The sequence below is a fragment of the Thamnophis elegans genome, chromosome 2 (assembly GCF_009769535.1).
Source record: "Thamnophis elegans isolate rThaEle1 chromosome 2, rThaEle1.pri, whole genome shotgun sequence".
In the NCBI taxonomy this organism is placed as follows: Eukaryota; Metazoa; Chordata; class Lepidosauria; order Squamata; family Colubridae; genus Thamnophis; species Thamnophis elegans.
In genome coordinates, this window is record NC_045542.1 from 107571103 (window position 1) to 107632050 (window position 60948).

General features: G+C 38.0%; 2 protein-coding genes across 2 annotated transcripts; both read left to right on the forward strand.

Annotated features, from left to right (window-relative positions):
* Positions 1–36564: 36564 nt before the first annotated feature.
* On the forward strand, positions 36565–38378 carry OMD (osteomodulin). Its single transcript, XM_032209097.1, has 2 exons — positions 36565–37504; positions 38053–38378. Exons 1-2 carry the CDS (start codon positions 36565–36567, stop codon positions 38376–38378), a joined length of 1266 nt encoding a protein of 421 aa, XP_032064988.1.
* Positions 38379–45787: 7409 nt separating this feature from the next.
* On the forward strand, positions 45788–60724 carry OGN (osteoglycin). Its single transcript, XM_032209099.1, has 7 exons — positions 45788–46083; positions 46630–46856; positions 50585–50672; positions 55043–55201; positions 57155–57357; positions 59321–59416; positions 59928–60724. Exons 2-7 carry the CDS (start codon positions 46686–46688, stop codon positions 60099–60101), a joined length of 891 nt encoding a protein of 296 aa, XP_032064990.1. The 5' UTR covers positions 45788–46083; positions 46630–46685; the 3' UTR covers positions 60102–60724.
* The last annotated feature ends 224 nt before the right edge of the window (positions 60725–60948 follow it).

The following is a 60948-nucleotide window of genomic DNA, read 5'->3' on the forward strand; positions in this document are numbered from 1 at the left end:
ATAGATATTCTGGCTAAACTTTTCTTTACATGTGAGATAAACAGAGAAATAGCTTTAAAGACAGAAAACAGTAACACAAATTAATACAAAATAAAGAAAACAAAGGAAGAAAAAGAAAGAAAAAAAGCTCTTCACATGTGTTTTCACTTGATGTAGACTTGGTGACTAATTTAAGACCACTTTTCAACTTCTTGTCTTTTATGTATTATTAAAGCAGGATCCAATTCTTGTATATTACTGCTTTAGTACTGTAACTTTGCTTTAATCCAACCTGCATGTACTGTATACAAAATATTTTGTTATGGATGGTTAACTGATGATGGTACTGTATGAAAATAGCTGTCTACTTCTATATTTAGTGTATATGCATTGGTCTTTAAGTTAAGAAAACAGAAAAATGTTCAGTTGTTTTATTAAACATATTGAATTGAAATCTCATACTACTGTGATACTACTGCTTCTGTTTTAGATTATTTTCACAGTATAAATATACACTTAAACTTTAATCTTAGTATTTTGATAACAGAAACCTATTGTCAATGGATTTTCTATTTTACTTGTGACTCTGGTAACATTAAAGCTTATGTTCTGGAGGTCTGGGATCAATGAACATAAAAAAGAAGATAATATTGGAAATTTCAAAAGAAAAAAAAGTGAAAAGTAGACCTCTATTCTTTAAAGAAAACTATTAACTTTCTGTTTCTTTAAAATAATCTTTATTGAATTCAAACAAGTTGGCTAGATCTACATTCCGTGTGTGTGTGTGTGTGTGTGTGTGTGTGTGTGTATGCGCCTGCATGCAATGAATCAGTGAACACATAAAAGCAAACAAAGTAATAACCAAAGCCAACTTGGGTTTGTCAAAAATAGATCATGTTAGACAAATCCTATTGCATTTTTGACATAGTGACAAAATTAGTGGACCAGAGGAATGCTGTCGATATAATTTACTTGGACTTCATTAAGGCATTTGATAAAGTAGACCATAACCTACTACCTGATAAGACAGAAAAATGTGGGTTAGACAGCATCACCACCAAATGGATTCATAACTAGCAGACCAACTGCACTCAACATGTAGTCCTCAATGGAACTGCATATACATGGAGGGAAGTATGCAGCAGGGTACCTCAAGGCTCTGTTTTAGTCCCAGTACTCTTCAACATCAATGATTTGGATGAGGGGATAAATGGGGGATTTCATCAAATTTGCAGATGACACCAAGCTGGCAGGAATAGCCAACACTAGATAAGCTTAAGATATAGAAGGATCTTGACAGACTTGAACATTGGGCGTTATCTAACAAAATGAAATCCAATGGTGAAAAAAGCTTTTACACTTAGGCAAGAAAAACAAAATTCATAGGTACAGTATATGTGGTACCTCGCTCAATAGTAGTAACTGTGAGAAAGATCTTGTAGTCCTAGTGAACAATCATTTAATTATGAACCAGCAGTGTGCTACAGCTGCCAAAAAAGCCAACACAGTTCTAGGCTGTATAAACAGAGGGATAGAATCAAGATCACATGAAGTGTTAATACTACTTTATAACGCCTTGGTAAAGCCACACTTGGAATACTGCATCCAGTTTTGGTTGCCACAATATAAAAAAGACTCTAGGAAGAGTGCAGAGAAGAGCAACAAAGATGATTAGGGGAGTGGAGGTTAAACATAAATAATGGTTAATGGAATTGAGTATGTCTAGTTTGATGAAAAGAAGGATTAGGGGAGACATGATAGCAGTGTTCCAATATCTTAGGGGTTGCCACAAAGCGGGAGACAAGCTATTCTCCAAAGAATCCGAGGGCAGGACAAGAAGCAATGGTGGAAACTAATCAAGGAGAGAAGTAACCTAGAACTAAGGAGAAAATTCCTGACAGTTAGAACAATTAATCAGTAGATCCACTTACTTCCAGAAGTTGTGGGTGCTCTAAGACTGGAAATTTTAAAGAAAAGATTGGATAACCATTTGTCTGAAATGGGATAGAGTTTCCTGCCTAAGCAGGGGGTTGGACTAGAAGACTAGAAAATTCAAGAGTTTGCACTTGATACCAAAGAAGTGATGGTAATGTATACTTTTATTTTCTTGAAGTCAATAATAAATAAATATGAGCAATGTTTGGAAGAACAAAGAAGAGGGTGATGTGAAGGAGGAAGACTATGATAAACTTCCATTCAATCATAAAGAATGTGGACATTTCAGTGAAAACAAAGATCAATTTTTTTTTAAAAAAAACCTGTTGATATATAGAAAAAAGTAAATAAGTAGGAGTTACAGACTTAGATATGGTTACCATGGACTGTTGTTGTTCAGTGACTCCATGGACCATAGAATGTCAAGCCCCTCCATCCTCCATTGTCACCTGCAGTTTGCCCAAATTTATGAACTGTAAAAAATAACAATCAGCTTATTCTGTATCATAAAATTTGACTAAACTCTTGATGCTCACACAATTTGGACATGTAACGTTAGGGGATAATGGTTAGGAAAAATATTTTGCTATATAATTTCTTTTGTCTATTGACCTGATCCTTTCCACTCCTTCTACTTCCAGTTTCAGAGTTCCCATTCTTTTGACAACAGGCATTGTGTTTGTCATTAAAACATCTGTCACATTACTTTTCAGAATGCTACAAACATCTCTAGCTCTATGTGTTTGCCTATTCATCGTTTTGGTATAAATACAGAATTCATACCTTATGTCCGGGATGGCAAACCTATGGCATGTGTGCCACAAGTGGCATGCGTAGCCATTTATTACGGCACGCGAGGCATTGCCCTGTCAGCTCCAGCGCGCATGTGCATGCTGGCCAGCTGTCTTTGGCTTTCTTTTGAGGCTGTTTTTCACTCTCCGGAGGCTTCCCTGAAGTGATTCTGGTTTGGCTAGACGGCTGTTTTTTGCCTTCTGGGAAGCCTCCGGAATGCTAAAAACAAGCCCTACGGGCAAACTGGAAATTCAGGAACGGACTTCCGGTTTGTTTGAAGGCCATGTTTTGACCTCCGGAGACTTCCCTAAAGGCTCTGGAGGGCAAAAAATGGCCCTACAAACAAACAGGAAGCGACTTCCAGTTTGTCCGTAATGCCGTTTTTCGCCCATCAGAGCCTCCAGGGAAGCCTCCTGAAGACAAAAAACGGCCCTACAAGCAAACCGGAAGCGGCTTCCAGTTTGGCCATGAGGGTGTTTTTCACCCATCAGAGAAGCCTCCTGAAAGCTCCGGAGAAAAGAAACGGCCCTACGAGCCAATTGGAAGTCCGTTCCTGAGCTTCCGGTTTGCCTGTCAGGCCAGTTTTTCAACTCCGGAGGCTTCAGGGAAGCTCCAGCGGGGATAGAAAGCTTCTGGAGCCTTGGGAGGGTGGAAAAAGTGCACCAAAAGCGGGGGGAGAGTGCTGGTCGCGCGCACATGCGCGCAGAGGGGGGAAGCATATGCATGTGTGGCACACCTGCACACCCTGCGCTCCTCTCACTTTTGGCATGCGAGCCAATAAAGGTTCATCATCACTGCCTATGTCACCCATCCTGTTGGCATATGCAGTAAAAGAAACTCTTGGGACATAATATTACCAAGAGTATAACTTTATTGAGAGATCCATATAGGCACAGTAGAAGCAAAGCCAGTTCTGAGGTTTTCACACAAAAAAAACCTGTATAGTAAAATCCTCCCTTTTCCCTCCTGGGCCACTCACTGTCCACTGTTCCCCAATTTCTTGTTTTGGGAAAAAGTCTACTTGGATGAGAAGGCTCTCAAATCACAGATGGTGCGCAAAGCTCTTTCAATTTTGAATTGTCGAGATTCTCCCAGGCCACAAACGGTACACATGAATTTCTCAATTACCTCCCATGCATTCCAATCATACCCCTCCCCCTCCCTGCTATATGGCTGCAAGTATAATTGCACAATACACCCTAATCATTTCCTACGTAGACTGTAGCTAGACTATTCACATTTTCTTATTCTATTCCTAATTAATCTAATCTAAGCTGGAAAGGGGCATTTTTGGACATTGTGTCTAAACTCCTGCTGAGTGCAGGAATCCAAATTAAAGCATTCCAGACAGAAGGCTAACTCTGTGTAAACATATCAGATGAAAGTGAGCCGAACACCTGTGTAACTGGTTCCATGGTTCAATAATTCTCCTTAAATTCTTAAACTAATTTGTTTATTTGTTAACCGGTTTTTCTTGTTATATAATTTATTATTTTATTATTGCATTATAACCCTTTAAGCTTATGTTCCTACTTTATTCTTGTGTGTGTGTGTGTGTGTGTGTGTGTGTGTGTGTGTATTCGTAGTTTTTCATGGGTGTAGGTATGCTGGTCTTGTTGTATTCGGGTCTTTTCCCATGTAAGATTGGCAAAGTTTTGGCGAGGTTTCACTCGCCATCTTCAGGTTGGGTTTTGGGCTTAAAGCATGGTCGGAGCTGCCGTCTTTCTATAAATCTTGGTGGGGGGGTGTGGAGTGCTAGCTTTGTTTCAGTAACTGGAATGATTGGTTGTGTGGTTATATCATGATTGGTAGATTGGTGCTATGTGTCTGTTGTTGTTTCGTGTTGTAATGGCCTGGTCGATGGCATTGTCCTGTTCTGTGTCTCAGTTTTTGGGGGGAGTCTCCCTTTGGATTAGGGAAGTTGGTTGTTTGCTTCTATTTCCATAGTGATCCAAAATACAATACACTATGGAAATAGAAGCAAACAACCAATTTCCCTTTCTGGATGTCCTAATTACAAAAAACCCAATGGCTCCCTAAGACACACCATCTACTGGGAAAAAAAAACACCAATCACTACTTAAACGCACAATCTCATCACCACCCAGTTCAACTCTGCACAGTTCAACTCTGTAACCAAGACCCTCATCTCCAGAAACAAACGCCTAGCCGACAAAGACCACCTGAAAACTGAATTACACACTCTCACAAATGTATTAATCTCCAACGGATTCCAAAGAAAAACAATTACCAACCTAATCCAAAGGGAGACTCCCCTCCCAACAAAACTGAGACACAGAACAAAATCCAGAAACAAAAATCCAAAGATTTATGATTGGTGCAAAATATATCAGCTGCACAGGTTGCAATTGCTCCTGGGCAACTGAAGGCATATTTCATTAAGTTTTTCCCTGCATAGTTATTAGGTTATAAGGCCAATGTGGCCCCCTTGAGGACATAATTAGTTAAACAGGCTAGGCTGTGGAGGGAACCAGACTATTTTTGTTCTTCTCTGTGTTCCCAAACTCAGGAATGGATTTCCTCCAAAACTATCCCGACCTTCATTTTCTCTATTTTAAAAAAAGATATTAACTCATAATTTTTTCATTTGATCTTCCCAATTATTGTCAGTATTGTGTCTTTCATTGTTTCCCAATTGGCACTTCTAGCTTATTGTATTTTGAAATATGAATAAAAAAACACTAGCTATCAGAGATTTGGAATCAAATGTTAATAATTTTTCTGCATTTTGGCATCTTTCAAGTTAGCATGTCCAACACATAAACAAGAGATCTAGTAACACACAACTGTGTATTAATTTTAAAATGAATATATTGCAATGAAGACTTCCTTTTTTCATCCTTCTTACAACACACCATGGCCTATTTGACACATATCAAATGTATCTCTCATTATCAGATGCTTCTTTATTCACAATTACATCAACCATCAGGAGGACTACATGACTGATTTCATCCTTATTTGGTGATATACATAGCCAGATTATACTCAGATTCAAGGAAAGGTAGAGTCTATGTACCATTCTAATAGATTTTACAGCCATTCCTGGCTAGCTCCTAAAAGCTAATGCATTTTATATTGTCATCTAAATTGCAAAGGTCCATAAAATTAATTCCCAGTAAGATCTGACTTTGTACATCTAATGATTCCTAAAAAGGGAACCTGGTCATGTATTGCCTCATGATAAATAATGTTGTGCAAACGCCTAAAGAATATGTACTGTGTAACAACGGAAAAAAGCACATGGCATAACATAACATCTGTATCTCCTCTGCCTGTGAGATTAAGACAAGGTAAACGCCATATACTATCCTGATAGATTCTTTGTCCCTGTATCTTGTGAATTCCCTTCTGTAAGGTAAATATACTCTTTCTGCCAAAGAATAGTTATATAAACATATTTGCTACATTGCAACAATTTTAAAAGAAATAAATATATATTTAACTAATTTTTCAATACAATTGGATGCATATGCACACATACACATGCGCACACACATGTAAACATACACTCACATACAAACTGAATGATATATTATTGCTCCAGGACTGACTGACAATAAACAGAAATATTACCTTTTAGTACTCAAAAGTGATTTAAAGTGGTTGGGCTCATTTTAATAAATCTATTACTGCTGTCATGATGATTTTTTTTTTTAAATGGAAAACTGATTATTAAAATGTTCAGAAAAAAAAATGTCAAAACACTTTGAGAAGAGGTATGTGTTATTAGGGCCCAGAGATTAGGTATTAATCCAAGCTGTATAGGGTCAGGGTTAACTAGAAATTGTGATTCATTATATTTGCACAATTTCCAGTTGAAGAGACTTTAACTAGAAGCTTTATTACATTTGCAGAAATTTCTGTGAGATCAGCAAAGCAGGATTATGAGATAACAATATAGCAGTAGACTTATATACCGCTTCATAGGCCTTTCAGGCCTCTCTAAGCGGTTTACAGAGAGTCAGCATATTGCCCCCAACAATCTGGGTCCTCATTTTACCCACCTCGGAAGGATGGAAGGCTGAGTCAACCCTGAGCCGGTGAGATTTGAACCGCTGACCTGCTGATCTAGCAGTAGCCTGCAGTGCTGCATTTAACCACTGCGCCACCTTGGCTCTAGCAACATGTGGTGCAGAAAGTTATTGGTTTCCTATCCCTCTTCTATAGAAAAAAATGTCTGTTTACATCAAGCACAGTTTGGAAGTCAAGACATTTTATACTGTTCTTATGCAATATATAATCTCTCTAAAGTTAAAGCAAAGGCAGGGTAAACTCATAGGATGAACAAAGTATCACAGTTATCAGTAACATCAGAATCTGTCTTAGAATAACAAACATTCCAACACAGAAACATAAAATGTTAGCAGTGGAAGGAATCTTGGAAATCATACAGGCCAATCTGCTGCCCGATGAAGGAATCTTCACTGCAATGCAGATGGGCATCCAGCTTCTAGTTAAACACTTCCACCATCTCCTTCAACAACCGGTTTCATTGTTGAACAGCTCTTATCATTAGGAAATTTATCCTGATATCCAATTTATTCTTCTTGCTTGAATTTTAAACCATTTTCATCTCTATTTTTTTCTTTTCTTTTTGTTACTGAGCGGTACCAAAGGATGGCAGTATAAATCTGTTACATCAAAAGCCTTTTAAAAAGTGAAAGGAATGGACTGTAGATGATAAATTTCAGTAAGATGGGAGCTACAAACAGAAACATAGATTGGGTTATTTCAAAACATAATCTTATGTATTTAGAATATATCTAGGTATTGAAGTGGATTCTGGCAAAGATACAAGATATTTCTGATACTCTTGTTACCCTTAGATTATATATGGCAGAGGCTGAAGGGTTTGGTAACTAGATGCCAACAATTTGTACGACTTTTAAATATATTTCGTATGGAACAAGGCTTGCTGAATATAATGTTGATTTTCTTGTTTTGGCACAAAAAAAGAGCATTATTGTATTAAAATTACCTTAGAAAAGATCATGACCTCAATCGTTCAGACCACTTTTTTAGGACAGAAAAATATGTTCAATAGAGCTTCAGAATTTGTAATTCTTTTAACAATGAAAATATTTTTGCAAAGGTGTTTTCTTTCAAAAGCAATTATGTAATTCAATAATTCTCCAGTGATAATCACTTTGTCATTGCCTTAACAATTGGAGATTCTACTGTGCTAAAAACCGTGCATGTTTAAAAAAGCAAGAGAACGATTCATTATATTTTAAAATTGAATGTATTTATGACCTCAGACCAATAAAAAACCAATACAGAATTTAAAATATAAAAATATCAATAAAAGACAAATATAAAAATTAAAATACCACCCTTGAAAGAATGAGAAGAGGATCACCTATAGCTACTGCAAGAAACTTGACAACTTTTGCAGTGTTTCTCCATGTTAGATGTTATGAAAGAAAGATCATAATTTCTTAATCAGAAACAGACAGAAACATTCATATAATCAGTTTATAAATGCTAGAAGCCACGTGGGGTAAAATAGGTAGCATAGCAATACTTGGGTTACTGAATACGTATCTGAACAGAAATATATACAACTGTCTTATGGGACAGTAGTACATTTATTGAATAAGGGAATTTGAAGCTGATATGGGACAAGGAGTGTGATTTTCAGGAACTTGAATTGCACAGCTTCTAAAATAGGGACATGTATCAGCTAAGAATGATATTGAACAGTTCACCAGTGTTCTGTTTTTTATTTGCTTACATACAATAGACAGAATCTTGCCAGACTAAACCCTAATTACTTTAATAAATATACCTTGAGATATTCTAGGGAATGGCTATTCTAACTTTCTTCTCTTCCATACAACTCCAGGCAATGCTGCCTCTTTCTCCCTCCACTCTTTCTGGAATGTATTGCCTCCTTCCTGGGAAATTTCACTGTAATCCATCAGATCAGCTCCCATAGACATCATCTCTCACTAAATCTTTATAAATATAGAATAGTCCACCTTATAACAAGTCCAGGGCCTTTGCATTAAACTTTTTAAAATTTGTTTTTGGCTGCAGGAATATAATTATTGCCATATTTTAAGATTTCATTAAAACCTTTTTTGAACTTTATAGAGAAGCTTCCAGTAAGCAATGGGCTGACTGATGTCTTGCAGATAATGGGAGACATTATGGCTGAAAGGCAGGTAGATGTTGGATCCAGACTGCCAAAAACTCTCCCTGGAACATGTAAAGATATTGAGATCACTATACATACTCCAGGTAGCTGTCTCTCTCTGTGTGGATGACAAAAACTGACTTTTCAGAGTCTCTTACAAACAGCTGGGAGTCACGGAATTCCATCAAGCTCAGAACTACTAATGCAGCCTTTTATGGACTTAGGGTTCAACCAAACTTCAACTTTTTAATTTTGGATTGGTCTTAACAAATCTTAATGAAGATTTAATTAATCACTCTGGAGTTCATTTTTCTTTTGTTCTTTTATCTTGTTAAAGACTGAAAACCTCCAGAACCTCAAAAGTGGTTGTATTTGCAGGATGAGTTTCCCTTCAAACCATTTAGAAACAAAATTGTATTTAAAATTTTGTAAGAACATTCTCTGGGATATATAGTAAGGGATGATTACAGCATTGATTTTAGAATTTTTTTAATGAATTTAGGGCTCAGATAGATTTCAATTAAATAAAGGCTTTTAAGTTAATTAAAAGATTCCTTTCTTGTGGGAAATGTCTATATATACAGTGATATCTTGGTACAACTACTTTGAAATTTATTGCATTTTGACTTGAAAATTGCATTTTGACTTGAAAATTTTTCCCGGTACTCCTAGTCAGTTTGGTATGCAATGCATAACCTAGAACCTGTTGGTGTTGGCTGCCTTGTGAATCACTATAATTTTCCTTATGGGAAAAACTGCTTGATACTCATTGTTTTTTGGTACTCATCGCACCTCCCGAAATCAATTAATGGTGAGTATGGAGGTACCATGGTATACAATAATGAAATAACTTTGAAGTCTGGACATTAGATGGCACTAGAAGAAATTAAAAGATGGTTACTTTAAATGAAAATTTTGGGTTAAAAATGTAAGCATGAAGTTATCTGATATTATAGAATTGGAAGATGATACTAATGAGAAGCAGGTTCCTTTGAATAAAACTGAATCTGATTTGAAGGTGAATTTTAAAAACAAAAGCTTATAAAGAGATGGAAATCATGGATTTACAAATGAAACTGGATGTTTTAATAATTACAAATGTGTTACAAGTAATAAATCAGAAGAGATATGGGTATCTTTTCTACAATGGATTTACAAAAAGGATGTGTTGGAATTATCAAAAAATGTGAGAGATATGACAGTGAGAATATGAACAGCAATGTGAATAACTTTTTTATACTGGAATTACAAAAGAGACTGGATAAAAATGCCAGTGATTCCGAGAAAAGAGATAAATTAAGTCTAAGAAAGCAGATGTTTGGATTTCATTTGGAGAAACTAAACATTGGGGGGGGGGAGGATAAGAATTTGGTTTATTTTATTAAGGTTAATACAATGGGGTTACTGTTTTTGATAATGTTTGATGGATTTATGCTGGTTAGGACTTTAAGATGATGTTTTCAAGAATTTGCTATATCTGAGATTTAATGGGTTTTTAAAACCAGAATTGGCTGACGATGCTAAACTTTATTTGAAAATGATAAGAGGAATTGTTTAAATAGAAAATGAGACATAGAGATATAAAGTAAGAATTTAAAAAGAGTTTATTATTGGAATTTGCATAGTATGTTATTTCTAATAGCACTGAATGAAATTTTGCCAATTAAGATGGAATGATGAACTTTAAATATTTGATTGTAAAGAATGGGATGAAGAGGCAATTAGTTTTAGTGATAAGAGATTATACCTTCTAGGGAGGAAAGGGGAAATTTTGTTCTCTTTTTTTCCTTTTTACACACACACACACACACACACACACACATTGTAGAATGTATCAGTTTTATTTGTATAACATAATCTTTAATCAAATTATTCTTTAAAAAAAATATTGAGCTCTAAAAGAAAGCTCACTCAGTTGTTCCTGCGGTGATGGATGTGGCTACCTAATACCTGAAATATTTGACCTGTGCAGTTTTTCTAGGAATTAAACTTGTAGGGATTCCATAGCTGCTGTTTAAGTTTTTCAAAGATAATAAATACACCTTAAATTCCTCACTATGACATTGGGAGTTAGCTCTATCATAACTCAAATGATTTAAATGTACATATTCACATAAGTCATTGAATCCAATTACTTGCTGAAATTTATATTAAAGCATTCCCACAAAGGGCTATCTAGCCTCTACTATAGTTGAATATATGCACTGAAAGAAAGTTCACCATATCTTTGAATAATTGGTTCTATTGTGGAACTGATCTTACCATTAAGGAAGTTAACTATCAAAATATAGATAGTTACTCTGGAAAGATTTGTACTTGATAAATCCATTCTAACTTCTTGTAATTATAGCATCCTTTTCAAGGTGCTTAAAAATTAACCATTTTAAATAATTGGGTATTTTCTATCAATTTCAGTGATGCTGCTAAACAGATTTCCCATGTCAAACATACTGTTTTCAAAATAGAAACTGAGAAACTTCACTTTTCATTTTTACCCTTTAAGCATTCTGCTGGCTTTATTCAGCAGCTAGGGCTGTTTTTTGTGATTACTTTCTTTTAAGCATACCTTTTAAAATTAAAATTGGTATTAAATTGAGAGACACAAAATTAGTGTGGCAGAAAATTTAAAATAAGAAAACATTGTGACACTCCTTAAAGTTACTTAAAAATCCCCTCCCCCATCTATCTATCTATCTATCTATCTATCTATCTATCTATCTATCTATCTATCTATCTATCTATACACACATATACATACACATACACCAGTGATGTGCGGTGAGGTTGATACCTGGTGAGGATCAGCAGGGCAGCGGTCGGCCTCGGTGGGGGGGGGGGATTTGCATCGCGGGAGCCACCAAGCGCCTGGGTCTGCAGCAAAGGCGCTTGGTGGCTCCCGCGATGCAAAGTGCCCCGCTGCCCCCCCCGCTGTCCCGGCCTGCGTCCGCTGCTTCTCCAAGCTCCGCCGCTGGAAGTCCCGGATCGTCTCTGGGGGAAGGCTGAGTGAAAAACGGAGCGAAGCTTCTCCGCGGGCTCCCGGCACTACGCAGAGGATCTCACAGGAGCACGTGTCAGCGGCCGGCGGCCTGGAGCGGCCCCGGCTGTGAGACAAGGGAGCACTTAAAGCAGCCGCCGCCGCCGCCACCACCGCCCCGCCGGGCGAATAACAAAGATCCTCACTACAAAAAGATCGTCAGAAGAATGCTGAAATCATTTCAAGCTTTAGGTTGCCTGATGAGTTTGAAAGTGCATTTCCTCCAGTCTCACCTTGACTACTTCCCTGAAAATTTGGGAGCTGTGAGTGAGGAACAAGGTGAACGATTCCACCAAGACATTAAAGAGATGGAAAGGAGATACCAGGGAAAATGGAGCATTACAATGATGGCAGAATAGTTTTAAATGTAATTCCAGTGCTTTTGGAATAGCACCCAGTGTGCCAATTACCACTGGAATTACCACTGCTGGTTTGTGCCATAGTCATTGAATTTCGATTTTTAAGTCCTGGTATTTTGTGATTTTTTCATGTTCCTTCTCGGCGACCCTGCTATCACCTGGTATTGCGATGTCTATGATTGTAACCTTGTTTTTCTCAACCAGTGTGACGTCTGATGTATCATGTGCCAGTATTTTGTCCATTTGTATACGGAAATCCCACAAGATCTTGACCATCTGATTTTCGGTGACTTTTTCAGGCTGATGTTCCCACCAGTTTGTTGCTGTTTTAATATTATAATTTTTGCACAAATTCCAATGGATCATTTGTGCTACTGAATTGTGCCGAATTTATAATCAGTCTGTGCGATATTTTTACAGCAGCTGAGTATGTGATCAACAGTTTCATCAGCTTCTTTGCAAAGTCTGCATTTGGCATCATCAGAGGATTTTTCGATTTTGGCCTTAATGGCATATGATGATGATGATGATGATGATTATTAACCTTTATGTATAAGCCAAAAGGATTATTAATCTTCCTTATATGGGTACCATTCAATATTCATACCCAATTATACTCATCATAACACTACACATTATATACATTAGTAACATTATCAGTTATTTATTTAAGCTATATCTATTATCAATCAATTTCACTAGGTTTAACTAGTTTTAAATTATATTCTTCCATCTATCAACCTGCATCTTTTCAATAACAAAACAATTTCATATCTTCTGCCATTTGTGGTACCAATCCTCTAATCATCTTCTTGATCAGCTTTGTATGGACTTCTCTTAGCAACTCCTTGCTTGTAAAATCTCTCATATAATCTTGATGCCCTCTTTCTGTTTCTTTATTCAGTTTGTCTTTGATTGTCAGCAGTGTTATCAATACTTTTGCTAGTAGAATTTCTTTCTTTGACACCATCAATTCTTTAATTTTTTCCTCTTCTATATCCTGCCCTCTGGAATAAAATTCCTCTCCATTTACTTCCTCTTTCAGTATTCCATTCTTTCCATTTTCAGGAACAAGCCAATTACCATCAATATCAACAGGTTTAATCTCTTTATATTCATTTTCCACTTCGGTTTTTTGAGTTTCAATCACTCCGTCTTGCATTTGATAGACATCCTCAATTTTTCCATATTTTATTGTTATGTGCTCTAAGTATTCCAGCTTTCAATCTATTTTTTCAAACATATTTGATAACTTCTGTATTTCTGAAAGTATCTTTTGCAAGTTTGCAAACACAGTTGCTCTGGCTTGGAAGGTTAATAAGATTAAGGCATAAATTCACAAAGGATGTTATTTGCACTTCAAAGGGCCATCTATGTGTTTTCATTCTTATCACCCTTTGTTGCTTGGCAGCAATGCATTATGTTGCCTCGCCAAGTCAAAAAGAACCCATGGAAGAACAAAGGCCTCCCAGCCTTCGAGCAGCGGTAACGCTGTTAAAAAAATTCTTTGTGTATCTTTGTAGCTTGTATTTCAAATTAGAAAAAAGAGTCCAATCTTTAAATGAATTAGAAAAATACGCACAGCAATGAAAGAGGAAGACGTTAGCCTATAAATTACAGATAATCATAAATAGAAAGTAGAAGAAAACTTAATCCATCCATTTCAAAAGGCTTGTATAAATTCCATCCATGAAGATAGCATTTAAAAAGTAAGATAACCACTGTCCAAAACCATTCTGAATTTAATTCCGCCACTTGACTCTTCTATTCTTCAATTTAAATTAATTTTAAAGCTTTTATAGGCAGTCTCTTTTTAAAACAGTAAAAGTTCCTCACCAGCTGGAAACACTTTCACTTTCCGTATCCTTCCGTTTTGGAGTCATCCCGACTTCATCAGCCTTGGCTGGATTTTTTACCGCCAGTTTGAAAAACTTCTCTTGCTTATTTCAGGGATTTTGCGATATCCCTGAGATCAGCAAGATGTATTCTTCCTGTTCACCGTCTCTTTGGGAGGGTTTAGGTCCATTTGGACCACCCAGTGGCAAAAGCTGCGGTCTCTGAACATATATTGTCGCGGCCTTGGCTCCTCCCCTCCTTGTACTATACTTTTTGATGTAACATAGGTCTGTGCATTTTTTACAGCAGCATCACGTTGTTGGCTTGTGTTCACCTTCTAATCCACCAAGACCCAGAGATCCTTTTGGCATATACAGCTGCCAAGTATGATTCTCTCCCCACTGATTTTTTCTATCCAGTATAGGATGTTGCATTTGTCCTGCTGAAATCTGTGTTGCTGTTTTTTGACGTTTATTTATTTATTTGATTGATTGATTGGATGTATGGCATATCATACATGGACTAGCAATATGTATTAACATAAACAATAAAATATAAGTTTATTTATATAAATATAAATAGATAAATATTCTGCCCCTTGATCCAACTGGCCAAGATCCTCCTGAATTTTGATTCCATTTCTTAGATCTTTATTATTTGCTTTCAGGGGGAAAAGTATTGGATAGGGCAGGGCTGCCACGCATAAATAACACTTCCTAACTCTTGTCAGATGGCAATTATTTAAGGGAATAGTCTAGGAGCATGATTTGGTCAGGTTGGTAGATGTCCTTACGGAAAGGCAACTTAGCAGATAACCTGGTCCTGTGCCATCTATGCTTTAAAGGTAATGACCATCACCTTGAATTGCAGTCAGAAAGAAATTGAAAATCAGTGCAGCTTGCCGACAAAGGTATTACATGGGCAAACCTAGAGCCCCCCTTTACTGGGTGTTCTGGGCCAGTTGAAGTTTCTGGATGGGTTTCAAGGGTAGCTCAATGTAGAATGTGTTGCACTAATCCAAATGGGAAGTGACCAAGGCATGAGTGACCATGAGCAAGGCCTCCCGATCAAGGAAATTATTATTTTATTTATTTGTACGATTTATAGGCCAGCCAATCCCGGAGGACTCCGGGCGGTTTACAACAAAGGGGAAAAAAAGAAATAATAAAATGAAAATAAAAACAAGTTAAAATCAACACACATACATTCATTATGATCGGGGCTGGATCTCAACAATGAGGTCAACAGCCCCAGGCCTGCCGGAATAGCCAGGTTTTAACAGCTTTTCTGGAGGCCATGAGAGTGGGTAAGTTCCGGATTTCTGGGGGTAGCTCATTACAAAGGGTCGGAGCAGCCACAGAGAAGGCCCTCGTCCGGGGAGCCGCCAGCCGACATTATCTGGCTGACGGCATCTGAAGGAGGCCCACCCTGTGTGATCTCACCAGCCGTTGGGAGGAATGTGGCAGTAAGCGGTCTCGCAGGTATACTGGCCCTAAGCCATGTAGGGCTTTAAAGGTAGTGATCAACACCTTGAATTGCATCCGGAGACCAATAGCTAGCCAGAGCAGCTCGCGGAGGATAGGCGTAACGTGGGTGTACCTAGGTACAATATCACTTGCGCAGCTGCATTCTGGACTAGTTGCAGTCTCTGAACACTTTTCAAGGGTAGCCCCATGTAGAATGCGTTGCAGTAATCCAGTCTTGAAGTGACTAGGGCATGAGTGATCGTTTGGAGTGCCTCCCGATCCAAGTAGGGCCGCAATTGATGCACCAGGTGAACCTGGGCAAAGGCCCGCCTGGTCACAGCCGACAAATGGTGTTCCAGTGTCAGCTGTGAATCCAGAAGGACTCCCAAATTGCGGGCCCTCTCTGAGGGGTGTAAGTTTTCACCCCCCAGGATCAAGGATGGACTGTCTGGACTGTCCTTCGGGGACAACAGCCACAGCCACTCAGTCTTGTCGGGATTGAGTACGAGTTTGTTCACCCCCATCCAGATCCTGACAGCTTCCAGGCATCGGGCACATCACGTCCGCCGCTACACTGAGTTGGCACGGGACAGAGAGGTACAATTGTGTATCATCAGCATACTGATGATACTTAACCTTGTGCTGTCGAATGATCTTTCCCAGCGGTTTCATGTAGATGTTAAATAGGAGGGGGGGACAAGACCGAGCCCTGCGGCACACCTCCATTTAAGTGGAGGACCTCTGTCCTCCAACCGACACTGACTGCGACCTGTCAGAGAGGTAAGAGGAGAACCACTGTAAAACGGTGCCTCTCACTCCCATCTCCTCCAACCGTTGTAGAAGGATACCATGGTCAATGGTATCAAAGGTCGCTGAGAGGTCAAGAAGCACTAGGATAGAGGAATGTCCTCTATCTCTGGCCCGTCAGTGCGACCAAAACGGTTTCTGTACTGTACCCAGGCCTGAAACCAGATTGAAAGGAGTCTAGATAATCTGCTTCATTCAAGGTCCGTCGGAGTTAAAGCGCCACCACCTTCTCAACAACCTTTCCCAAAAAAGGAAGGTTGGAGACAGGATGATAGTTCTTAAGAATAGCTGGGTCCAGAGAAGGCTTCTTGAGGAGGGGCTTTACCACCACTTCCTTTAATGGTTGCGGGAAAGACCCCTCCTGTAAAGATGCATTCGTAATCATCTGGAGCCAGCCTTGTGTTACCTCCCTGCTGGTTGAGACCAGCCAGGAAGGGCACGGGTCCAGTAAGCAGGTGGAGGCACTTATCGCTCCCATGGCCTTGTCCACTTCCTCAGGGGTGACAAACTCGAACTCATCCAAGCAAATCTGACTAAGACTCTCCCTCGGCATCTCAGCTGGTGCTGCCCAAGTAGAGTCCAGGTCTGCCCGAATGTGAGTGATTTTATCCGACATAAACTGAACAAACTCCTCAGCTCTTCCCTGCAGGGGTTCCCCCGCTTCCTCACCTTTCAGGAGGGAGCGGGTCACCCTAAACAGGGCAGCTGGGCGAGATTCCGCAGATGCAATAAGAGCAGAAAAATGTGCACATTTTGCCACCCGTATCGCCACTAAGTAAGTCCTAATAAAGGCTCTTAATAGTGTTCGGTCCGATTCGGAGTTACTGGCCCTCCAGCGTCGCTCTAGGCGTCTCTTTTGGCGCTTCATCTCCCGGAGCTCCTTGGTAAACCAAGGTGCCCTCCTGGATCCACTGCCGCGGAGAGGCCACAAAGGCGCAATCCGATCTAGTGCCTCAGCCGCCGCAACATTCCAGACCGCGACCAAGGACTCTGTCAGATTGTGCGCAAGGGAGTCAGGTATCCCTCCAAGCTCCTTCTGAAATCCTTCCGGGTCCATCAGGCACCTGGGGCGGAACCACTTAATCGGCTTCACCTCCCTGCAATGGGGGAGTAGCTTCCCAAAGTCGAGCCTCAGGAGGAAGTGATCTGACCATGACAAGGGCGAGATCTCTATTCCCCTTAATTCAAGATCACGTCTCCACTGCCCCGAGAGAAATACAAGGTTGAGTGTGTGTCCCGCTCTATGAGTTGGACCCTGAACTACTTGGGTCAAGTCCATGGTTGTCATGGAAGCCATAAACTCCTGTGCCCCATCAGAGTGTTCACCTAAGGATGCAAGTTAAAGTCCCCCAGTACCATTAGCCTGGGGAACTCCACCGCCAGCCCGGCTACCGCCTCTAGGAGTGCAGGCAGGGCTGTTGTGACGCAGCTGGGAGGTAGGTACGTCAGAAACAAGCCCAATTGAACCCCTAGGTCCAACTTCAAGAGGAGAGACTCACACCCCACAATCTCTGGGGCAGGGATCCTGCGAGGAGCTAACGACCTTCTGATAATAACTGCCACTCCCCCACCCCTTCGCTGGTGTCGCAGTTGGTGCAGCACCTGAAGCCCCTCTGGGCACATTTCTGAGAGGGGAACTCCTCCCTCTTGGCCCAGCCAGGTTTCAGTTATACATGCCAGGTCTGCCTCCACGTCTAAAATTAAGTCCCGCACGAGGAGAGCTTTGTTTATTACAGACCTGGCATTTAGCAGCAACAACCTGAGACCAGGGCCTTGATCTCCCCTGTCACCAGGCCCTTGAGTTGAGCCAGCAGGGCCGGAACAAGGAATCGCTGTGATGTAGCGGGTCATTCTTCCCCGGTAATGGCCAGCCCTACAGCTCCCATCATATCTGCCCCTCCCAGTCGTAACCGGAATGCTCCGACCCTCCCCCATCCCCGTAGACCCCCTCCCCCTCCCATGGCCCCCATTCTTTTCGACAGGCCATACACATCATTCATCTCAGGACAGGGGCGAATCTGGGCCCCCATTTCCTTCTGCGTCTGCACTCAGTGGAGGGGGCTCCAGTCGCACACTCGGTCCTACCATACACAACAAGCAGACACTCTCCTCATACACACTCCACAATAATTATTAAAATACAAAATAGTGGTATAAAAATTAATCAAATTAAAAAGTGGGAACATTCTCTTCACATTCATACACACATACACTCAGCACACAGGGTAAAATGCAGTTCTTAACTTGCAGAGGCAGTTAGCGCAATTTAGAAGTGGGTGGATTTTTGTAACAGTTTGAGAGAGGGGGAGCTCTCACTCTTCTCCCCTGCAGAGTCCAGAAGAATACAAAAGTCTGAAAGTCTGAAGTGGCTGAGGGGGCCGACGTCAGCTGGGGGGGGGGGCAGGCTCCCTGTCCATGTCCTCCTCGTCCCCTGTCCTCTCCTTCTATGAAGGTTGTGCACCACAGGACGAAGCGCAGAGCTACCGGCATGGCCAGAGATCTCCATGACCGCTGCAGTAGCCGGAGCGACGAGCGGAGAAATCTCTCGAGTCAGCGCCATCCAAAAATTGAAACAGAGGAGAGAGAAGAGAGAAGAGGGAGGGGCCGCTTCAGGGACCAGGAATGGTGGCGGCGAAGGGAGACGGTCGCTTAGTCTCAGGGCGCCCTAGCTCCCCCAAGATGGCGGCACTGAGGGCGAGGGCAGCTGGAGAAGCAATGTTGCCCGAAGAGGTGTGCCCTGGACAATGGTGGATGGCAGCGAGAAGTCAGCTGTAGCGTCTCAGAAAAGCCAAAGTCTCAGGAAAGCCAAGATCGCAGCAGCCAGATTGTTGCCAGAAGAGCGAGGCCCGCAGCGGTGGTAGCCAGGAGGCAGAGAGACCGCAATGGAGAAAGAGGGGGGGTGTACTTGGGACAGCAGCGGCAGCAGCGATAAACAGACACGCCGCCCAGTTCCACGACACCCCAGCACCAACTCACCAACCCCTAGAGGCTGTAGGGCGGCTGTAGAGCACAAGCAAAGCTGGAATTCGACGCACCAGTACAAGCCTAGTGGCGCCCTGCAGTAGCAAGCTGAGGCCATGGCAATCGGGGTTGGAGATGCTGTCTGAAAGCCGTTTGGAGAAGTGTTCTTCCAGCAGCGTTCCCCCAGCTAATTGGCTTTTCCAAAACCCTCTTGCCTTGGTCTTACAGAATCTTCACTTTCGGCAGGTTCTGGCTTCGGTTCAGGTTAGTTTTTGGCCATTTCTTTTCCCTCTCAGAGCCTGAGCGGCAAGCTCAGGCAGCCATTTTCCTTGCGCATGCGCAACTCTTCTACCTCCATTATGGGTTTATACAGTTTAATGCAGCAATTTCTACTCTTTAAAGAAGCAAAAATTCAGTTGCGTAAGGAAGTATGGCTCTCAGATGGTCACACGTAAATACAGTGATACCAAATCATCTGCTACCAGTGCGGGTAGTCCTCATTTAACAATGGTAATTGGGACTGGCAACTCAGTTGCTAAGCAATGCTGTTGTAAAGCACAATATCACATGAAAGCACCAACTTGCCAAAGCAGCTCTAGCAGTTCCAGTGGCTGTTATTAGGTGATTCCCTGGGATTGACTCTGCTGGTTGAAAGCTGGCAGTTAAATTTGCAAATGGTGATCTTCTAACCGCAGGATGCTGCAAAGTCAGAACTGCAAGCCAGTTTAGCCTGCCTAGAGCTGTAATCCAGTACTCCCTCAGCATAAAATAAGTTTCATTGATCTCAGTGATGTTCATATTTGAGTGTTTGACTGCATGTGAAACTTGTTATTTTATTATTTGTTCATGCTTTTGTAATTTATGCAAATATTAAATAACTCTCATTCAAAATTTAAATTGAAGTCTGAGTAATATTTTATAGAAAATCAATAGAATAGGTGCTTACTGCCAAATTCAGAAACAATTACTGAATGCATTTCATACAGTATTTCTATGTATAGTATATTACATTCAATGTATAAAACATTAAAGTTCATAGACAGGGAACTCTTTTTGCACTCTCTCCTATTCAGTAAAGTTTGAATCTGTTTTTTATTTGTTTCTGGAGAGACTTGACGTCTGAGAACAAAGCTACTAACAGGAAACATATGGAAAAGTTCTACAATAACTGAACAACTGACTTCAACTCCAAATGCCACGTATCACATTCCAGTGTCTCAACCAATCTAGGAAAAAAGCTTGCAGCACTTACTTTATAAATTCAATAAACTGCTAGATGAAGTTTAAAAAAATTAATAGACTTTTAAACAAGGGGGGAAATAAACAGTTTGTTAACCAACATAGATAATGAGTTTGTTCATATATTAAATTAACTAAGTGGCTAATTATTTCATAACATTACCTCAACAGCATATGCTGCCAGGAAAGAAACTTGCTGTAGCTTGTTTATAAGAGGAGAATATTTTAGTACAGATGTAAGTTAAGAGTTATTAACTATAAAATTGCTAGGAGCCATCAAAAACAAGCTGCTATTTCCTAGACCTTATTTGATACATTAACACAGAATGCAAGTTTTAGAACACTTCAATAGCACGTATAGAGCTTCTGATTTAGTATTGCAAATGTTCAGCATTAAAAATGAGGTCACAAATATTGGTTTGCCTCGCCCCTAACCAATGTTGTGTTCACTGTCCTTATGAAGGACAGTATTATAGTTTTATTTGTGTACTCCATGTCTAAGGAATGTTCAGAATCCTCAGTGGCCAAGAGGAATAGTGGGAACAAATTATTGTTTTCTTTTCTTCCTGTAAGGAACAGGACTTTGCTAGATAACTTCTGGTTTTCTTAATTTCAGCTGGAAAATTATTTTATTAGAATTCTCTGAAAAAAAGGGATAAAAAATTCCAGCATGGACAGAAGAGATGGCTACTTTATTAAAGTTCCAGAAAAAGTGCATAGTTAATGAAGAATTTTAATCATCATAAAAAATACTGCTAGCAATGCAGTTGTGAAATACTGGGAACACATATAAAACCAACCATTTGTTCCTGCTGCAATTGATTTTTCTCAAATACCATAATCCAGAGGTTTTAATTATTTTATCCATGAATATAACATGAAAGATGTATTAGTTTAATTAAAATGAATGAACTTAATTAGCCAAAAAATAATGCATTTATTTAAAATTAGTGAATTTTAAAAAAACATTTCAAATTATTTTTAGAGAAAAGAATAGTAAGCAACTGATTGTAACCTTTCATTTATAAAAATGTGATTAAATGTTTGAAGTTTCAATTTGTTAGAATATTCATGACTGGGAGAGACATGGTAACAAGGTCAGCCAATGAATAGGCATAGCAACTAAGTCAGCCAATAGGAGCTTAAACAGGTCTGTTCTGAGAATCAAAACTGAAACTACTCTGTCTTCTCTGAATGAAACTGTTCTCTCCTGCTTGTAACTTCTACCTTGAAAGAATCTACTATTGGTATTGTACATTTATTCATCTGTTATTATGTATATAAAGAAGTTAATGAATCCAGCTGATTCAGTTATCTGTGTGTGCTTTCTGGATTTGATTTTTCTGTAATAAACTCTGATACAATTCACTTTTACTCAGTCAATTATTGCTTTGCATTTTCTTATGCTCCACATATGCAGGAATGCCAAGAGTCTTAACAGAATTGACTCCTTTATCTAACCAGGAAAAAAGGTCCACATTTGTTTTTGTATTTTGCAGCTTTACAACAAATTATGACACCACTCTGCAGAAGGTCAGATTGCAACAAATGCAATATTAAGTCTGACAAGCATACTTCCCTGCTTTTTTTGCAGTTAGCTTGTGGGCCCAGTTTATATTAACCCCATTTATCTTCCCTCCTAACAGAAAATTTCACACAAATGTTCTTTATGTTTGCCTCGCATGGCTAAATTATCCCAGAAATATTAATCAACAAACAACAAATCATTCAGAGCAGAATTACTGCCAAGTCTCACATTATCTCTCCTTTTGTGGCTGTTTGCTTGCCTTTTATATCCTGGGCTATTCAACTTATATTCAGATGCTAAATGGTTTGTCTTTGAAATATTATGAGTTCAAACCATCCATTTTGAGTGTTTTAGGCATGAAAGAAAACTTGGCTCTTTAGAAGGCATTGTTTTCAGAATTCTAACTTACTGAGATAGTGTAACTGGCCTTGTTTTGCAACATGTGACTGGATTTTTCTTCCAAAAGCTTTTCCAGCCTAGACGTTCAGCAAAACTCATTTCCCTACTGCTTCTGCTTTAGATTCAAGTAGAAGTAGAAGAAAAAATAATTAAGCAAATGGCAGATAAAAGGAGACTGCTTGCAGTGGCATAATTGTCAATCTGCCTCAAAAGCTACTCTTAAAACCTTTCACAGATGGATAAGTTATATGATGTTTGTGCTTTATTTATGTGTGCTTTATTTTATTCTACAGAAAGCTCATTCAACAGTGTTTGCATTCATACATACTAGTTTATTTGATACGCAATCATTGCTAAAGTAACTGATGTTATATAAATGTAAACAAATAATAGAAAAAAGCAATTAACAGAAAGCTGATTTGTGGAACTTTTATATGTATATTTTATGCAGGCTCTGAAATGTTTCCTTATACCTGCAGCCAGTAACTCTGATTATGTGTAAACAAAATAATTAGGAAAGAACAACAATTACTTTTGTATGTCTTACATCTGAAAGTCAGATGTTTGTGGGTGGAATCATCAAAAACTAGCAGGTTAAAATATTGTGTGATTTTCAAATGCAAACTGAAAAAGTCTTGGCTTATAACACACCAAATTTAATGGTGGTTGAAAATATGAAAGATGGATAGTTGATGTGGCAATATCAGGAGATAGCAGAATACAAGACGGAAAATTGGAAAGTATCAAGATCTGAAAACTGAAGTTGAAAGATTATGGCATAAACCAGTCATGGTGATCCCCGAAATTACTAGCACATGGGGTACCATACCAAAAAATATTGGACAACATTTAGAAAATCTGTGCATTTACAAAATTTCCATCTATCAGTTACAAAAAACCACATTGTTTGGATCCACACCTGCTAGAGTACTTATTGAATGCAGCAATTGTGTTAACACCATAAACAATAACATATGTCTACCCCAGGCTCTTGGGAAGGGCTCAACAGGTGGATAAAAAAGCCAAGTCCATTATTATTATTATTATACAATTGTATCACAGCGGCCCGTTGTTTCGCCGGATTTGGCATTGGTTACTAGTCGGGCCCCACCCAGGGACCTAGGACGTCGTAACATATTTTCATAATATGCGTGCAGATCCAAGCAGTGCGGCTTTTTGCATTTGACTGATGGTGATTTTGTCAATTTTTAACTGTTTTAAATGTAATTCCAGTGCTTTTGGAATAGCATCCAGTGTGCCAATTACCACTGGAATTACCACTGCTGGTTTGTGCCATAGTCGTTGAATTTCGATTTTTAAGTCCTGGTATTTTGCGATTTTTTCATGTTCCTTCTCGGCGATCCTGCTATCACCTGGTATTGTGATGTTTATGATTGTAACCTTATTTTTCTCAACCAGTGTGATGTCTGGTGTATTATGCGCCACATTTTGTCCGTTTGTATACGGAAATCCCACAAGATCTTGACCATCTGATTTTCGGTGACTTTTCCAGGCTGATGTTCCCACCAGATTGTTGCTGTTTTAATATTATAATTTTTGCACAAATTCCAATGGATCATTTGTGCTACTGAATTGTGCCGCAATTTATAATCAGTCTGTGCAATTTTTTTACAGCAGCTGAGTATGTGATCAACAGTTTCATCAGCTTCTTTGCAAAGTCTGCATTTGGCATCATCAGAGGATTTTTCGATTTTGGCCTTAATGGCATTTGTGCGGATAGCTTGTTCTTACACAGCCAGGATTAGTGACTCTGTTTCTTTCTTTAATGTACCTGTTGTTAACCATAACCAAGTTTGTTCACTGTCCACTTTATCTTTTTCCAGAAATTGGCCATGCAGTGCTTTGTTCTGCCAACTCTCCATTCTTGATTTTATCACATCTTTTCTGTATTCTTGTTTCGTCTGTTGGGCCTTCAGTAGATTTTTGTTTTTTACTTCGATTAATAGATGTTCTTGACTTTCTTTTAAATAATCAGCCAGTGCATGTTTTTCTTCTTCAACTGTTTGCTTCACTTGTAATAATCCTCTGCCACCTGATTTTCGGGGCAGGTATAATCTATCAGTATCACCACGTGGATGTAAACTGTAGTGCATTGTCATTAGTTTCCTGGTTTTTCGGTCCAAAATGTCCAAATCAGCTTGTGTCCAGTTAACTATACCAGCTGTGCATCTTATAACTGGTATTGCCCAGGTATTTATGGCCTTGATTGTATTTCCACCATTCAATTTAGATTTCAAAATTTTCCTAATTCTGTTGGTGTACTCTCGCTTGACAATAGTTTTTACTTCTCCATGCTTGATGTTATCCAACTGCAGAATGCCTAAGTATTTGTAGGCTTCATTTTCATTGCATTTGATTAGTTGGCCATTGGGCATTTCAATTCCCTCACATGCAGTGATTTTGCCCCTTTTTATGGATACAGTGTCACATTTTTCCATGCCAAACTGCATTGAAATATCGGTGCTGAATACTCGGACTGTGTTTGTCAATGATTGGATTTCTATTGCTGACTTTCCATAAAGTGTCAAATCATCCATATATAGTAAATGCGAAATTTTTTCAGCTTCTATGACTGTTTGGTTCTGCACCTAATAACGGCAGCAAGACTGTTGGTGGCGCAATACTGGAAGAAGGAAGACTTGCCTACAACTCAAGAATGGACATTGAAAGTCACAAACCTAGCCAAAATGGCGAAAATATCGGCATATCTTAAAGACCATTCAAATGAGAGATATAAACGAGACTGGAAAAAATGCATTGACTATATAAAAAATAAATATGGGACTAAGAAATTACAGATAGCCTATGCTTAAGATTAGGAATAATCTAAACTGCTCAAAGTTAGTGCAACAGGAAGAAGCTGAGTTCAATGCAGAGATGTTATTAACTTTTTTTTTATTTCCTTTGTCTTAATATATTTTAGACTGTGTTTGTTAAAAATCTATACCGTTTACGGGCTCTGGGAAGTCGGGGGGGGAAGGGAGGTGGGGTGTTAGGGGGGAGGGGAGATATATAGTATGTGTTAGATTTTAAAGTAACGTGACTGCACTTGTATACTGTTGCTCTTTAATTCCATTGTAAAAATAGGACAAGCTGAATATATTAATAGACTGTAGAAATACACCGAAGGGAGGAGTAGAGGGATAGAAGAAAGAGGGGTAGAGAGGGTGGGAGAGAGGACTGGAGGGAGGGGGAGAAGGAAGGGAGGGAGTGTATCGGGAGAGAGGAGTGGTAGAGGGGGAGGAGAAGTAGGGTAGAGGGGAATGATGGAGGGAAGATGGAAAGTTGGAGGGGGGCGAAAGAAAGGGTGTATGGAGGGTCGAAGAGGTACATTGGGTTTCTATTTTGGGGGGTATTGTTGACAAGAGGAATGGCTGTGTTTATTGTTTAATGTTATATGGCCCCAGTTATGCACAGTATATATGTGACTGTACGAAAATGAAAATGGAAAATAAAAGTAAAGATACATTTAAAAAAAAATAAAAAAATAAAAAAAAGAAATAAAAAAAAGATATTAACCATTCCGTAGATCTCATTCCCTACTGCCAACTCAGTTCTCCATTGTTTCATCACCTTTTCAGTAAATTATTATTATTATTACTATTCAGTAAATTATTATTATTATTATTATTATTGACTGTGGCAAAAGATAATAGAACTACTATGACAAAAAAAGCAAAGATAGTACTAATACTAATAGGTGGCTTCGTACAATTCCTAAATATCTTCATGTGTTACTAAAACAATTGGCAGTGACAAACTCACCATCAGTCTAATTGCAAAAGGTATCTTTACTTGGAATAGCTTATACACCGTAACAATTATATTAATATTATTAAGCAACATCTGCCTATCCCAGGCCCTTAAGAAGGACTTAATTGGCAGATAAAAATGCCAAGGCCAATTTAAATATCTGGCTGGCTGTGTGATCAACCATAATTTTTAATTTGGTGAAATGGTTTTGCATTGTTTCCTAACAGGAAACAATATTTCTATATTATGTTTTAATATTTTAGTAAATATACTAAAAATCATGCTGGCTAATTTTTGGGAAATCAGCTGAAGGTATTAATCAAGGTAGAGTATTATCCTATCTACTTTCACAGTTCTGGGGTTAAAAATAAGTGAGCAGTAGCAATTTCCTATGACCTGAACATTTCAAATATTTGTAGTTTTATTTCAAATGCAGGTAAGTTGAAATATTTTATCTGTGTATTTAAAGGGGGCTTGTTTTGTTCCGTCTTTGAAACAAATACTTGTCTTTTATGCATGCCCCTACATTATAATCAGCCTGTTCCTTCTCTACCTAAAAGAAGATTTGCTAGTATGCTTAGAAGCAAACCATATCTTTGCATAGATACTGAATGAATGTTTTGACATGAAAATCAATACAATACAATGTAATACAATACAATACAATAGCAGAGTTGGAAGGGACCTTGGAGGTCTTCTAGTTCAACCCCCTGCCTAGGCAGGAAACCTATATCGTTCCAGACAAATGGCTATCCAACATCTTCTTAAAGACTTCCAGTATTGGGGCATTCACACCTTCTGGAGGCAAGCTGTTCCCCTGATTAATTGTTCTGTCAGGACATTTCTCCTCAGTTCTAAGTTGCTTCTGTCCTTGATTAGTTTCCACCCATTGCTTCTTGTTCTACCCTCAGGTGCCTTGGAGAATAGTTTGACTCCCGCTTCTTTGTGGCTACCCTGAGATATTGGAACACTGCTATCATGTCTTCCCTAGTCCTTCTTTTCATTAAACTAGACATACCCAGTTCCTGCAACCGTTCTTCATATGTTTTAATGCAATATGTTTTAAAGCAATAGTGACCTGATTGATTTATGAAAAAAAAGTTAACTGGAGGCATAAACAGAGTAGCTCCTCTCCTTTGGTTGCTGTCTTTTATGTATTCCAATTGTTTCCAACACTTACTGGTCATTATACACAGGGTGTGTATACTCAATTATTCCACACAGAATTAACAATTAAAAGCAATAATTAGTTACATGTAGCTGAAGCTAAGTAAGACAATGCAACATTTTAAAACGTGGTGTATATTAAGCTTATAATATACCAAATTAAATTGCACTAAAAGCTGTTAAATTACTTTAAAATGTACAGAAAAGATACAGAGTTTATTAAAGGATCTGAATACATAAATAGGGATGGTCAAGAATGGAAAAGGTATGAAAGGAGAATCTGGATAAGTCATGTTATAAATGGAAGGACTATCTTAGCCTGACCTTGGAAAATTTCTTTACTACTGATTTGGGCGCACGATGCTTCTGTGCATGCACAGAAGCGTCTGGGCAGGTGGGCGGAGCTTCCCACCGCTACTACCGGTTCGGCCAATCCAGGCCGAACTGGCAGCAACCTATCTCTGGATCTGCACCATAAGCCACAAAGGCCTTTATATGTCAAAACATTCATTCATTATATGTCAAAACATATATTGTTTGGTCATGGTTGGCTTACTGTGCAGAAAGCCAGCCATGACCAAATAATGTTTGTTTACTGCTATACTACGTTCCTATGCAATATCCATTCAATAGTATTAAAATTAAAACAAAATGCATCATAGTATCACAAAAGATTACAATGAATTAAGTAATTGGCAGAAAATATAAACATGTCAAAAGTGAGTTGAAAAGAGGAAAAATTATCCATGAAATTCATAGGAAGAAGGACTGGATGGACATATTAGTCTTCAGTGTGGACCTAAAAGATCTAATTGGAAATGACTCCAATATTAAGGGAGGTAGAGACAAATTCAGAAAGGATTCTTCAAGTACAAGCAGAAAATTTCTATTAATGACTGTGTTTCTCCATTCTATGACTTAAAATAGGTACAGCACGATGATTAGCTCCTAGTAATTTCCTTGAAACACTTAAGAATCTACTTGATGCCATAAGGCACTGAGAATTGATAATTTTAGTGGATCTTCTTCACTTGCAGGAAGGGATATATGACTTGAGAGAAGTTTAAAATGTAGGATAATATAACCATAGGGCCCATTTCTAATTAAACGCCTTAGTGGTTAATAGTCTTTAATTTCCTGGTTTCTTTTCAGAGGCATCAATCATGCAATACATTGTAGCAATTAAAGGGCACAAAGTCAATTGGACGCAGACCAAAATCGGGTAGGTGTTCAAAACTCTACCTACATGGACTTTTGTAATCTAATATCCAGAGCAATATGAAGCCCTTCAAAGCTTTATGTGTGGACCCCAAAGCTGTTATGGAAATTGCTGGTAAATTATAATACAATGAGACATAAATGGAATTTTTAAAAATATATGGGAGAGTATATAACTAAATTTGAATTTAAAGTTAATAACTTTTGCTTTCAATTTTCCCCATGAACCTCTTCTCCCAATTATTGGAATATAGCCTTCAGAGGCCCCATGTGAAGATAGTGCAGTAATGTAGATTTTGTTCCTCTTCAACAACACCCTTCCATCTGCTCAGTGTCATCCAGAGGCTCTTTCCCAGGTGGCTAGCCGATTAATGAATTCTAGCTGTATCAGACTGTCAACTCAAAGTTAAAACCGCCAAGATTATGCTGTGGTATACAAAAAATTTCCAACATAAACTGTAATTAATATAGAGTACAAGCCAGAAGGGTAGTTACTGGGAAGGTTTTGTATATGTTTCAATATATTTCAGTTTGTTTATCTCCAATATCGACAAGTATTGTGTTGATGCATGTGCCTTAGCTTTGTTTGCATCACAGTAGATGTAAAGAAAATTCTGGGTACAAATACAAAAACATTGCTTTCAGAGAGAAATTATGCTAGTTCTATGATATAAGTTCCCTCCTAATGAAGCAATTATCATCCTACTTAACAGTAGTTGCAAAAAAACTCATAATCCTTCTTCCTTCCTTAATACAACAATAATCCCTTCAGCCCCTTATTCCACTTTCTTTTTCAATAATCAAATTCAAAAATCTCAATTTGAGTTTTTTTTCCATTTTCAGTTCATAGAAGATTTTGAGGCCCACGGAAACTGTGACTGTTGTGTATTTTAAAGTGTTGTTTTGTGTATTTATCCCCTTCCCTTGTTTATTGTAAGCCGCCCGGAGTCCTTCGGGAGTGGGCGGCATACAAGACCAATAAACATAAACTCTTATAAAAGTACATATTGCTTTGTTCCCTGACCAGCTAGTTCTACCATCTTCACAATCCATTCTTCCATTGTAGAAATTTCAGTATGTCTCCCCCTTTGTGCAAATAATAATCTTGCTGCAGTTATCATATAAAATCAGTCTTCTTTAGACTTTTTAATTGACTATCCATTAGTCCCAATAAAAAAGAGTTCTGGTTTCATCTTGATATTACTATTCAAAAGTCTTCGTATCATATGTGTACTGGTATGTCAGCTAAGCCACACCTCGAGAGAAAAGGAATTTGAAAAAAAGAGTCTAGAATTTTGTTACTCTATATGTTTATTGAAGCAAAAAAATATTTTTGCCCCAAAATGGTAAAATATAATAATCCCATAATGGAGGAATCTATAGAAAAACTGAGATGGTCAAAATAACTGTTTTAATTAAAGAAAAGGTGCTTTTTGACCTGACTCCATACTTCTCTTTCCCCCCTTTTCTTCTTCCATTTTCTTATTATCTTTATTTTCCTTTGTATTTTCTATTATGATAATTTCAATAAAATTATATTGGTTATACACCTTGAACAGAAAGCTGTATTCACAATTACTGTGGCTTTAGTTATTCAGTTGCATTACTGCAATGCATTCTTCATAGAGCTATCCTTGAAATAAGTTTTACTTAGTGTCTGAAAAATATACACAGAATTACACTGTCAATACATTCAATTATGCCAGCTGTTACTTGTATTTTCACAAAATAAGTTCATACATTCAGGTCTCAGTTAGGTTACAACTGATATGAAATAGAAAAAAAGCATGCTTGTTTATAAAAGCTATAAAACTCAGCCATCAGAATGTTAAACATTTATCCATTTTAAAATGCTAACATTAAATACCCTTACAAAAGATTGACTACCAATGTATTTTCCTTGGTTTTTCATTGACTAACGAATGAAAATAAGAACCAGCAGTGACAAGGAAATAAACATAGTTCGATGGTCAATGTTAAAAATAATCTTCAGCCATCCCCTCAAGTGAAGGAAATTCCTACCACACCTCAAACCAAAAATTAGAGAAACAGAGTTAAGCCACATAATTTCACCAGAGTAAAATTACACCCTTACTTGTATAATCTATTCTGTTCAACAAGGAATGCTGCATTCTGCAGAACCTTTTGCAGCAAATTATACTTCGTGAAATGCTTATATCTACAAGATAACACTTTTACCTTGAGGGCATCACCATCTAGAATTCCTGGTATATTCTTTGGCAGTAAAATACCAAATTATCTTCAGGTAGGAAATTATTCGTTTTTAAAACTTCTAATAATTCTGTGGTAATGTGCCTTTGATTACTACATTTCAAAAATGATGTTACTTTTAATAACATAACTTTTAAAAAGACATACCTTATAATAAACATATAATGTGCCTAATTTATGCATGAATTAAGAACAATGTATGGAAACTTCTTAAGATAAAGGATTTAAAGATTATTTTGCACAGGTTTGGTAGAAAACATATTATTGGGCAACAATAATATGAAGAAAGAAAACAATACTGAAAATTTCCTAAGAGTTAGCTTTAATGGAATCCTATCTTCTCCTGTGCCAGCACTAATGTAGATCTGAATCTGCTGCCTATCTGCTCCATTGTAGCACTATGATGCTGCTATTTTTCCAGTTCTCTTAAGCCATTATTCCGGGAAGGCTGCCTATTCCTCAGCTGCTTCCAGAACAGACTTTGGAGAGAACAGGAATATTATTTCAGAAGGTGAAGTATACAGGAACAGAGCTGCATGTGTTGATTCACTCATCCAATACAAGATTCTGCTTGAGCTATAAAGATAACTATCTATTGAAAGCTATTAGTCTATTATTTAAGAGTCAACGACTTCATTTGGTGGTTTATACTTAGATCTAATGGTTCATATTCTTAAACCAATGTTGTACTTTTCTAGGTCTTTCGCTAAAGCATTTCATTTTTTGAAAATCAGTTCGGTTCAAAAGCAGCAGATAGCAAACCGGAATGAAAAATTATTTTAGACATAGTCAAAGCTGATAGCAAGGGCATATCTAGATAATGAAAACATAAAGCATGAGGAAACTGATTGGGACGCCAGAAAATGTGTGGTTGAATAGCATTTTTTAGCAGCAAATGCTGATGAAAAAAAGTATGCTTGTTCTCTTGCTTTAGATAAGCTATGATACAAATTAAACATTTAACTTTCTTAACTATGTGATTAAAATGAATTCAATAAACAAAAAAGATAGGAAGAAAAAGGAAAACAGTGCCAGGAAAAATATTTTCTATATTTCAGGAGACATGAAATACATATTATAAACCTTTATAACAGAAGGTTTAGAGACTGTTCTGATTTACACATTTACCAACAATTTCATGGAACAGAATTTATTCAATAGAAGGGAATGCTTATGTGAATATATCATTATCTCAATCAATTCCTAATTTATATTCTGCTTAGAAATGTTTGATCTTGTTTTTTTTAATTTGAGCATTTGCTTGAATACAAAATAAATCTATTTACTAATCTGGATTAGGCATAAATTATTACCTGTTTAGATTATTTTTCCATGTTTCTTGTGTTGATTTATCATCTAATACTAACATTGTTAGGCAACAAACTTATACTTTATATATAAGCAAGAATTTGTGCTATTTGATATTGAAGTTAATTGCTCAATATCCTATATGCAAAATTTCAACTTATAAATCTTGATTTTGACTTGACATTTACTGAACGCAACTGTGGTATAATATTTAGTCCTTTAACTATAGTTGCTGTTTTTGCCATCATTATGCATTCTCTCTTCTCAAATTTCCTGGAATCAATTAACTAAATGTTTACTCAGTTTATGAGACCAACAAGTAATAATATTTTTACTGTGGCAGTTGTGCTGGAGTACAGTACTTCCTTTCAATTTATTTTATAGGATAATAATAATTTATTTTAAAGGGAAGGACAAAGAAAATATAATTTCTCTTACTTCCAAAACTAAGAAACGATAGATTTAATTAATTGTATAAGTCTTGTATAAGATTTATTGTATAAGTCCTCTCATTCTTATGCTTAAATAAATTATTACTATTTTTTTTTACTAAAACATACGTTACTAAACAACAGCCAACAACTAAATAGCCAGCTATAAACACCCCAATCAATAATTAAAAAGCCACACAACCAGGCACAATATAAATACCACAAACAGAATAGCCCAAAGCACACATTCTGCTACAAAGAAGTTTCCTAAGGAGGGGCTCCAGCTCGAGTCCAAAAGTTTGAAAGAATACACCTCTGGTCCCTATGACTGACCCAGATTGGATGCTGCAACTTCTTATGTATCCACATTCTTAGAGTTTCATTAATTTTAGTGTTAAAGGCAAATGAGAATAAGTCCAAATTCTCTCCAATGTGACAGCCCTTCACATATCTGAAGACACTTTCCATGTCCTCTCCCAACCTTCTTTCCTGCAAGTTAATCATACCTAGATCTTTTAACTTCCCTTGGTTTCTCTTTTCACTATATTTATAACACTGTTCTGGACTTGTTTCAGTTTATTCATATCTTTTTAAAACTGGGATGTGCAGAATCAAATGCAAGTGAGGCCTGATCAAAACCAAGTAGAGCAGGATAAATTACTTTCTACTACCTGGATTCTGAAGTCCACTTGATAATCTTAAAATGCTGTTGGCCTTCTTTATAACTGCTGGAACATGTTGGGCTTGTGTTCTACTAGTACACTCAAGGTCTTCTCATATGTGCTTCTCTTGAGCCAAATTTCTCTGCTCTTATAAATGTTTCTTCTTTTTTACTTAAATTCATAATTTTACATTTCTCCTTGTTAAATTTCATTCTTTGTTTCAACTGACTGTCAGGTCTTTTTGAATCTTTTCATCTCCTCTCAGGTATTACCCATATATCCTAGTTTTGTATTGTTTGCAAATTTGCTAAGCATTTCCTTGACTTCCTCCTCCATATATATAAATAAAAAAATATATAAAAATATAAAAGTGCTAAACAGCAACATGCCTAGGACAGAGCCCTATGGCATCCTACTTGAAATGTCTCTCAAGGCAGATTTGACACATTTATAAATGTTTAAGATCCTTGAACAGATTATGGATCCACCTATGTGTTTTTAAATCTGTGTTTTGATAATAAGGATGCTATGAGAGACTTGCCTAAAAGGCTTTCTGAAGTCAAGACTGCGCTTCCCCAATTATTTATTTTTTCACATTTCCAAACTGCTCATCTCCTTTAAAGAGCAATTAGCCAAGTTTGTAAGTATCATAAAATGTTATCGTTAGTTTGGACTGACTTTTTCGGCATATATCCATGTTGGCCCCTGTTAACTAATTAATTCTTATTTAAGTGCACAGAGATACTTTTCTGTTACCTATTTACTTTCAGTTTCGTTGCTGGACTCTGGGTTTGAGCCCTTGAATTTCATTTAGGCTTTATTTTCATTGACCAGATAAAGCTTTTTCCTAAATAAAAAGATTATCTTATATCCTACAAACAGAACAATGGAGATTCTGAATGACAAGTTGTTATTGTTCGTTGCGAAGTTTTGTCCGACCCATCACAACCCTATAGACAACACTCCTCCAGGCCTTTTTGTCCTCTACCATCCTATGGAGTCCATTTAAGCTCATGTCTACTGCTTCGGTGACTCCATCCAACCACCTCATTCTCTGTTATCCTCTTTTTCTTTTGCCTTCAATCTTTCCCATCATTAGGTTCTTCTTTTCACCTTCCTTTCATTAGGTGGCCAAAGTATTTGAGTGTCATCTTCAGGATCTGGCTTTCTAAAGAGCAATCAGGGTTGATCTTCTCTAGGAGTGCCTGGTTTGATCATCTTGCAGTCCAAGGGACTCACAGGAGTCTTTTCCAGCACCATAGTTCAAAGACCTCAATTCTTTGGCACTCAAGCCTTTCTTATGATCCACCTTTCATAGCCATATATTGCAACTGGGAAAACCATAGCCTTGACTATACATACTTTTGTTGGCAGGGTGATGTCTCTGCTTTTTAGTATGCTGTCTAGATTTGCCAAAGCTTTCCTCCCCTGGAGCAAGCAAATAGAATGACAAATAGAAACATATAAAAGATTGTTTACAAGTCTATAGTTATAGTTATAGCTTACGTCTATAGTTAGTTATATATCATATCTATTATGTAAGAGGACAAATAATTTATATTATCTTTACATCTTTTATAAATTTGACTAGAGAAGGGACGGATTAATTTAATTTAGAATGCTAACAAGGTACAGAATTTCTTTTCTGACAACCAAGTCTCTATTGTCTTTTCTTACCATTTGCTACCACCAAGTAAAGTCTGGACTATGTATTTTTCTACAATGTTCAGTATTTTTTTCATTTTATAATTTAAATGGATGTAAAAATTAGTGCGCAGAATAATATCTTACATCTTTTATACCATATATTGGATTAAAAATACATCCAAACAACTGCCTGATTTACTTAGGATTTTCCTTACGTCAGGTAAACACAGAAAATTAGATCTATAAAAATCCAGATATCTACTAGATCACAGGTGTCAGACCTGCGTCACGTTGCCATCATGTGATGTTTCACAATGTTTCATTCCTTCGCGGAGCTGGGGTGGGTATGGCCTGCACATGATGCATCCGGCCTGCGGGTCGCCACTTTAACTCCCCGGTATTAAATGGTAGCACTGAGATACAAAATACTGTAAATCTTTACTCCTGTCATCCATATTTTCCCCCAGATTATATATTATAGTCTGACAAGAAGTCCTTGTATAAATCTTTACTGTTGTTAGACAAAAACACTTTTCTAAGTTACTCAATTCAGTTTCCACAGTTGATGTTGATGTCTTACAGAAAATTCCTTAGCTACCAGATTTGGATGCTCTAGACATGCCTCTCTTTACCAATAAATTCAAGAATGTGGTCTTGCAGATGAACTTAAGTCTAGCAACAGTGCAGGATATTATTTCATTCCTGCTGAGACCTACAAAGCTCTAGACCCAAATGCTTTATAGACATTCTAAGACATCTTGGAAATAATTTGATCCAGAGGACAATGTCTGTGATGCCCTAACTGTGGCTCTGTACAAGATAAGGGAAGCAAATTAGCCTGCAGTTAAGGAGGACCTACCCCAATTGATCAAATGGTTATAAGTGACAGCAGGAAGTTTCTAGTGTTAGATCTGCAAGGTTCTGTTAATGTAGCCTTATTTTTTTTAAAAAAAAGTAGTTCTTGTAGTCTATATTTCCTGTCTGACTTATCTGGAAGGGCTGACATGAAGTGCTAGAGACTCTGTACTTTCAGACTGGGCTACAGAGTCACCACCAGGTCCAGAATTGAACTGCACAGCAGTATTTGTCTTTGAAGCCAAAGGATTGCCATATTATACTTTAAAATTTCAGCCATTTTTCATAGCAGGAAAATACCAATGGAATCATACTAGTCAATGTCTTATTAAACAACACCAATGTTTATAATGTGAAATATAACAATGTATGCTATTTGAACATTCATATTGGATAATTTCAACTGAAGGGAGAGATCAAAATAGACAATGGGACAATGTATATACAGAGTCCTAAAACAAGTTAAATATGTATGCCTTGACTTTTGCACGCCACTAAACATCAACAAATCTTTTTAATGCTGCATTGCTTAGCTGTCTACTGAATGTTGTAGTCATTCAAGCGAAATGCAAACAGAAAAAGAATTTTAATTCCAAGCTTAGAATAATTTTAAATCTTAAATATGTAGAAGCGTTAGCTCCTAGATAAAACAAAGAAAATATTGTTCTGTTAACTATGTAATACCAGTATTTCCTTTGTTATCAACTTTTTAATGTTAACATATTTCATCTTGTTTGCTTCTTTCTGCAGGATACACATGAAGAAAACGAAGATGGCAAAACCAAGTCAAGTGTTAACTATTTTTCTTCTCTTTGAAATGTCAGTGTTTGGTCAATATGAGAGTGATGATTTTGAGGATGAATACGAGCATGAAGTGGATAGTGAATATCCATCTATTTTTCATCAAATTCCTCATGTAGAATATAACGTTCCATACTCTACCATACCTGCTGAGTGTGCCAAAGAATGCTTCTGTTCACCTACTTTCCCAACAGCCATGTACTGTGATCATCGCAAGCTTCTGACAATACCAAAGATTCCAGCTCACATCCAACAACTTTATCTGCAGTATAATGATATTGAAGCTGTGCCTCTGGAATCCTTTGTTAATGCTACAGCTTTGAAAGAAATTAATCTCAGCCATAACAAAATCAAGTCTCATAAGATTGACAATGGTGTATTCGTCAAACTTGCAAACCTCACCCAACTTCATTTAGAATATAATCAGTTAGAAGAAATTCCATTCCCATTACCCGGAAGCTTAGAAAGGTTAATCCTGGGTTTCAATCAAATTTCCAAGTCCCACGGTAAAGCCTTGGAAGGGTTAACACATTTAACAATGCTTGACCTCTGTAATAATTATCTTGAGGATTCCCAGCTCAAAGGAATAGACTTTTCAAGTATGAGAAACCTAATGCAGATTAACCTTTGTAGCAACAAACTACAGTCTATGCTTCTGGATCTACCACCTTCAGTGATGTATCTTTCACTTGAAAACAATTCAGTTTCTTCCATTCCAGATAATTACTTCCACAAGCTTCCAAATCTTACTGCTTTAAGAATGTCACATAATAATCTTGAAGAAATTCCTTATAATGCTTTTATGTTCTCTAGTCTTCTGGAACTTAACCTTGGGCATAACAAATTGAAACATGTTTTCTATATTCCAAGAACCCTACAACATTTATACTTAGAAGATAATGAATTGGAAGGTTAGTTTAATTGCTTTTATAAATCTAGTTTTTTTAACATTTACTTTTACTTGACGCATATTTAATTACACTGTAATATATGTATTAGTGAATTAGCTTTCCAAAGGTCATTATGCTAAAATTCATGTGGTATTAAATTAGCTAGCAACCATATGGAGTTTTAACTGTCATATTATCGGAAGAAAACAAGTAAGAGCTATAACCCAATTAATTTCATATGTTGCAATTCGCCTTTTGCTTAAAAGATAACAGATACATGCCAAATCCTTACATAGGATTTGTTATGCAAAAAAGATGGCCACAATTTCCCAAACTCTCAGTTAAGATCATATTGGCTGCTGGTTTTTTTTGGTCCTATATCAATGATTAAGGACCCTACATTAACAGTGGTGGAGACTGAAAAAAATCAATTTCAGCTGAAGTAAAGTCAATAATAATAGAAGATTTCTGGTTATTGGTTTTGCTCTCGTAACAGGAAAAGAGTACTTTGGAATATCTTGCAAGAACCTGTATTTACTTTAATGAACATTGTTTTTGTCTTTTTACAGTCATGAATGTTACTTTAATGTGTCCTACTATTGATCCACTGAACCTCAAGCATTTAACGTACATAAGAGTAGACCAAAACAAGCTTACAGCTCCAATCAGCACCTATGCATTCTTCTGCTTTCCACATGTGCGGAGCATCTATTATGGAGAACAAAAAATTAGCAAAGATCAACAAACACAGCTGAGAACACCTCTGTTCCGAAGATTTTTCACGCAAGAAGAATATGAAGAAGCAGAAGATTTTCATGAAGAACAAGATGAAAGCCATGATCACGATTCCAGAGGAAGTGACAATGACAACTACCTTGATCCTTACTTCTATTAAAAATTTATGAGGTAGTAAATCTAGCAAAAAAACAAAAAATAATATCAAGTATAAATGAAAACGGAATAAACTAGAAAATGCAGTAAACCATCTGAAACTAATCAATATATTTTGTAGCATATAGAATATTTTTATGTAGAAAATCTCAATAGCTATGAAAATAGTATGTTTCTTATATGTTCAAACTATTAATAGGAGACTATGAAAGCATTTTAAATGTCATAGAAAGGTGAATAAAACAAATGCCAAGACAATGTTATCTGTATAAAGTTGGTATTGTAATGATAATCTCTAAATCCTGATATATTTGAAACTGCAATATGATACGCTACTGTTATTTGCCATATATCTTATTTTTAGTTTGAATAAATTTTCTAAGACAAGTTACAGTTTATTCAGAATCCTAATTAGGCTTGCAGCAAAACCATTACAATAGTAGATTTAAAAATCTCTTGGTATTTCAGTTAACATTTAACTGAATGGTTAAATGGTCAAGCATTTAACATTTTATGCTTTATGCATGTAGGTGTGGTGTGTCTATGTATAAACTTAACATTCATGAAAAATTCATCTTTTGCCCAAATTCACTTCATAAATATGAAATTATTCAGGGAGCTATCCATTGACTCAGAAGAATAAATTGAAGTTAATACTGTACTCAAGTGAAACAGATGACTAGTAGGTAATGGTTCACTTAAAAATCATAATTTTAATCCAAAGCTGTATAAATTATAATATGAATAGAAAGATCAGTAATCTTTTCAATTGACAGGATACTCACAAATAAAATGAAAGCCAATCAAAATCTTAAGAGATCCTCAAAATTCACATAATCTTACTAACTTTACTCCTGATATCTTTGCTATCTCTCATAGTAAATAATAAAACATTCATTCTGCTGCATAACATTTCAGGAGATTTTGGTTCATTATCATAAGCACCTTTTTCCGCCTATAGGCATTATCTACCTTTTGGTTGCATAAAATCATGGTTGATATCATAAACACGTTACCATGGGCCCAACTATTCACTCTTGTACATTTCCAATACAGTTAATGAGCAATAAACTTAACGTTTGTTACAGAATATAAAATGTTATCTAGAATGCAATCTCAATAAAAAGAGAATATTTGTAGCTCAGGGTTGATGCAATCTGCAACCAAACCAAACAAGAAGGTACAGACAGACACATATTGCAACAGAGGGGAAAATCAAGACTTGGCTTATACTTTATCAACAATTCAAGGTTATAAAATATACTGTTCTATTCTTTTAAAAAATATAATATTAAATATAATATTAAAATATATATGTTAAATCAGTATTCACATTTATTTTGATTCCATATATGGGTTTTAATCAGATAGTTAACAATAAATACTTAAATATATATTGTGTTTATAAAAGTATAAGATGTTACAAATAAATCATGATAAGATTGAAATACATAGATTTATTTTTTTTGCTAGCGAATTACTCTCTCTCGTTTTTAAATTGGGTTCTCCATAGACAGTGATACACCAAAAAGATGAAATCTGATGCACCAAAAACATGGCATTTCGTTTTGATAATCTTTATTTTCATTTTCTAAATACTAAACATGTTGTGCTCTTGACCTGAAATACATTAATTCATAAAAATAGTATCATTTAACAGATATTTTGTATTCTTAAAAGTTTAATAGAATGTACTAGCATTCTACAGGGATAAATGATCAGATTTTTATATTTATTGTTATATAAAGCTATGAATTAAAAACTAAGCATATCATGTTTTTGAGAAATTTCAGAAGACCAATGTAAGAGCTAACACCAAATTTTTTTTTAGAAAAATTGGATTACATAGTTTTATTCCTATTTTCTCCTTCCTTTCAATCATGTCTGATTCTTGGAGACTAGAACAAGTCCCTGTAGTTTTCTTGGCAAGACGTTTCAGAAATTGTTTGTCTTCTTCCAAGGGCTGAAAATGACTGTCCCAGTCATGATCTCTATGTTTCTAATCTGATGCGTTAACTTCTACAGTAAATTTTTACTTATAGGGATATTACAAACAATATTGAATCCTCTAACTAAGTACCTTTAATTGATAATACATGCCATAAATTGTTGATTTTCAGTTAAGTGGGAATGCTAGCAATAGATTTTATTAACTACACTTGTGTTGTTTTAACAGGTTGGCTAAATTAGTTAGTATCTTGGTTCTAAAGATATAGTCGTGTGTGTGTGTGTGTGTGTGTGTGTGTCTGTGTGTGTGTATGCTGGTCTTGTTGTATTCGGGTCTTTTCCCGTGTAAGATTGAGATTGTCTTGGCAATGTTTCGGCGAGGTCCCACTCACCATCTTCAGGCTGGTATTTTCGGCTTCGTTCTTGTGCGAGTAAAGTGTGGTCGGAGCTGTCGTCTTTCTATAAAGCTTAGTGGGGGTGTGTGGAGTGCTGCCTTTGTTGCTGTAAATGGGTTGATTGGCTGCGTAGTTGCACCCTGATTGGTAGATGGAGTTGATGTTTGTAGATTGGTCGGTTGTTTCGTATCATCCTGTGTGGCTGAGGTGCTGGCTGTGTGTCCGTTGTTCTTTTGTGTTGTAACAACCTGGTTGATGGGTGGGGTTCGTTTGTTGACTAGGGCTAGTTTCCAGATGTCTGGCAGGCGGGAGATATCGTCACATTTATTCATGTTGTGGGGATGTTTCTATATTTCGATGGCTTCCATAATTATTTTCTTGTTGAAGTGTTCTGTTTTGGAGATTAACCTGGTTCCTTCAAAATTAATTTCATGTCCTGTAGCTTTAAGGTGCTGGAAAAGGGAGGAAGTTTTTTCTTTTTTTCTTACTGTGTTTTTCCTTACCTCCCTTTTCCAGCACCTTAAAGCTATAGGACATGAAATTAATTTTGAAGGAACCAGGTTAATCTCCAAAACAGAACACTTCAACAAGAAAATAATTATGGAAGCTATCGAAATAGAGTAACACCCCCACAACATGAATAAACGTAACAATACCTCCCGCCTACCAGACATCTTGAAACCAGCCCTAGTCAACAAACAAGCCCCACCCACCACCAAGGCTGTTACAACACGAAACAACAATAGACACAGAGCCAGCACCAATCAGCACCAATCTACCAATCATGATACAACCACACAACCAATCAATCCACACTTAAACAAAGCTGGCACGCCACCCACCCACCCACCCACCCACCCAGATTTATAGAAAGACGGCAGCTCTGATCACACTTTAAGCCCAAAACCCAGCCTGAAGATGGCGAGTGAGACCTCGCTGAAACGTTGCCAAGACAATCTCAATCTTTCACGGGAAAAGACCCGAATACAACAAGACAAGCATACCTACACCCGTGAAAATCTATGAAAACACACACACACACGATACATCATGTATGCCAATAAATCAAGACTTTAATTGTTGTTCATCCTGCATGTAATTTTTAAGGTAAAGCAATTTTTATACTTCATTTATCACTGATTTTTAATGTTTTGTCATTTCTATCCTAGCAGTTACCAAAAGGGAAAAAAACCTTTCTTATTTCATACTAAGTATTAGCTTTATCAAAAGTAATAAATAATATTTCCAGAAAATAGTATATCCTATTATCTGATAAACTTTGTCATCTATTGCATTTCTCAATCAAACCAAATGTGGATCAATATCTCTTATATTCCACAATCCACAAATTCCACAACGAGAATAGAAAACTGAACATATGCTCATTCATTTCCACTAAATGAAAACCTCTGTCAAGATTGAACCACTTTGCTTCTTTCAAACCTTAACACTTTTCAACTTGCCAATGAACTGGAAGGAGGGAAGGGAGAAACAGAATGCTGAAAATGTGTGTGTGTATCATGAGAGCCTGGCAACCATCAAGGTCACCATTGCAGACACTTGAGAAAGAGATGGACTGTTTCCATTGCAAAAGGACATCTCATAACTGGACAATGTGGTCACCCAGAGAGAAAGGGAAGTTGTTGTTTATCTAAGCAAGCATTTGCATGGAAAAACCAGAACTAGTTTTGATTCTTCAGTACCAAAATGCTGTATCCAATAAAGTTTTCCTTTTGGAATTCAAAGCTCCCAAGAGCGTTTCTTTATTTTGGGTTCACTAGTCGGACAATTGATGTAGATTATTATTGTTCTACTTTGCGGCTCATGATGATTCCTGTGTAGTGACATTATTCCATGTTCAGGATATTTGAATAGTTGAACCAAAATTTTAGTTTTCAGAAACATTCTATTGCACGTAGCAGTATTCGCCATCTATAAAAAGGTGATATTTTCATAAATAAGTTATGTTTAAGTGATCCCAACAAAGTTTAGATATTTTCTAAATAATACTTTAAAGTTGCAACTGCAGATTCTTCTATTCATTTGTTCTTTGAATGTACAGGATGGAGAAAAATAAAAGAAAATGCATATTCCCTAGAAAACTATAACTATTTCCGTAATAGTTTAGGTAATTGGAAATGGTAGCAAACAAACAACAAACTAATATTAGAAGGTTAACATACATAAGCAAACCATATTCATGTAAATATGGTTCAAACCCAGCACCTTCTGAAAATATTTTCAACAGCATAATTTAGCAATTTTCATAGAAATGTTGATAAATTAGTCTGCTAGAATTTTTATTTATTAAAGTTCTATGCTGCCCATCTCACTGAGACAGCAATTTAGGATGAAGGGCATGAGACAGATAGGGCCTCTGAATATGAGAAGTTATTGAAACTTCCTTTACCAATTTTGAGAATAAGGCACCCTACCATGTGAGGTGGAGAGTATGTTAGGAAAATATAACATCAAATTGAATCCCATAGCAACAGTTGGAAGTTTTGGAATTGCAGTATCATCCTACCTCTTAGTATGACCTCCAACAGATCTTTCTCTGGTTATCAAAGACTGAGTTAAGAGGCTGCAACTGGAGAAATCTCAGAGAATAAACTAGATCAGAGACTCACAGTAGAATACTTGTTTCATCATCTACATCGGGGTGTGCCAGCTGGGGAATTCTAGTAGCTGGGACACCCCAATGTAGATGGATGAAACAAGTGTTCTACTATGACTCCCTGATCTTTGTTTGTTTGTTTATAATGGAATAGCATGAACAGCCTAGTCACTAGGCATCAGCAAAGCCTTTCTGGGATACTTCTTTAAACAATGAGTAAAAGAACAAAACAAAATAAAGCCGAGGAATGGAATGAGATCATTGTGAGAATGCAATTGCAATTGTTTTTCTTCCCACAACCAGCAATTTAAGGTGCTGTTATCACTTATAAAGCCCTACATGGCACAGGACTGGGTAATTTGCAGGAGGAGCCTTCCCAATGACATTACCCAATCTCATTCATTATATTGGATAGTACATTTTGGGTCCCTTCCCTGAAACAATGCTTTGTCCATGACCTGTGAAATGATCCACCCACTTCTCTTCCAATATTTGGCTGGCCCTGATCCTACTGGCCTTCAGAAATACTTTATTAACTTGAGTATTTCCACAGATGCTGGGGCTGGAATAATTGTTGCCATCAAGAAGTAAGTATGAACCTGTTTGTCTGAGTTTTCATTCACACTTTTTCTTGTTTTCTTCGCTTTGTAAGTCAGCCAAAGTATCAGTGTACAACCCGGGGAGCCAAATGCATACCTTATTTTTGGGACTATAAAACACACCATGATTTGAAGAGGTAAATTTTTTAAAAAAGTTTTTGCACTCTGCAGGCCTCCCAAATCCTCTGCATGCCTTGTTTTTTGCAAAACACACAAAAAAGGTCATGCATAGCCTTTAGGAGGCTTGCAAAGTTCCTGGGGGCTGGGCCCACCAAAAAGAGCAAAAATGGTCCATTTTTTTGCTCATTTTTGGGGGTCCAGCCCCCAGGAGCACTTTGCAAGCATCCGAAACCCTCTGTACGTCCATTTTTGCAAAGGGGGGGTGTCAGTAGGTCAAAAATGCTGTATTCAGTGTATAAGACGCACCCAGATTTTCACTCTCTTTTTTGCGGGGGGGGGGGGGGATAGGAGTGACTTGTACTGCGAAAAATGTGGTACTTTAAATAAACAAATAAACAAAACTGCTTATACTGCCTCAATCTGTGCACTGATACTGATTAAAGTGCAAAATTAAGCTTATTCACATGGAGTGCACACCTCTGAGTGAAGAGTTTCTTATTAACTCATTCCTTAGAAAACATGCTGAATATTGACATTCTCAAAGTAACTGACCTTAAGCTAAGAGTGCATCAATTTTAATAGACGGAAGCTACATTTACTGATTTTTTTCCCGTTAGGTACTATGACTCCATACCTCCGAAATGTCAGAAGAAAATTTCAGGACAGGGAGGGTGGGATGGGAATTTTTCTTTTCTAAATACTGGCTTGGAATATATGCTTGTTCTTCCAGACTTCATATTTGGGTGAAAATATAATATAAAAAATTAGAGATTCAATAACCCCTGAATTTACTAAACAGAAGACAGAACAGATGTCAGGACTCTAAATAATCTTCATATGCATTAATATTCAAAACCAACAAAAGACCAATATCATTGCAACATAATGGAAACTGATTCCAATTTTGCATTTAACAACACTCTCAGTCAGCACAGTGAATGGACAGAGTACAGTTATGTTAAACACGGATCAAGTTGCAAAAGAGCACAAACTGTAAAGCAACAGATGTGCTATTATCCAAAGCATCCAATTCCAACTGAGATGGTATTCCAGAGCGAACAGCTGGTTTCTGAACTCTGACTTTTGTGGAGTAATAAGCTGTGTATAACTGAAAACCTTCAGGGTAGCTGTTGTTTTAAAAAGCTCTCTAAAGTGAAGAAATAAAAATCTCAGCTGATATTTTTAGCAGGACTGTCAAATTGAAGAATGTAACAAAAATCAATAAATGAAACAGCTACGGTCTTGCTGTGTGCACATCTAGTTCTTATTAATCTTCACTGCCTACGTATAAAACAGTGAATGTTCTGAACTAATGTTTTATAGCAGGGCATATCAAAGGATTTTCACCGAAATCCTTTATAATGCAAACCTGCTTCTCCTAAACATTAGACGTTCAATGAGTATTTTTCATTGTTTTCTGTATTTTTCGCTCTTTTCTGTAATGATCTATTAAGATTGGAATGCTAGACAGTCTTCCAAAAAATAAAAGTAATTAACTCTGACACTGCTGAAGAAAGACCCCAGGAAGGTGAATGGAAAAATAGTGTCCACCAACTCTTGTTTGAAAGTTTATGCTGCAAACTTAAAAGTTTTGCAATTTTTTTTCCTACACACACAAAAATGGAATGCTTATACTTTATCTGAAACGGAAGTCACTGTCTTTGTTTTTCATTAAATGCTAGACTAAATGAAAAGCACATGACTTTACTGAAGTCTTCATTGCATGAAACTGCAGCTGATCTAGGAAATGCTTTCAACTTTGAGCAACTAGATTAACATATTTGAAATTGGACTCATTCCATTTTGTAGCAGAGCAAAACTGATTTATCATGTAACATTTTGCACATAAGCCTGGATGCTAACACAACTCTTTTTACCCTACAGACAGCACATCTAAAGTCTATCCATCTTTGAAACTGCATTATTTCAGTTTCTTGAAAATAAACCATAACTTTTCTCTGGCCATTTGGAATTAACGCACAGAAAACCATATTGAACATAGATTCACAAGAGGTCTTATTCAGCAAAACGGTAGGTGTTGTTTTCCAATAAATTATCTTAATGTATACCACATGGTTACAAGTTACTGTAAAAATAGCTTGACTGTATAATTCATTATCTAGAAACTATCATCAGTATATCTTTCTTGAATTGTATGCATGCTTTATATCTAAAATATGCTTTTATTCATTTTTATTTTTAAATTCCTATTTTTTCTGGAAAGCATAGATCTTTAAGACAATACAAACTATTACTTTCACTCCAGGGATGGGCTTAGCTTGGCTCCACATTTTAACTATTTCTTCACTCTGTGTATCAGATCTCAAAATATGGGGTTTCAATTGCTTCCAATTAGCATGCAAAATGAGAAATTATAGGAATCTGAAATAATATCAAGTATATAAATATATATTGTTAAATTGTATAGTACCAATTTTTAAACAAAAGAAGGATTTAAATAAAGAATACTAAGAGTTAAGTCATTTTTCCCTGTTCCCTGAGCATTAGAAAACTGCTGCCAGCTACTCTTCTAGGGCTTTAAATATTGTTCTGACAGATTGCTTTCCTTGTTTCCAGTTACAAGAATCATTCTCCTTGGTCCTTTCAGCAAAACTCAAGTCTGAGCTTCTGAAATGAAGACTTCACAGAAATTTTATCTCTTCTGTTTTTTTATGCCCTTGGTGAAGCTAGCACCACCTAATCAACACTCAACTCTGTTTCATGAAACATTCCAGCAAGATTATGAAGATGCATTATTTCAGGAAGACTATGGAGACTATCCACAGGACGGAGTAAAAAATAAGGTAGCTTACAAGTTCTATATTCCTTTTTTTCCACGTTGCCAGTGTATTACTTAGCCCTGAATGCATGTTTCACAGCTAAATATAGCAGCCAACAAAAGGGGGGGGGAGCAAGGAGATACAAAAAATATATGAATATAATACATATATAGATATTATTGTTTTATTTTGTATTCTTTATTTCTTTATAATTACCTAATCCAAATACCTGTACTTATAGAAATATATAATATGGCCATGAGCCAAGCTTAAATTTGACTCAAACTATAATTATTGCTTTGTTTCTAATGATATACACAATAATGTTATGTGTCACTGCAAGGAATTATCAGGGTTTTCTTATACACCAAGCATTCAGATTGGTCTCCTGAGAATCATAATTGAGGGGGACCTGCTGCTATTAATTAATTTTCTGGCCTGAGAAAATCCTGAAGTAATTCCCCAACCACATATAAGAAATATATTTAATAATGAACTTCTTTCATGTGACCCAAATTAAAATAAATGCATATTAGGGGTACAATACAAATAACACACTGTTGCAATGTGATGTTTATTATTGAGTGAAAGAAAATACTGTAAGCTGATCAACTCGGTTGCCTTTGAGGAAGAATAAATAGAATAATTTACACTGAATAAACCACACAATAGTTCTAATCTTAATCAACAGAATTATATTATCTACCCATTCACAGTATACCTAGGTAGAAAGTTTGAGTTTTATTGAGCCCATATTGATTTTTAATCAATACCAAGAGAAATAATGGATTTAGAATTTATACTGTGTGGAAAGATCATGCTCAGTTAAAACACACAACAATTAAAAGTGTGTGTATGTTTTAAATTAATTATCTCAAGAGAAAGCAGTTTAATGATTAATATATCTAAATTTCTTTTCATTGCTTGAGAATACCTATTTGGTATCATTAATCTAAAAAAAGTAAAACCATTAATAAATCATTGTCCTAACAACCCCTGATTTGAGGGATTGCCTGCAAGTCAGTATTGGCTCCTGGTGACTACCTGAATTAGTCCCTGAAGGCTTCTTAGTAAGATTTTCAGAAGTGGTTTGCTATTACCTCCCTCCTATGGCTGATAGTGTATAGCAATAGCAGTTAGACTTATATACCACTTCATAGGGCTTTCAGCCCTCTCTAAGCAGTTTACAGAGTCAGCATATTGCCCCCCCCAGTCTGGGTCCTCATTTTACCCACCTCGGAAGGATGGAAGGCTGAGTCAACCCTGAGCCGGTGAGATTTGAACCGCCGAACTGCAGATAACAGTCAGCTGAAGTGGCTGCAGTACAGCACTCTAACCACTGCACCACCTTGGCTAGTATGACTAGCCTAAGGTAACCAGCTGATTTTATGCCTAAAACATACAATCTCCTGATTTCTAGCCTGGTGCCTTAAACTCTACACTAAACTGATTCTGTTGCAACTATGATACTTACTTTGACCTGTAAGAGCATATATTTTGTGCTTTCACATAATGCCTGTGCAAGGCGTGCAGAAGTCACCCATCCTTTTTTATTTTCTAAGGATGTTCAGGAAGTCTACAGGTGAGAACAACACAAAAACGAAGCTAGCAACTAATAAGCAAAATAGCTTTTACATTAAATGAACAAAAATAACAACCATCTGAGCTTTCTGAATTCACCATTTTTTAAAATCAGAATGCTCCTGAGAAACCCATGAGCAAAACTTGGACACAGTGAAGGTTTAATGCAGGGGTGTCAAATTCACTTGAGTTTCCTCAAATGCAAGTAAAAGTCCCTATTAAGTATTATGTAATAGCAATAGCCATAGCACTGAGACTTATATATCGCTTCACAGTGTTTTACAGCCCTCCCTAAGTGGTTTACAGAGTCAACATATTGCCCCCAACAATCTGGGTCCTTTACTAACCTAGAAAGAATGAAAGACTGAGTCAACCTTGAGCCAGTGAGAATTGAACTGTTAAACTGCAGGCATCTGGCAGACAGCAGAAGCAACCTGCAGTACTACATTCTAACCATCGTGCCACCACGGTTCAATAATGGTGACAAAGGCAACAAAAGATACTTATTTTCTCCCTTCTGTTTGTGTCTACAGATAAACAACTGGCAATCCTGTTTAAGGTGTTTTATTCAATGTTGGGAAAGAATGGGCTTCAGGACTGACTACAGGGCTGCAATGAGGAATACTCTAGATACCTATGGGATAAAAACACTTGGGTTCATTCAAAATTGGACTCCAACTGGACAAGACCTGTTAAAATGCATTTGGCAGTCTTGTGGAGTTAGATGGGAGGGCTCTGATCAAGGGGTGGGGTTCAAAAGTTTCAACAACAGGTTCTCTACCTGGTTGCTGGGGGGGGGGGCATGGCCTACTTGGCCTCCTGCACCAATGGGGGGGGGCGCTTTTGCCTTCCTCGAGCCTCTCGGAGGGCGAAAACTACAGAAACAGGCCCAGGAGACTTCCAGGAGGCCTATTTCCCCCCCTCCCCAAACCTCCGTATGGGCCCTGCACTTACTTTGCATCCAAAATGATGATGTAGAATAGCAAGTTGGATTTCAAAAAAATATCCAAGCCATCTAGATTAGCTATTTTTCAAATGGTTTAATATAATACTGATAATATATAGCAGTATAAAAATAAAAATAAAATATTCTGGTAGCTAAGGATTTTTTCTTTCATTATATTACATTAACATATCTAATTCAACCAAATGCTCTTTAAAATCACGATAGCAAGTTGTGATTTGAACCTACTAAGTATTTTCAAATAATTGCTATAGATTAACTCTCAACTCAAAGGTTGACATTTGATCTCGCAGGACAGATTCCAAACTACTTGGAAACAGAAAATTGGTGATAAAGTTCAGAAATTATATTTTGCATTAGAAGCACATATGATACTGGCACAACAGCAGGTTATGGCAGCCCTTAAGCAAAGGATTCTTGATACAGAATTGCAAGCTAAGCACAACATGATGCTGGCTGGAATGCTGTGGGAGATATATGTTTCCAACTAGTCTGGTATCTTAACAAATTCACAGTTAAGTGGTTTCTTAGGACCTTCACACAGCTGTGCTTTGATATCCTACCATTAGGAAGGCAAATTTCAGGAAAACCTCTGAACAGAAAGGACTAGTTTTACAATACTCAAATGGAACTTCTGTAGAGAGACATCAGCTCTTAATACCCAATTAGGTGACTACACAGATATCTAAGATGATATTTTTTTTTAAACTCGACAGATAAGGACTTTTTAACTTGGCAGATAAGAACTCTAAAAAAAAAAAAGACATGGCTAAATTTACATTTGCAACTTGCAGAACCTGTCCTTCACTAATGATAAATAACTTTGGACTGATTTCTGGTTGTATTGGGTACACTAGAATATTGTGTTAGAACATAAGAATGCTGTATTGTTCTGATGTTATTGCATTTTCCATTTTTCCCCCTCTTATTTTACTTTATTTTGATTTTGATTGTTTGGTGGATCTGTAATAAATTCATTCACTTTCAATGGAAACTCACTAAACAGGAAGAGTTAAGTTCACAATACAATTTTATGCAGTTTTCGACCAGTCAACAAAAACTTAAGATAAGTATGTTTTAACAACCGTAACGTGTAAAAACATCATTACCATTATAGTTGAATATCAGTGTATTATTATCAGCTATGCTTATATAACATATATATTGTATATTTTGTGTTATATATTATATTTTATATATTTAAAAGGAAGACAACACTTTCGTTTTCAATGAAAATAATGTACAGCTGCAAAGAGATGATGAAAAACTTGCAGAGGGAACAACAAATTATACAAGTAAGTTTTTCAACTTTATAATAAACAGAATAGTTTCCAAAGCTGTCAGTATTACGGCTAGAAACATTATTAGGTATGTCTGTTGTACTAAACAATAACAACTGTTGGTTAAGCAATTAGGCAGCAATTAAAGGATATTGTAAACATTCTATATAGGAATTCCAGATTTTCAATAAGCGTTTTTTAAAAATATATAGTGCAATGACATGCTTACAGATACCGCAGAACTATATGATAGGACTTCCTAACACAAGTTCAGGTAGAGAACCCTTTTCCTTTTGGCAATCAAGACTTATTGAGCTCATGAAGTAGCATTTGTGACATATTCAATCTGTTTCCTGCTGCACTGCAATGACAATGGAATTTCAGTGTCCGATAAAAGGCAAATCATAGAAAACTTCAGCCACTGATTTACGGATAATGGAGGAAGACCACCAATCAGAATGCAACCAAAATACAGTACATTATTCTCTGAATGTTATAGGCCATAATCTACCATATTAATCCAGTCTGGTTTGGTAAACAAAGACATCTCATCTTTCACATCACTTGTCAATCTCGCAGGCTACGAAAGGCAACAGATTTGTCACTTTGGTATAACAGAATTAGAATTAGAATTAGAATTAGAATTGATTTTATTTGTAGGCCGCCCTTTTCCCTGAGGGGACTCAGGGCGGCTCACAGAAACCAGGGAGAGGGGAATACAAAACAATACAATACTAAAACAACAACACATAATAAAATAATACACAACATGCATACAACATTCGGGCGGGGCAATGGTCCTTATCCCCAGGCCTGACGGGCGAGCCAGTTCTTCAAGGCTATGCGGAAGGCCTGGACGGTGGAGAGGGTGCGGATCTCTACGGGGAGCTCGTTCCAAAGGGTCGGGGCCGCTACTGAGAAGGCCCTCCTCCTTGTGGTTGCCAGCCGGCATTGGCTGGCCGATGGGATGCGGAGGAGGCCTAACCTATGAGATCTTATAGGCCGTAGGGAGGTAATTGGCAGAAGGCGGTCTCTCAAGTATCCAGATCCACTGCCATGTAGGGCTTTATGGGTGGTCAATAGCACCTTGAAGCGCATCCGGAGATCGACAGGTAGCCAACGCAGCTCGCGGAGGATAGGTGTAATGCGGGTGAATCGAGGTGCACCCGCGATCACTCGCGCGGCTGCGTTTTGTACTAGCTGAAGTCGCCGGATGCTCTTCAAGGGCAGCCCCATGTAGAGCACATTGCAGTATTCCAGCCTAGAAATCACGAGGGCCCGAGTGACAGTTGTGAGCGCCTCCCGGTTCAGGTAGGGTCGCAACTGGCGCACCAGGCGTACCTGGGCGAATGCCCCCCTGGTCACAGCCGCTATATGATGGTCGAATGACAGCTGTGGATCCAGGAGGACTCCCAGGTTGCGAACCCTCTCTGAGGGGTGTAGAATTTGACCCCCCAGCCTGAGTGTTGGATTAATGGCCGAATTTTTGGGAGGAAAACACAACAGCCACTCGGTCTTTTCTGGGTTGAGCACAAGCTTGTTAATCCTCATCCAGTCCATGACGGCTTCGAGCCCCCGGTCCATTACGTCAACCGCTTCATTGATTTGGCACGGGGCGGACAGATACAATTGAGTATCGTCCGCATATTGATGGTATCTAATCCCGTGCCTACGGATGATCTCTCCCAGCGGTTTCATGTAAATGTTAAATAGTAGGGGGGATAAGACCGAACCCTGCGGCACCCCATATTTTAGGGGCCTTGGGGACGATCTCTGCCCTCCCACTAACACCGACTGCGACCTGTCCGAGAGGTAGGAGGAGAACCACCGTAACACGGTGCCTCCCACTCCCACCTCCCGCAGTCTTCGCAGAAGGATACCATGGTCGATGGTATCGAAAGCCGCTGAGAGGTCAAGGAGGACCAGGATGGAGGGATGTCCTTCATCTCTGGCTCTCCAGAGATCATCCATCAATGCGACCAAGGCGGTTTCAGTGCTGTAACCGGGTCTGAAGCCTGACTGGAAGGGGTCTAGATAGTCTGCTTCCTCCAAGGACCGTTGGAGCTGGAAGGCCACCACCTTCTCAACAACCTTCCCCAAAAAGGGGAGGTTGGAGACCGGGCGGTAGTTATTAAGGACAGCTGGATCTAGGGATGGCTTCTTCAGGAGGGGTCTCACCACCGCCGCCTTCAGTGCGGCGGGGAAGTTCCCCTCCCGAAGGGAGGCGGTTACAACCGCCTGGATCCAGCCTCGTGTCACCTCACTGCAGTTAGAAACCAGCCATGAGGGACACGGATCCAAAGCACAGGTGGAGGAACTCACAGCTCTCATGGCCTTGTCCACATCCCCGGGGGTAACCTCTTGAAACTCAACCCAGAGCTGTTGTACTTGGTCCCCCTGAGTCTCGGCTGGAACTGCAGATGTGGAGTCCAAGTCCGTCCGAAACCGAGCAATTTTGTCCGCTAAGAATTGGGCATATTCTTCAGCTCTGCCCTGCAAGGGTTCCCCCGCCTCCCTTTTGTTCAACAGGGAGCGGGTTATCCTAAACAGGGCGGCTGGCCGGGACTCTGCGGACGCAACCAGGGAGGCTATATGTGATCTTTTAGCTGCCCTAAGTGCCCTAGTATATTCCCTGGTGCAGGTGGTTACCATTGCTCGGTTCGATGCGGACTTATCGGACCTCCAACGGTGCTCTAGGCATCTCCTCCGGCGCTTCATCTCCCGGAGCTCCTCGGTGAACCAAGGTGGTCTCCGGGATCCGCCGCCTCGGAGGGGCCGCAGTGGCGCAATCCGGTCGAGGGCCTCTGACGCTGCCGAGTGCCACGCAGCAGCCAGAGTCTCCACCGGACTGTGGGTGAGAGTATCAGGAATAACCCCAAGCTCTGTCTGGAACCTTACTGGCTCCATAAGACGCCTGGGGCGGAACCACCTGGTCGGTTCCTCCTCCCTACAGTGGGGGTTGGGCTTCCGGAAGTCGAGCCTCAGTAGGCAATGGTCTGACCACGACAGGGGTATGATGTCACTCCCCCTCAGACCAAGATCACACATCCACTGCTCCGAGAGAAATACAAGGTCAAGCATGTGTCCCGCCGAATGGGTTGGGCCTCGGATTACTTGAGTCAAGCCCATGGCTGTCATGGAAGCCATGAACTCCAGCGCCCCGTCAGAGTTTTCACCGAGCGTCGGCAGATTAAAGTCCCCCAGGACCATCAGCCTAGGGAACTCAACTGCCAGCTCGGCTACTGACTCGAGGAGCGAGGGGAGGGCTGCTGCAACGCTGTTGGGAGGCAGGTACGTTAGCAGCAAACCCACTTGACCCTTGAGGTCCAACTTTAACAGCAAAGACTCACACCCGACAATCTCCGGAGCAGGGACCCTACGAGGAACTAACGACTCCCGGATAACAGCGGCCACACCCCCACCCCTTCCCTGGGCTCTCGGCTGATGCAGCACCTGAAAACCTTCTGGGCACAGTTCTACGAGGGGGACTCCTCCCTCTGGGCCCAGCCAGGTCTCAGTAATACATGCCAGGTCTGCCCTCTCGTCTAAAATTAAGTCCCGGACGAGAGGTGCTTTATGTACAACAGACCTGGCATTTAGCGACAACAGCCTGAGACCAGGGTCCTGATTACTTACACCATCTGGTCTTGGAGTGGGACTCCTAGGGCCGGAAGGAGGGATCTCTGTGATGTAGCGAACCCTCCTTCCCCGGTAATGGCCTGCCCTAGAGTCCCCGCCGTATCTGCCCCTCCCTGTCACGACCGCAATACCCCGACCCTCTCCCGTGTCTTTAGCCTTTAACAGGACTATATCTAAAGACAATGAATGATGTTTCCAACAGCACAAAATGAACTTTCATTTTTTTTCACCATCTTGCAATTGGCATATGCTATAGCATGGAAATTCACTGTTCAAAACTACTCTAAAAGGTCCAACAGCCCAACTTGGCTAATTTGTTTCTGTCTATTGCTCATCAGAAGCCAAACTTGGCTAATTTGCAAGATTAAGCAGTGAGAGCAGTAGGAACAGTTATTTGTCTGTTAGTCTGAACATTTTTTAAAGAGTCCTAGAAGAAAACAATAGGAACTACATGATTTCCAAGAAAACTACATGGACTGGGTATATCACAAAATGATCAGTTACTGAACTTAACTAGAGGGAATGTTTATCTTTTATTCCAAGCAATTTTGTATATTTCCACTGTATAGACTTTTTTCTCAAAGGCTAGCGCTATCAGTAAGCATCTGTAATCAACCCCCTCCCCTCCAAAGGATGCCTGAATAACCTAGATTCTGCAGGAAAGTGTGGAAGATAATTTTATTATAAACTGTTGAAACATTTATCTAGACTTCTACTTAAACTGACTCAAAATTATATACTTTCAGCAATGGCTACTTGTCTACTATGTGTTTGTTTAATTCGTTCAATGTACTGTGAAGAAATTGATATTGAAAGTATCCCTGCTCTGCCAAAGGAAACAGGTTACCTTTATGCAAGATTCAACAAAATCAAGAAGGTGAAAGTATCTGATTTTGCTGAAATTCGTAAGTAAATCGTAAAAATAAATTTGATGATTAATAATTGGAAACACACTTTGGTTAGCATTTAGTTATCTGTATTTTTGAACCACTAGCTATTACAGAAAGTAATAATACTTTTTTTTCCAGAGAAAAGTAATTTTACTGGCCAAATTATTTTACAAATCAGATTAAAGTTTTTTTTTTAATATAATGGCTTCTGAAGATTATACTTTTAAGCACTCCAATATTCTGATGACTACATTCCTTTAAAAGTGATTGGTGGAGGGATGGTGCCAGGGTGATGGTGTAAGAGGTCAGTGGCAGCTCGGGAAGAAGAGAATAGCATCCAGGATCAAATGTATCCATGACTTTTAAAATGACATATTTCATTTCAGAAATATATTTTCATTTTCATGTTGATTTTAAGATGGGATTGCATTTATCAGAAATCCAGATTATTTGTGTTTATGAGTAGTCCTCAGGTTATGGCGGTAATTCAAACTGTATCACCATGGCTAACCAATGCATTCATAAAGCCCAGTGTCATGTGACCATATTGCGTAGCAATGAGAATCCAAGTAGTTCTAGTTGTCACTATAATCCAAAACACATGGGTCATTAAGCAGGAATAAGTAAGGTAAGGGGTGCTGTGGTGGTAGTACAGGCCATGTGTGAGTCATGCTAGTGCAGGCCATGTGTGAGTCATGAAAGAGCCAGCACAGACCATATGTGAGCTGAGGGAGGCAGATGGGGGCCTAGTTAGGCCAGCACAAGATGCATAGAAGTCAGGGAAGACCTTGGAAGAAAAGGTGGGAGTGACTTACTGAAGTGACTTGCAACTTTCCCTGCTGGCTTCCCCATTGCCTTTGCTTGTGAGAAGATGGCAGGGAAGGTTGCAAATGGGGGTCCCATTACTGCACTCCCTGCAATGTCATAATTGCAAGCTGAATATCCAAGTGCCCTGATCACAATTACATGTCTGTAAGTGTGCTGCAAGGGCCAGAACTTTGAAGACTTCTGATATGTCAATTTTTAGTACCACTTTGCAGCTTTAAATAGTTGCTGAATGATTGAACATAAGCTGAGGACTACCTGTATATGCCTTTCAAATTTAGGCACAAGATTGAAGTTAGGTTGAAGATTGCATGTGGCCCATTGCCACTCCTGACTTAAAAGAAGCACAAATTAAGCAGACCATGTTTCCTATGTAAATCAGCATTATTCAGTTGCTGACCACCGGAACACCTTGCTGGCCCTTCTCTTTGATTCAAAATATTTTTTCTTTAAAAAAATTCTGACTAGTGAAATTCACAGCCCAAAGTTCAAAGAGTCTTCTAATTCATGTTAACTAGCGCCATCAACCTTTAGTACCTTTAAGAGACAGAATCAATGCTTTCCTCCTCTATGCTCCCTCTGTTTGTGAACTCAGTAGTTAACTGCTGACAGAGACAAAGGAAAATGACTGAAAAGACATCAAAAGTATTAATTCCGTGTTCCCCCAAATAAGAAAAAAGTTGGAAATGCCCTCTTCTTCCAGTCATCAAGACTGACCACAAGGAGCTACATAATTGGAAAATAAAAATGGCAATCTAGGAATGCAAAGAGACAGTAAATGTGTCCAACTGTTTGCATCCTGGAGGAGCACTTATATCAAACTGGGATAAGCCAATACACTTATATGAAACTGAGGGGAAGGATACAATTTTACTTCAGATGTCAATGATTTTATAATTTTGTTTAAAAAATATTACTACTTTTCTAGAGAATTAATTATTTACAAATAGTGTTTTTACAAAGAAGGAATTTTTAGTTCCTGTGTTGGAAAAGTTATCTATCTCTCAGGTAGAATACAGAGAATCATCTTAACCATATATGTAGAACAGGTTTTTTATTTAGTCACTTCAGCACAGAGCATGCCTTTAAGCAGTAAACACAGATAGAAAAGATGTTTTAATTGTAATATTGTTTGCTTTTAAGCCACCCTAAGAAGAATTGATTTGACGGGAAATGCAATTCAAGAGATTGAAGATGGAGCCTTTGCAAAGTTAATTCTACTAGAAGAACTTTCATTAGCTGATAATCGGATAGCCAAGCTTCCAGTTTTGCCTCCCAAACTAACTTCACTAAACCTAAATAACAACAGAATTAAAAGCAGAGGAGTTAAAGCAAACGCTTTCAAGGTAAAATCATTATTAAGTACAAGCACTACTAAATGAAACCAATCTGAATTATTTCAAAAGGAACTATTGCACTTAGAAAATAAGTATTATATAAGAAATATATTGGACTAATGTGATATCATGATTATCATTCTAAGATTTAAATTTCAAGCTTACTAAATTGATTGACTTGTGCTGAAGGAGCAGTGAAGAAATCTGTCAATCACATAGGTAGAAAAAATAATTGTAAGAACAAAAGCATTATTCTCTGCCTGCTTATATGGAAGTAAATCCTGCTGAGTTCAATAAACATTACTTTTAAGTAAGATAATGTACTGATGTACAATATTTTAATTTTACTTTAAGCCTTCAAACAATAGTGCAAAATGTATTACAGATGGAAATGCTAAGTCGGCGTAAAGTAAATTTATAATCAATCCCAAAATATTATTAGCATTCTTGCATATTTATTCTTATTACAGATACTGATTATAGTACCTAGGTCAGTGATGGCGAACCTATGACACGCGTGTCAGTGCTGACACGCGTAGCCATTTGGGGTGACACGCACAGGATTTCATGCGATTCATCCTCGGCTCCTGCACGGCCGCCGAGGATGAAAGAATCTGTGCTGGAGGAACGGGGGGGGGACGTGTGATCTCCCCCGCCCACACTCACTTACTGTATCGCCGCTGCCCCTTTCTGAGCGCAGTGGCTGCTGGTAAGGCGTGCGTGCCGTGCGCACACACGTCATCAGCGCGGCGAGGGAGGACCCGCAGGAGAGGAGCGTGGGAACAGTGCGCGCCTCTCTCCAGTCAGGCCGGCACAGAGAGTCTACTCCTGGGACTGTCAGTTACGACCGCACCACAGCAGGGAAGTAGTTTAAACTATAAATTGCGCAAAATTATGTTTTTGTCGAAGTGACACACAACGTGAGTTATGCTCGATTTTTTGCCGATTTTTGACACACCACGCCAAAAAGGTTGCCCATCACTGACCTAGGTCATGAGATAGGACTAACAATTTAACTGAGTATCTTCCATAATCTTATATGAGCAAAAGAACAAAAAAGCTAGTTTTTTTATTCCTGAAGTTCTGATGAGATTATAGTATCTCAAGATTCCACATATTTTGAGAGATCAGTGGTTTTGTGAAATTTCAACTTTTTTTTACATTTTAATATTCTTTAAATTAATTTTGAGGTTCTGTGTATACTTCTAAGGATTTTGTGAGTTCCTTGCTGCATGTCCATGTTTTAATGGAAATCCTATTACTTTTGTAAAGTTGTCCAGCCTTTGCCAATGACAACCGAACAAATAACAAGTCTTGTTTAAAGTCTTTATATATTTAATTCTGACTGAATTCTATTTGTTTACATTCTAAACAGCGGTCTAAATGCAGCATCTTCACTTGCACTGGACAGAATTACATCTGGACTGATTTCTCAATTAAAACTAATCCCAGATACTTTATCCTACATTACAGATTAAGTTTAAGTGCACTGATAGAACTACAATACCCAAATATATTTATCCTGCCAGGCTTTTTTTTTACAAAGTAGCAATTTTCTTTAATAGGGAGAAACTTGTTACCTGTCTTTTTTAAAAAGCAAAATAAAATAAGGAGGCTGATACCCAATCCCATTGCATGTACACAGTCATATGATGATGCTGGGATAGAGGCTGTTAAACTCAATGGGCCATCATTTACTATTGTTAACTCTCTGGGCCTTTAATCTGATTCTATGTATCTATATGATCTTAACATATTTTTGTAAATATCCCAGGACTTTTTGGATTATGTAGCAAATATAAGCTGACAAAACAAATAAGTAAAGCAAATAAGAATGCAGCTGCTCTATTATAACCTTTATGCATTGGCTACGTTTCACTTCCAGGTTCAAGCAGATTACTGTTTATCCAATTTAACTACTAAATAACAGTAGTATTTAGTAATATATATATATTCCTCTTCTTTTTTACAGAAGCTGACAAAATTGTCCTATCTCTACTTAGCACAGAACGCCCTGGAGTCTGTTCCTCCTAATTTGCCAGAAAGCCTACGTATTCTGCATCTTCAGGTTTTTCAATCTTTTTTTTTAACTGTTGCTCAAACATTACTACTACAAGCATAATGCTTTAAAATACATCCCCGGTATCTGAGAAAAGTGTGAATAAAATCACTCACTAACGTAGATTTGCAATGTGCTACAATTAAAAAGTGTCAAGTATGCATTTGACAACATTTAGAAAATTATTACACTGATTAAATCTAACTGAAGTTAATATGAGCACGTTGTCACACACTCCTGTACTAATTACAATACATAAACTGCATTTCAAATAGCTGAACATGCTCTAAAAATAGAAATCTGTTGAATTATATTTGTTTAAACTTATTTATTGCTTAACTAAGGAAGAATATCAAAATTCCCATACCCGTGTTTACAGTGCTAATTTGGTTTCTGAATCTTCTTGGAGAGAATGTATGTCCTGTAATATTACAGAAATATTAATATCTCAACAAAAAGAGAAAAATGAAATTTCAAAGGGGATGCTTGGATTTTTCAAATGCATTGCTTTGATTTACAGTTCAACAACATAACCAGCATCACAGATGAAACTTTCTGCAAAGGAAACAATCAGACCCGTTACGTTCGTCAGCGCATGGATGAGATCAGAATGGAAGGCAACCCAGTCATCTTGGGAAAGTACCCCAATGCTTTTATTTGCTTGAAGAGTTTGCCTATAGGCCAATACTTTTAGTTGGTAACCAAACTGAAACACGTAAAAATTAGATAAAATTACTGTTGTATCACTGTTTTAAACATGTCCTTGTATTAATAGCCTCTCACATATATATATTCAGAACTTTTAATGATAACAATGTATTTAGATCTTCCCTAATGTGGTGATATTGCACATTCTGATTTAAAAAGTTTGAGCATTTGTCTACTTTTAGATAATAGACTCAAGCATGAAACCAGGAAAAGGTAGCGACTCCTTCTGAGTAATCAGATTACAAAATGAATTAAAATTGATTTTAAAACTGTTACTGTTATGAATCTAAGAATGCATAGCAAATCTAAAGGAATGCATTCTTTTAGGGGACAAGTATAATTTGATTTAATTCTGGAAGGACTGTAAATAGACTGTACAATACTTTGGAATTAAAAGAGGAAAAAGTCGTTCAGAGAACATACTCTGTGCGAAGACATATAGGAGCTCTTGCAATGCCTTAAATCTGTTTTTCTCAGGATCATGCTGTAGCTCTGGAGGGCACGTGTTCCTGGGAAAAGACTTAGCTCATTTAGTAAGTTGATGATAAGGTGGTACATAAGCATCCTACAGTTCAGACTACCTTTTTTCTTTGAAATGTGAGGGCTGCACTTAATGAAAAATCCAAGGAATATGGGGCCACAGACAGATCAAACTTCTGATGCTTTCTCAGTCAATGTAGATACAGATTGGATAGGAAGGGCAAGCAACAGCTGAACGGATGCTAGTTTGAAACAGTTGAGTTGTTGAAAGGCCAAACAAGGCTATGGCTTCCTGCTGCTGGCAGGCACAGCTATTTATGCAAGAAAGAACCAATATAATACACAGGGAGATA

What these genes read in the sequence shown, in the direction of transcription:
- OMD (XM_032209097.1), top strand. Translation starts at nt 36,565, where the DNA reads ATGGCAAAACCAAGTCAAGTGTTAACTATTTTTCTTCTCTTTGAAATG. An exon ending in AGAAGATAATGAATTGGAAG is followed by an intron (nt 37,505 to 38,052) that starts GTTAGTTTAATT and finishes GTCTTTTTACAG; the next exon opens with TCATGAATGTTACTTTAATG.
- OGN (XM_032209099.1), top strand. Translation starts at nt 46,686, where the DNA reads ATGAAGACTTCACAGAAATTTTATCTCTTCTGTTTTTTTATGCCCTTG. An exon ending in TTAAAGCAAACGCTTTCAAG is followed by an intron (nt 57,358 to 59,320) that starts GTAAAATCATTA and finishes TCTTTTTTACAG; the next exon opens with AAGCTGACAAAATTGTCCTA. An exon ending in TACGTATTCTGCATCTTCAG is followed by an intron (nt 59,417 to 59,927) that starts GTTTTTCAATCT and finishes TTTGATTTACAG; the next exon opens with TTCAACAACATAACCAGCAT.